Source organism: Bidens hawaiensis, unplaced genomic scaffold (assembly GCF_021521415.1).
Source record: "Bidens hawaiensis isolate Kalapana, Puna unplaced genomic scaffold, B.hawaiensis_p1.1 tig00000512_1, whole genome shotgun sequence".
Classification (NCBI taxonomy): Eukaryota; Viridiplantae; Streptophyta; class Magnoliopsida; order Asterales; family Asteraceae; genus Bidens; species Bidens hawaiensis.
This window is the reverse complement of record NW_027491033.1, coordinates 3,333,356-3,405,444: the sequence shown is the minus strand read 5'-3', so window position 1 is coordinate 3,405,444 and position 72,089 is coordinate 3,333,356. Positions and strand designations below refer to the sequence as shown.

General features: G+C 36.4%; 3 protein-coding genes and 1 pseudogene across 4 annotated transcripts; 1 reads left to right on the top strand and 3 right to left on the bottom strand.

The window, feature by feature from the left end:
• Positions 1-11,870: 11,870 nt before the first annotated feature.
• On the bottom strand, positions 11,871-20,071 carry LOC143634209 (actin-depolymerizing factor 5-like). Its single transcript, XM_077102364.1, has 3 exons — positions 19,957-20,071; positions 19,520-19,779; positions 11,871-12,449 (listed from the first exon to the last, which is right to left on the bottom strand). The coding sequence occupies exons 1-3, from the start codon at positions 19,975-19,977 to the stop codon at positions 12,299-12,301; spliced, it is 432 nt and encodes a 143-aa protein (XP_076958479.1). The 5' UTR covers positions 19,978-20,071; the 3' UTR covers positions 11,871-12,298.
• Positions 20,072-46,417: 26,346 nt separating this feature from the next.
• LOC143634201 (endo-1,4-beta-xylanase 5-like) lies at positions 46,418-50,086 on the top strand (annotated as a pseudogene). The gene is made up of 8 exons (XR_013153809.1): positions 46,418-46,810; positions 46,890-46,924; positions 47,503-47,659; positions 47,745-47,917; positions 47,994-48,095; positions 48,166-48,312; positions 48,810-49,447; positions 49,590-50,086. The product of XR_013153809.1 is annotated as an endo-1,4-beta-xylanase 5-like (transcript).
• A 2,796-nt stretch (positions 50,087-52,882) lies between these two features.
• Positions 52,883-55,667, bottom strand: LOC143631479 (endo-1,4-beta-xylanase 5-like). Its single transcript, XM_077100244.1, has 8 exons — positions 55,543-55,667; positions 55,405-55,439; positions 55,215-55,335; positions 54,960-55,132; positions 54,759-54,860; positions 54,530-54,676; positions 53,813-54,451; positions 52,883-53,275 (listed from the first exon to the last, which is right to left on the bottom strand). Exons 1-8 carry the CDS (start codon positions 55,616-55,618, stop codon positions 52,937-52,939), a joined length of 1,632 nt encoding a protein of 543 aa, XP_076956359.1. The 5' UTR covers positions 55,619-55,667; the 3' UTR covers positions 52,883-52,936.
• A 5,638-nt stretch (positions 55,668-61,305) lies between these two features.
• LOC143634193 (thaumatin-like protein 1) lies at positions 61,306-63,380 on the bottom strand. Its single transcript, XM_077102349.1, has 3 exons — positions 63,061-63,380; positions 62,298-62,967; positions 61,306-61,987 (listed from the first exon to the last, which is right to left on the bottom strand). The coding sequence occupies exons 1-3, from the start codon at positions 63,128-63,130 to the stop codon at positions 61,633-61,635; spliced, it is 1,095 nt and encodes a 364-aa protein (XP_076958464.1). The 5' UTR covers positions 63,131-63,380; the 3' UTR covers positions 61,306-61,632.
• Between the last annotated feature and the right edge of the window lie 8,709 nt (positions 63,381-72,089).

Here is a 72,089-nt window from a genome sequence, read left to right as displayed (position 1 = left end):
GAACGTGTTCCTGTTTGATCGAACGTGTTCCTATTCGATCGAACGTGTTGTATTCGATCGAACGTGTTCCTATTCGATCGAACGTGTTCCTATTCGATCGAATCAAGCCAGAACCAAGCTGTTTCCAAGTTCGCCTAAGGTTTAACTTCGCCTGAAGCGAAGTTCGTCTATAAAATAAATTAAAAACCTAATGGAAAATGTGTTAAGGCAGTTATCGAAAATAAAATTTTTCCAAGCTGACCTGGCAGCTTAACCCCAGCCAGGGGCTCTGCCCCTTGGACCCCGCTAGGGGCTGCCGCCCCTAGAACCCCGCTGCCAGGGGCGCTGCCCCCGGACCCCCGTTCGTTGTGGGTCATATATAGATAGAAATACAAACGAGTAGCAGTAGTTAATTGATATGTGTAAATATTATACAGTTAGCCGAGCCCAGTTAAAGAAAGGAATTACGATCAACGGCGAGCGTAACAGGATCCAGGTGAGTTTCTAGCCCCATTCCTTGTTATGTTTTCGGGGCTGTGTGCATACTTGATGTGTTGTTAATACATTTATCCAAAGTGATAAGTGTATGCCATAGGTGATATAGGTGATATGTATGAATGATTGCTTGATGGTTCGTGAACGATCTTCGGATATTGCACGTACTGTCAGGTTGTAACGTTATAAATATGGCAAGTATGATATGTATGTTTATGTGTATGAACGTAAGAAAGTTAATAAAAGAAGGAAATGACGGTTGTATGGTTGTATGGTTACGAAAGGGGTACCGAGCCCTAATAATACTCGAGGTATGATGTATGGTTGTATGGTAACGAAGAGGGAATCGAACCCTACTAATATTCGAAAACATGGGACCAGACCCTAATAATATCTGTGATGTTAGGGACCAGACCCTAATAATATCTGTGATGTTAGGGACCAGACCCTCATAATATCTGTGATGATAGGGACCAGACCCTTATAATATCTGTGATGTTAGGGACCAGACCCTTATAATATCTGTGATGTTAGGGACCAGACCCTTATAATATCTGTGAGGTTATAGGGCGAAAGGCTCTTTTAAACGTATGATTATGAATGTAAAGAAAGTATGTAAGTAAGAAAGAAAGTATGTAAGTAAGAATGAAGGTATGAGTACTTATGTGTGAATGAAAGAAAGTTATGAGGTTAAGTACGTATGTATGTAACAAGGTATTGTATGGTAGTGTATGATTAACTAGAACTCACTCAGCGTAGCTGACTTTTAGTATGCACGCAGGTGAGTAGGATGAGACAGCTGGCTTGAGTGGAGGACACATGGCAGAAGACTAAAGCCTGGCATCTGAAGATCTGATATGTTTTATAAGTTATGTTTTGATTTTGAAAGACAAGTGGAACGTTTTAAGACATGATTATGAATTGATATGTAATGTTTTATGAAAGTTTTATATTCCGCGTAAAGTTTTTTTATTAACTCTGATATTTAGAACTGTGTTTATGAGTAAATCCAACACGAAAGTAGGGTTACCGGTAACGGGGCCTTACAAGTTGGTATCAGAGCAAAGTTCGAGAGATTTAAGCATCCTACATGCTTAGACTCGAACAGAGAATGGGATTTAAGTAAGAAAAGAAAGAAGATGCCAGTTCAAGAATGCCATGTGTCGCTCAAGCAAGATCAGTAAAGGTGAAAGGTATGATTAAATGATATACGTTAATGAGAAAGAAAAGATATGAGAATGGTACGGATAGGAATAATTGATTGTTTTGAATTGACTAACTACTTAAGTAGAACCAGCACAAATAGACTCATAAAAGGAAGTGTATAGGACGCGGAAAGTAATGTGATCAGCTAATCACAACTGGCCACTGTTATTACCTGTTAGCCTTACTATCCTTGTACTAGATAGTTCCTTGAGTGATGATGTTTGTGTTTTCCCCTTTAGAATACTAATGGCTGGAGCTGGAGAATTTGTTGAAACTGGGGGTCGCACTGGGCGTCGTGGCAGGCCTCGTCTTGTCCGGCAACCCTCGGTGGAAGAAGCTTCCCACACCGAAGATGAAGGAAGCGCGGCTGGAGGAGACCAGAACAACAACGAAGAAGTTCAACTTAGCCCCGCAGTTCAAGCAGCCATCGTTCAGGCTGTAGTTGCTGCTGTGAAGAACCTGAATCCCGAAGGATCTGCTGGAAGCCGTGAGCGAACTGCTGAAGGGGCGGGTGGTGATGGTAGAAAGGATGGGGAAGGTGAAAGAGGGGCCTCGAGTGGGGATAAGTCAGTGAAAGTCGATGATAGGAGAGGAGGACAAGGTGGGTGCAGCTATAAGTCCTTCAAAGGTTGTGACCCGCCTAAGCTGACTGGTTTAGGAGACGCAATCGCTACTCTCCAGTGGATAACCGCTATGGACAAGGTTATCCGCATTAGCGAATGCCGTCCCGACCAAGCTGTGGGTTATGCTACTCAGTCATTCGTAGATGAGGCTATGTATTGGTGGGAGAGTGTGGAGCAGAGGAAGACCCGTGAAGAGATCAAAGAGATGAGGTGGGAAGATTTGAAAGAGTTGGTAATAAAGAAGTTCTGTGCAGATGCCGAGGTTGAAAGAACGGAGATGAAGTTCCAGAATTTAAAAGCCGGTATGATGACGCATCGTGAGTATACCACGGAGTTCAACCGACTATCTAGGTTGGTGCCTGACATGGTTGACACTGAGGTCAAGAGAATCAAATGTTATGTGAGGGGGTTGCCACAAAAGGTCCGCATGTTAGTCAGGGCGATTCAACCTGCTACTTTTGATTCGGCTGTTGGACTCGCGGAAATGGTCTATGCTGACGTGGCCGCGGATGATAGGGTGGAAAGGGACGAAGAGAAAGAGAAGAAAGGGGTCACTCCTGCTAAACGACCCGGTACTCAGTTATGGAACTCCAGGGATAAGAAACAGAAAGTGTGGGAGAAGAGATCGTGTAAGACCTGCGGAAAGAGGCATGGTGGTGAGTGCAAGTGGGGTAAAAGTTCTAATGTTTGTCTCAAATGTGGAAAGGCTCATGGTGGAGAATGCAGAATGGGGTCGAATGCCTGTTATAAGTGCGGGAAGGTAGGGCATTATGCCAATGAGTGCAGTGCGAAGCCAGCATGTTACAAATGTGGCAAGACAGGCCATATGTCAAGGGAGTGCACTGAAGGTGTAGCTGGAGGTAGTGGAAAGAAGGATGCCGATCAAGCTAGGCCCAGAACTAGAGCCTACATGCTGACCCAGGAACAAGCCAGGCAGATTCCGGATGTCGTCACAGGTACGTTTCTAGTGAACGATGTTTCCGCTTCTGTATTATTTGATTCTGGTGCGAATAGAAGTTTTGTAGCTACGACGTTTAGTAAACTAGCTAAAATGAAGGGCTGCCGAGTGTCTGAAACTTTTGTAGTAGAAACCGCAAGTGACACTTCGGTGAAAATAACAAAAATGGTGAAGAATTGTAAGATAGAGTTAGAGGGACATGAGTTCCCTGTTACTTTGTATGTTATGGCCTTAGGAGGGTTCGATGTAGTCTTGGGTATGGATTGGTTGTCGGAGTTTGAGGCTCAGATAGTATGTAAAAGTAAGATGATAAGGTTAAAGTCATTGGATGGTAGTGCGGTGACGGTTTATGGTGATAAGGAGAGTTATGGACTTAATGTCATTTCGATGATAAAAGCCGAGGGTTTGTTAAGGCGAGGGTGCGGTGCCTACCTGGCGTATGTTGTCAACGCTACGGCCGAGACGAAAGAAATGAAGGATGTTCCTATTGTGCGCGACTACCCAGAAGTATTCCCTGAGGATCTTCCAGGGCTGCCACCGGAGCGAGAAATAGAATTTCAGATAGATTTAATACCAGGAGCCCAGCCCGTCGCGAAAGCGCCTTACCGTCTAGCACCGTCCGAGATGAAGGAATTAATGTCCCAACTGCAAGAACTCCTCGACAAGGGTTTTATCAGACCGAGTGTTTCTCCATGGGGCGCACCGGTTTTGTTTGTGAAGAAAAAGGATGGAAGTATGAGAATGTGCATAGACTATCGTGAGTTGAATAAGCTTACGGTAAAGAATAGATACCCCTTGCCTAGGATTGACGATCTGTTTGACCAACTGCAAGGTTCGAGTTGGTTCTCACGAATAGATCTCAGATCAGGCTACCATCAGCTGAAGGTGAAAGAGGTAGACATCCCTAAAACAGCGTTCCGAACGCGGTATGGACACTACGAGTTCCTTGTAATGTCATTCGGTCTAACAAATGCTCCTGCAGCATTTATGGACATGATGAATAGGGTGTGTCGACCGATGTTGGATAAGTCGGTTATCGTCTTCATCGATGATATATTGATTTATTCAAAGAGTGAGTCTGACCATGCCGAGCATCTGAGAGAGGTATTGGAAGTTCTGAAGAAAGAAAGGTTGTACGCCAAGTTTTCGAAGTGCGCGTTCTGGTTAAGAGAAGTGCAATTTTTAGGTCATGTGGTTAATCCGGAGGGGATTACCGTGGACCCAGCTAAGATTGAAGCGATAACGAATTGGAAGACTCCGCAGAATCCGACTGATATACGAAGCTTCCTAGGGTTAGCTGGCTACTATAGGAGATTCATCGAAGGTTTCTCCAAGATAGCCGCACCGCTGACCGGTATGACCCGAAAGTCGATAGTATTCAGTTGGGGAAAATTTCAAGAAGAAGCCTTTGAAGAATTAAAGAGAAGACTCACGCAAGCTCCAATCCTTACTTTACCCGATGGTGATGAGGATTTTGTTGTTTGTGCTGATGCCTCGCATCAAGGGTTAGGTTGCGTGTTGATGCAACGAGGGAAGGTGATAGCCTACGCGTCTAGACAGTTGAAGGTCCATGAGAGTACTTACCCGACGCATGATTTGGAGCTAGCAGCTGTAGTGCATGCTCTTAAGATATGGAGGCATTATCTGTACGGCACTAAGTGTACTATCTATACCGATCATAAGAGTTTAAAGTACTTCTTCGAGCAGAAAGAACTGAACATGAGGCAGAGAAGATGGTTAGAATTGATAAAGGATTACGACTGTGAGATTAAGTATTACCCCGGTAAAGCTAACGTGGTCGCTGATGCGCTAAGTCGTAAGAATGAGGAAGTCCTTGCAACCGTGAAATCATACAAGTTGATCATGAACTCAAGTCTTTTTGAAGAAATCATCAAAGTGCAGTCAGAAGTGTTAGTAGACGAAGGGTTAGTAAAGAAAGAAAGGATTTATGGCCAGCAAGATGAGTTGATGGAAAACACTCATGGAGTTAAGACTAGGTTCGACCGTATGTGGATCCCACGCCATGGTGATCTTAGAAGTCGAATCTTAGATGAAGCTCATAAGTCAAGGTACTCAATCCATCCAGGAGCTACAAAGATGTACCAAGACTTGAAAAGAGATTACTGGTGGCCAGGAATGAAGAACGATGTAGTGGATTATGTTAGTAAGTGCTTAACTTGCTTACAAGTCAAAGCCGAGCACCAAAAGCCTTATGGGAAGATGCAACCGCTAGAGATACCTGAGTGGAAATGGGAACACATCACCATGGATTTCATAACTAAGCTACCTCGTACAGCTAAGCAACATGATACCATCTGGGTGATTGTGGACCGTTTGACCAAGAGTGCTCACTTTCTGCCCATACGAGAGGCCATCTCGTCAGAAACGTTAGCAAGCTTGTTCATCAAGGAAGTGATAACCAAGCATGGAGTACCGTTATCGATCGTGTCTGATAGGGATACACGGTTTACTTCGAGGTTCTGGAAGAAATTTCATGAAGCTATGGGGACGAGGTTGAACATCAGTACGGCGTATCATCCTCAAACCGATGGACAGTCTGAAAGGACGATCCAAACCCTTGAGGATATGCTACGTGCTTGCGTTTTAGATTTTGGTGGAAGTTGGGATGATCATCTGCATCTGGCAGAGTTCTCCTATAACAACAGTTACCATTCGAGTATTGGTATGCCACCGTTTGAGATGCTGTACGGTAGACGATGTAGAACCCCGGTGTGTTGGGGTGAGATTGGTCAGAAGGAAATGGGAAGTATAGAAGTGGTTCAAGAAACGTCTTCAAAGTTCGATCAGATCAAAGCAAGAATGAAAGCCGCTCAAGACAGACAAAAGTCTTATGCGGATAAGCGGCGACGACCAATTGAGTTTAACGTTGGCGACTATGTGATGCTTAAGGTCTCGCCTTGGAAGGGGATTATCCGTTTTAGGAAAAGAGGAAAGTTGAGTCCGAGGTACATTGGACCGTTCAAGATTGTAAAACGTGTGGGTGAAGTAGCTTACAAACTGGATTTACCCGATGAGTTAGAAGGAATTCATTCAACCTTCCATGTTTCTCATCTGAGGAAGTGTCTAGCTGATGACACGTCTCACGTGCCCTTAATGGACATCGAGGTTGATGAACAATTGAACTACATCGAGCAACCGATAAAGATCGTTGATCGCAAGGAGAAGCAGCTTCGTCACAAGATTATACCCTTGGTCAAAGTGATATGGAAGCACCGCAAGGGATCTGATGCTACTTGGGAAGTCGAGGATGAGATGCGCAAGTTTTACCCTAGTTTGTTTATGTAATAGTTAGGTTTCGGGGACGAAACCTCTTTAAGGGAGGAAGACTTGTAACATCCTAAAATTTTTATATTGATAAATAAAAGAAAGTTATGTTTAGTAATTTCACGTTTTAGTTATTTAATGTCGAGTAAGGAACGGGTCTTGGGCTTAGTTATTTTATGAACTCGGCCTGTCTCGACCCGTAGGAAGCCAACCCGAGCCTAACCAAACCCGTAGTATATAAACGAAAGTTCTTGACACTTCCACCATTTTTCACCATCTTCCTTCACTTACACCCACCCAAACACTCTCATTTCTAGAGAGAGAAGTTAGAGAGAGAAAGTTCTCAAATCACAAATCCGAGTCCACAATCTTGTTCCTAATCGTTTTTGGTAAGTCCCTCTCGAAAATCATCCGTTTTCATAACCATTTCGGCCTCAAATCGAGCAAAAACGTAACTTGAGTTTTCGGGTCAAAAACCGCCTTGTTTTGGTGTCAAAATGCAAGCTTTTGTGTTTAAAAGTACTAGGAATCGATAGCCCTTTCAATCCCGAGCATTTTTGAGTCAAAAACTCCGATTTTGGGTCAAAAATCTGGAAAATCTGGAAAACCCGTGGGTTTCTGCGTCGCCCAGCTTGAAGGAGTCGAATCAGACTCATTCGATCGAACCAGTCGATCGAATCAGTCCATTCGATCGAATGCGTAGATCGAACAAGTCCAGTCGACCGAATAGGGAAGCAACCGAATGGTCTCCAACTCATTCGATCGAATGAGTTTTGTATTCGATCGAATGAGTGTTGTATTCGATCGAACGTGTTCCTATTCGATCGAACGTGTTCCTGTTTGATCGAACGTGTTCCTATTCGATCGAACGTGTTGTATTCGATCGAACGTGTTCCTATTCGATCGAACGTGTTCCTATTCGATCGAATCAAGCCAGAACCAAGCTGTTTCCAAGTTCGCCTAAGGTTTAACTTCGCCTGAAGCGAAGTTCGTCTATAAAATAAATTAAAAACCTAATGGAAAATGTGTTAAGGCAGTTATCGAAAATAAAATTTTTCCAAGCTGACCTGGCAGCTTAACCCCAGCCAGGGGCTCTGCCCCTTGGACCCCGCTAGGGGCTGCCGCCCCTAGAACCCCGCTGCCAGGGGCGCTGCCCCCGGACCCCCGTTCGTTGTGGGTCATATATAGATAGAAATACAAACGAGTAGCAGTAGTTAATTGATATGTGTAAATATTATACAGTTAGCCGAGCCCAGTTAAAGAAAGGAATTACGATCAACGGCGAGCGTAACAGGATCCAGGTGAGTTTCTAGCCCCATTCCTTGTTATGTTTTCGGGGCTGTGTGCATACTTGATGTGTTGTTAATACATTTATCCAAAGTGATAAGTGTATGCCATAGGTGATATAGGTGATATGTATGAATGATTGCTTGATGGTTCGTGAACGATCTTCGGATATTGCACGTACTGTCAGGTTGTAACGTTATAAATATGGCAAGTATGATATGTATGTTTATGTGTATGAACGTAAGAAAGTTAATAAAAGAAGGAAATGACGGTTGTATGGTTGTATGGTTACGAAAGGGGTACCGAGCCCTAATAATACTCGAGGTATGATGTATGGTTGTATGGTAACGAAGAGGGAATCGAACCCTACTAATATTCGAAAACATGGGACCAGACCCTAATAATATCTGTGATGTTAGGGACCAGACCCTAATAATATCTGTGATGTTAGGGACCAGACCCTCATAATATCTGTGATGATAGGGACCAGACCCTTATAATATCTGTGATGTTAGGGACCAGACCCTTATAATATCTGTGATGTTAGGGACCAGACCCTTATAATATCTGTGAGGTTATAGGGCGAAAGGCTCTTTTAAACGTATGATTATGAATGTAAAGAAAGTATGTAAGTAAGAAAGAAAGTATGTAAGTAAGAATGAAGGTATGAGTACTTATGTGTGAATGAAAGAAAGTTATGAGGTTAAGTACGTATGTATGTAACAAGGTATTGTATGGTAGTGTATGATTAACTAGAACTCACTCAGCGTAGCTGACTTTTAGTATGCACGCAGGTGAGTAGGATGAGACAGCTGGCTTGAGTGGAGGACACATGGCAGAAGACTAAAGCCTGGCATCTGAAGATCTGATATGTTTTATAAGTTATGTTTTGATTTTGAAAGACAAGTGGAACGTTTTAAGACATGATTATGAATTGATATGTAATGTTTTATGAAAGTTTTATATTCCGCGTAAAGTTTTTTTATTAACTCTGATATTTAGAACTGTGTTTATGAGTAAATCCAACACGAAAGTAGGGTTACCGGTAACGGGGCCTTACAAAAACCTTACCGTAAAAAGATATTTTCTTGCCGGAAAATCATATAACGTTGTTGGCTATTAGAGTACAATATATAAACCTTACCGGAAAATGATAATTAATCCCGATCTACATTACCGGAATTTAGAAGATGGTGGATTGTGGAGTTAGTAAGCTGATAGAGAGAGAGAGAGAGAGAGATTAAAATGATTTGGGTGAAAAATCTTAAGGTTTAAATAAGTTTTTTTGGGTGTTTGGTCAACATGACATGTGGCAGCCTAATAGAGAATATGTGAACGGAAAGTTGCTGACTGGATTGCACATGTGGACAACCTAGAAGAAGGCCATGTGTACAATTGCATTGCTTTAATAGTATTTAAAGATATGGTCTTTATATTTTAAGCCCTAAGCAATTTCAATATATGAATTCAAGTTTGTTTTTATTAAATGTAAATCTTAATTGATTCATTCATTAACACTAATTGTGAAATAAGAAGATAAGGAAATATTAAAATTGAAGTTGTAGGTTTGTTAGAATAAAATTTTAAAGTCACATGCAATTGCAAATTAATGGAAAATAAATGTGCATCATTGTCGAAAAATTTGGATTTTTTTGATAAACTATAAATTATTTTTAAACTAGGATTTGAGCAACAGAACATAATTTTTATATAAGATTGGTTTCAAATTTGGATTTAAAATTTTCTCATATGCATTTGAACTCGGGAAAATGTGTATTTTCTTAATTTTTTTACGAACATCTTGTATAAATATTTCAAACATGGAGAATCTATACTATATAATAAACAAAAGTTTTTAAATGCCACTTGTCATCACATTAGAGTGTTTCTTACCAATGTTTCCCTCCTTTCTCTCATATTAATTACATCCTTTTCTTACTAATAGTTTTAGATTTCATTTTTTTCTTTTTAATCTATCATTTTCTTTTTCTTAATAATTATTTCCTGATTTAAAAAAGTTAATATCAACATAAATTTATTATTTTGTTTTACATAAATATATTGTATTAATTATTAATATTAAGATTTTATAAGTAATCAACTTTCACATTGATTAAATAATTATTTGAAAAATTAAGGTTTAAATATATTATATTAGTTATTAATATTAATGTTTAAGAAATAATATTATTGGATGAAGAGCAAGCTTAATTAAAAATTAAAAATTTCAATAAACATTAACTTATTAAATATATGATTGTTTACTAAATTACAAGTTTTTTCATTAAAACCTTTAAAAGATCATTTCACTGTTTATGTATTCTCAGTGTTTGTGTTAATTTAAACAAGCGGGTTTTTTTAACCGAATAAAGGATCAAACATGGTTCAGATCAAAACACACTATAATTATAATGAGTTTTGGTCCACGGGTTAGTTTAAAAAAGTATCCATTTACAGTTACTTTTATTTATTTATTTATTTAATCATGCCATCATTTATGTTTCCTCATCTTAAAAATCCACAAAAAATCTAAACATTAGACTACATGTTTTAGTTTTTCAGGTGATTAAGACAAATTCTTACCCTAGGAATATAAATGTTAGACTTAAGCACACTTTTAATCAGATGATAAATTGACTTTATATATCCTTTTATTCTTGAAGATTTAAAAAATATAGATTTCTTTAGTGAACGAGTAATACTTGCACCAAAAAATGAGTTTGTTCAAGAAACTAACAACCGTTTACTATCCATGTTTCTGAGAGATGAAAACCATTACCATTGTTCAGATGGTATATGTTAGAAATAAAACTATACGTTAAAACAAAGTATTACTTAAAACAAAATGAGTTTGTTCAAGAAACTAACAACCGTTTACTATCCATGTTTCTGAGAGATGAAAACTATTACCATTGTTCAGATGGTATATGTTAGAAATAAAACTATATGTTAAAACAAAGTATTACTTTTGTAATGTTTTAAATGGTTTCAAAATTTAAGGTTTGTCATAGGTTAGTCCCAAAAGCCGATGTTGAAGTGTTACTACTTAAAATATTAACTAGAAAAGTGACACATGTAATGAAAATAAACTACATGTGAAAATACAATATAGTAATCATGTTATACAATGTGAAAATAAACTACATGTGAAAATACAAATGAACTCACATTTTTATTTTAAAAAAAAATCATATACCTTTAGATATAATAATCAATTTTAAATTTCAAAGAATGAAATTTTCACCTTATGTTTGTTTCGCAATAAAGATAAATAAAAATTGACGCCAATCACTATTGGTTTGTTTTTTGGACAACCTGTTTTAACTTATAGTCAGTTATGTATTGCATTATCTAGAGTTAAAAGCAGACACAAAGTGAAACTATTAATTTAGGATATAGAGGGTAAAGTTATAATTAAAATTACAAATATTGTTTACAAAAAAAAACATTTAGAGATTTATGAATTTCAACAACTCTTTATTTTCATACTGTGTAATGTGTAATTAGTCTATCATAAACTATATCTTTATATCTGTTCAACATATTTTTTTTTTGTATTTCACATCATGTTATTTAAAAAAAAATTTATTTTAATCCGTGTTTCACACGGGTACATAACCTAGTTTTAGCTATATAAAGCATAGAGTATTGAAATAAACAACATCCATAATATGCTCGATCAGGTGACTTGATTAAGTGGATGACGGAAAGGAACCACGGATTTCCTTCTACAAGTAATCCACACTGAGCAAACATGAATCAATGAGTTTCAACGAGCCTCCCACAAATGATTATGATCTAGTTGGTCAGTAGGTTAAAAGAACGCACATGGCCTTTATTTCACTCAAAATTTGCAAGAAAAAGAATGTAAAACATATCTAAACCTGCATAAAAGTAGAATAAGTGTTCTTGTCTTGTGTAGCACCAAAACACTATTAATAACATATTTGAATATATGATATCACCATCTATATTCATGATATAAAAATATGCAAAATCACACATACTAACGATTTTAACATTGATTACAATATTTTAAGATCTTGGCGAATAATAGTAGGGGCATAGTTGAAAGGACCCTTTGCATTACATTAGAATTAACAAGGAGAGAAACTGTTACAAGATTAGTACATGAAGTCACATCATTAGTACAATAACAAAGAAAAAACTGAGTGGACATCTAGTGATAAGAACAAGACACAGTTCTATCATTGAGTTATTAAAGTTGCTAATAGGCCAAAAACACGATGTTGTGGGCCTAATTATATTATTTAGGATCCAATGTCATGTTCTATTTTAAATTACAGAAGACAAGATGACATACTCTAGGGTTATTTACCAAAAAGACCTTTATCATGTGACCATAAGGTGATCAATCATATATTTAACCAACTTGATTAAAGGGACATATTCTTGATCACATTAATTGGTCTTTATTAGTAAGTAACCATTCATATTTATTTATTTATTTGGCTCTATCCTGAATGACATCAAATCCCATCTCAGTTGGATCTGTTGCTTGAAGTTCATAATGGATGCCCTCCAACACTCTTCTTATTCCATCTTTTGATGTTGCATATAGCATCTTTGCTCTTATTCTTGATGCATTTGGAGCCCTGAAAAAAATACAAACAATTGGATACTCCCGTGTTTTATACGATCATCAGCAATTAAATTACATTAGATGTTTACAAGATCGACATACGAAAGATGACTATATATGCTCATGTTTTAAACGACTATATATCAACAATCGTATTAACATAGTCTCGTACTTTGTTATTTGTGTTCTTGTTGGTTAAGACATAACTGTTAAACAATGATAGTGATATTATACGAAAAAAAAAAAATTAGACCAAAAGTTTTTTATGAAAACAAAATTGATTTCCAGATCGACTGAATGATCAAATCTAACGTTATGAAGTAATAATTACTTTGTTTACATTAAAATAACACGTGACATGGCTTTTCCAGTGCTTATACCTATTAACACATAACCCGGTCTAAGGGTTATGTGGGTTTTCCCTCCATTTACTTGTATACACATTTATCACATGTTGTATTTATTTTTGTATTTCAAATAATTAGAATAGGTCTCTGTTAGTTGTTATATGATCCACTATTCCTGGATCTTCTCTTGTATAAGTACACGTTCAATTATTCAATGATTATTATCTTTGGTTGATAAAACTTATATAATTGTAACTCTTGTTGCATTAATAGAAGTCACAAGCTTCCCTTTCATGCTTCTTCTCTTAAATCTAGTTCACCTTTACAATTACTCTTTTATGATGTCTGGTCCTCTCCTATTACTTCTTTTGATGGTTTTAAATATTACATAATTTTTGTAGACCATTTCACTAAATACATATGGATTTATCCCTTAAAACATAAATCCGATTCTCTCACAATTTTCACTAGATTCCAACGTCTTGTTGAAAATTATTTCAAACTAAAATTAAACAATTATTCTCTGATAATGGTGGTGAATACATTAAACTTGCCTCTCATCTAGCCTCTTGTGGCATAACACATCTCACATCTCCACCTCACACACCCGAACACAATGGTTATGCCGAACTTCGTCATCGACATGTCGTTGAAACCGGCCTCAGTCTCCTCTCTCATGCACACATGCCTTTAAAATTTTGGCCTTTTGCCTTCACAACTGCCACCTACCTAATTAACCGCCTTCCTACTACCACCCTTCAGAATGACTCTCCATACTTTCTTCTTTTTAATACATCTCCTAATTATGAAAAGTTGAGGAGCTTTGGTTGCCTAGCATATCCTTGGCTCCGTCCTTACTCTAAACATAAACTTGACTCCCGGTCTAAGCCTTGCATCTTTATAAGTTATTCTTCCTCCCAAAGTGCTTACCATCTGTTAGATCCACTCACTAACAAAATATTCACCGCTCGGCACGTTCATTTTGTTGAAACAATATTTCCTTATACCTCCCTAACTAATACTGTTACACCACCACCTCCCCTAGCCGATACATGGCTTCAACTTAACTTAATTCCCTTGTCTCAATCTCCCACCCACACGCCACCTACCTCACCTCAACCCGTCACCCAAACACAGCCTACCACCTCCCACTTCAAACAATTCAGCCCCACCCCATTCTTCAAATCACATAACCCACACCAATTCTCCTGCCTCCATCAGCCCTACCTCACTTAATACCACTTCCACTTCTTCGTCTACTCCTACTTCTACAGAAAACAATCATTCCTCACCTAAACAATCTAGACAATCCAAACCAAACCCAAAGTACCATAATAATGATTTTGTTCTTTATCATGCAATCCCTCAACCTTTCCCTGAACCGACCACCATCACTCAAGCACTTAAACAACCTCAATGGCGCAAGGCCATGCAAGACGAATATGACGCCCTTCTTCGCAATCAAACTTGGTCACTTGTACCAGCAGACACAGCTCCTAACCTTGTTGGATGTCGCTGGGTCTACAGAACCAAATTCAACCCTGACGGGTCGGTTGCTCGCCTAAAAGCAAGACTTGTTGCCAAAGGTTTTCATCAACGTCCGGGTCTTGATTACGTTGAAACTTTCAGTCCCGTTGTGAAACCAGCTTCACTCCGCCTCATTCTCTCACTAGCCACTTCTCAAAATTGGTGTCTTCGCCAATTAGACATCAATAATGCCTTCCTACAAGGCACTTTGACGGAATCTGTATTCATGTCTCAACCCCCGGGATTTATCAACCCTTCTTTCCCACACCATGTTTGTAAATTAAATAAAGCCATTTATGGTCTTCGCCAAGCATCCCGTGCTTGGTATGAAGAACTAAAATCATACCTATTGTCCGCTAAATTCAAACCAACAATATCCGATCCTTCTCTCTTTGTTCTTCGATCTCCATCTTCTCCCATTTATGTCCTTGTTTATGTTGATGATATCATTATTACCGGACCAAACTCTTCTCTCATTTCATCCTTTATTACATCCTTTTCTAATCGATTCTCTTTAAAGGATCTCGGGAATCTTTCCTACTTTCTTGGCGTTGAGGTCCTACCTCATCGTAATGGATTATTCCTTTCCCAAAGTAAATACATCCTTGACCTACTCACCAAGGCAAACATGAGTGATTGCAAACTGACTTCCACTCCTATGACCACTTCGATTCATCTCACCCCAGACGATGGCTCCCCATTACATAATCCTACGGCCTATCGCTCATTTGTAGGAGCCTTGCAGTACTTATCGTTAACTCGTCCCGATGTAGCTTTTGCTGTGAATAAACTTTCACAATTCATGCACCGACCCACTGACATTCATTGGTCTACCCTCAAGAGATTACTAAGGTATTTACATGGTACACTTCATCACGGTATACTCATACGACGCAACTCACCATTACATCTACATGCGTTTACTGATGCTGATTGGGCTAGCGATAAACAAACATATCGAAGTACCACGGGTTATATTGTTGAAGAAACACGGATCCACTCCCCGGGTATGGGTCCTGGATCCAATGAGTCTACAGGGTAAGATACGATAATTACTACCAATGATATGAGTGTGACTTCCTAAAGTCTAATGACCGGAACCTGCAAAACAGACACCGTGAGTCTCGTTACAGGAAGGACAAGAGGGGGGGTCTTCCTGTAACCACCCTCCGGCGTGAGAATCAGTAACGTTCGTAAATGCAGAAAGTACTGAAGTAAACAGACTAAGTGTAGTCAGAATGCAAGTGAGTGAATGAATACCTCACACTGTTTGACAAGGTATTTATAGCCGAAGGGTGTAGGAAGATGATTGGGCCAGCTGTCTTCTTCTAGAAGATCTTTGATAACTGCCTGGACACGTGTCTTCTTGCGATAGGTTGAGCTATACGTCCCATGTGCATGGGTATAACAACCTGGACACGCGTCGTCTAATGATAGGATGGATTGCACCCTGGCCATGTGCACGGTTATAACAAACTGGCCAGGTGTCCTTTATTTATTGGCTGTTCAGTCACGTATTCCCCAAGTAAGAATCATGAACTTTCTTCTAGAGAGTATTTGAGTGATGACAGCTGTCCCTATGGCATTGTCTTCCGGATGTTTAGGCGGACAGACGTCCCGTCCTGCGGACGACTTTTGAGGATGCCAGGATGTTTCCGCGCATGTTGTGAGGACGTTCCTCCTCATTCGTGATATGCGGGTGGTCCATGTGCCCCGCGGGTGGTTTATAAGAGGATTCTCTGTGGCCCGCGGGTGGTACTTAAGGGTATTTGGGTCTTTTTGGTACCCTACCTCTACAATTGTCTACCTCGGTTCCAATCCGATAGCTTGGAGTTCAAAACGCCAACCAACCTTGGCTCGATCTTCTACCGAAGTTGAATTCCGAGCTGTGGCGTCCACCACAACCGAAGTTCAATGGATAATGTCCTTACTGTCTGAACTTGGTTACACATCAAAGGTAACACCCACTATATATTGTGATAATTTAAGTGCTACCCATTACTCGGCAAACCCGGTTTTTCACTCCAGAATGAAACATCTTGCTCTTGACTTCTATTTCGTCCGTGAAAAGGTTCAAGATAAATCCATCCGTGTCACTCACATTAAGGGTGACGACCAACTAGCAGATGCCTTAACCAAGCCGCTGCTCAAACAACGATATCACATGCTAATATCCAATATTGGTCTCATCCCAAGATCGTCCATCTTGCGGGGGCGTATTAACACATAACCCGGTCTAAGGGTTATGTGGGTTTTCTATCCATTTACTTGTATACAAATTTATCACATGTTGTATTTATTTTTGTATTTCAAATAATTAGAATAGGTCTCTGTTAGTTGTTATATGATCCACTATTACTGGATCTTCTCTTGTATAAGTACACGTTCAATTATTCAATGATAATTATCTTTGGTTGATAAAACTTATAATACCTTGCATGTATTTCAGTTATTTAATATAGAAAAATGATGTGTTGTAAAACACACTTATTTTTCTGTACCATTTTATCACCTTTTTATTACTAATTTATATAATAAATAATGTTTTTAACTCGTTTTAACTTGGTTTTACAAAGTTTATTATTTTGTGTAGGTTACGAGTTTTAAAGAAAAAAAGGTTTGGGTTTTTGAAGACATTGGTGGCCTTTTTGATCAAATCTTGAAGAACCAAGTTGAAGCCCGACCCAAACCCACAAGTGTAGACCATTACATGCATATTATATATTATGCATTAAAAAATAAAAACCCTAACACCATACGGGGGGCAGTCCGATCGGATCATTGGACATCAAAAGAAAGAAAACAATCTAAAAAACCATTTTCTTTGGTTCTGGTCAACAATCACGGTATTGTTGAGAAAAGAAGAATAAAATATTACAATTGTTTTGGGTTGGTCAAGTTCTTGTGATCAGGAGTGAAACAAAAAGAGGAAAAATATTAAAACCACAACCATTAATATTATTCCGATCGGCAGTTCTTCAAGGAGAAAGAAGAAAGTATTTTTCAAACTTTTTGAGATCAATAGGAGAAGAAGGCAGCAGCAAGGAAGCATTTACTCAAGAGGTTTGGAGCACTAATTGGTTCGTCTATTATTCGGTTTTACTTGTTAAAACATTATTTACTTCATTCAATAATTGTTAGACATGAGTTTGGCTACTATTTATCTTGAGTCTTTTATTATTATGAGTAGCTAAACTATTTGTACTACCTAGGTTGAGATGATTATTGACATTGTTTAGGGGTTTATTTGGTTTTGACTAGTTACACGACGTATTATTATTGAAAGCTTTATATAATATAATCTTTGATGTGTTAAATATTGTTTTTATATAATTATTGCTTATTGATTCCGCGTATTACTTTGATTGATTGGTTGTGTGTCATTTGGTTAGAGTTCTACGTTTAGGTCTTAGACTTGGTGTTTTTGATCTTATTGTGGTTAGCGCGACCATAGGAATCTTGAGTACGTTTAATTATTAAAATTCAATAGTTTCACCTTCCTTGCGACCGAGAGGTAATAGGGAGTCGGTTTGTCTCGCGTCTTTATTCGGTTAGGTTAGAATTGCGCGAGAGCGAGTTTTGGTCTTATCCGGTTTAGTTTTGCGTGCAAATATGTGTCTTAGATTAAGTTAAATATTGTTACCCCCTTTATCCCTATAATTTCTAGTACCAATTTTAAGCGGGTTTTGTGTCGTTGAGTCCGAGAGGAGATGCGTCATTTGGCTACTTTAATAATCTTTTTTCCCGGTGCATTTATTCAATCTTCTTAAATTTGTGAAGGTTAGTTGGTGAGACCGAGAGGTGATCTAGCGAATTTTAATAAGCCTTAGTTGATTATTTTAAGATCCCGGTGTCATGTGATTAGTTAATTCCGTTAACCGTTGAACTGTTAATAAGATTCTTGCCTAGGTAGTCGTTTCTCCATATTTGTTAAAAGCTCCGTAAGTGCCGTTAAGTTTTCTTGTTAGTTTCGTTAAGTTAAGTAAGTTAGTTTTAAACTAATTAAAATAAAATAAAAAAAACAATAAAATCAATTAAATATTATTAGGGTAGGACTTGGATTAGGGTCTATTATTTGAGCCGTTCTCACGTGTCTTCGAGTTCGATATCCGGACTTATCTTTGCTATACGCGACCGGTACACTTGCCGTTTGTGTGAACTAGGATAGATTGTTTGGTTTTTAAAGCTTAGTTGTGATTCGTGTTTTATTTATATATATATCTTCGCACATCAAAAAAAAATTATATTAATAAACAATATTGTACTATAATGTAAAAGATAAGTTTCATATCAATGTTGTATGAGAGTTTATAGGAATATGATTCCCACGCTTTTTTACCTTTTCTAGTGGATCCTTCTTTTCATATTTGGAAGAAATCTAAAGCTGTTTGCTTTACTTTTTTTTAACTGTATTATAATGTTTGGTCCAACAGTTCACTTATTTTGGTATTCATTTTTTTTAACCTTAAACAAAGACATATTTAGGAACTTTTTATAATGCCACTTTGTATAGATCTTGATCTTTAGCCACGTTTAGACCTAAAGAGACCGGTAGATTCTAACGCTTAAACTAGAGACCATGTATACCACAATCACCGGTTTGGTTAAAAGTAAAGCAATCGAACAAGGATAAAAATAACCGGTCTTTGTAGAACTGATAAAATTTATGTGCTAAAAGTAACTTAACAGGAGAACAAATAGGTTGAAAGGGAAGCTAATGTCTACATGAATGAATACTACAAATGTAAGGTTTTCATTTCTGTTTGTTCGTTAAAAATACCCAACACTGTTTCTTTTATTTTTATGCCTTGGGAAGTTTTCTAATCATATACCTAAACCATCAACATTCACATATGTAAACATTTAAAAATAATACAATGTCACTTTGTGTCATGTTCTGCCTTTATGAGAAACAAAATTCATAAGGTTATGTCTCTCCAGATTATAAGATATTCAAGACTTATATTAGAGAAGTTTCCAACATATCTATTATATATCTAGACAAGTCAACTTGATAATGCAAGTACTAGCATACAATCACAAGTCATGGTAATAATTATTGATAATATTCGTTTAATTTAAAGTATTATATTATCTTATATGTCTATTAAAACTTTTGTCTCAATTTTAACTGTTGATAAAAAAATAGCATATAATTCATACAAATAATACTATTCTACGGAAATAAGAGGAAAGGATCATGACGGACCATGCAATGAAGAAGATCTTGCTCTTATGGCAATTGTCAACGGTGACAAAATCAAAGTCAAAGACGGCATAACGACAGTCGTCTCCAGGGAGCGATGCTTCCAAATCGGAGTAGCCTTCGCTAGCACCACCAACCTTATCGACCGTCACCAGTTTCGACTTCTCATCGATCTTAAACACTATGTACCGATGAACTTTCTTCCATTTCATCTCCATGAACGAGTTCTTGCACTCATCCGACACCCACATTCCCGTTGTCGCCTGTAATCATACATATAATCATCAAATCATCATCAGCCAATCATTAATATCATATTCACTCAAAGTTATCTCAAGATGATCATAAGCTTCATTCAAATATGCAAACACGTACATGATTTACACAAGACTAGCTTATATATGCAAATTAAGATGAAGATATAATGGAAGTGATCATACCATCTTGAAAGCCATAGCCATGGTGGATGAATGATGAATCTGGTTGGTGAGTAGTGGGAGAAAAATGTGTGAAAAAGATTGTTGGGTGGGACAGTAGAGAAGAACGGAATATGGCGAGTGTTGGTGTGTCAAGATTATTATATACATGGGCTATCACTGAAATGCCCCTCAGGTTTAGATATATTTCAGTAATACCAAGAAATGGGAAAAGGATTAGTCGGCTAAATTATATTATTATTTTGTCTAGTTTTGTACAAGGTTAAAATGGTAAGGTCATGTGATTTTTGAGCTTGTGTGGAAGTATCAAATAAATTACTTAATTATAAGTCTTAATGTAGTATAAAAATGTTATTTGATTAGGTGTAAAAGTAATTCTTGTTAGAACATTCACATATCATTCTTATATCAACATCATGCCAGGATAATTTTAGGATTTAATTTGACTTAACACTTCATCTCATTCTCTTCTCATTTCATATTGTTAAGATCATTCATTACTCATTTCTCCTATGTTTGTAAGTATTTGGAAATAGATATAGGAGTTTTAACTAAATAGAAGTAAGAATGAAGAATACAATGTAATAGTTTCTTTAAAAGGTGAATTGAATTAGGAGATATATGTAACTTTTTGCTAAATTATTGGGGATGGAATGCAGAGCTCAATATGAGTGCTCTTAGATATACAAGATGAGGATCCCACAAATGATGTGCGTAATACCAACAAGCTAGTAAAACTTGCATATATCCAGACATGACGCATATCGTTAAGTTGTAAAAATATCGTAACATATTTGTTTGAGTTGGTTATAACATCCACCTCTGAGATGAAATGCTTCACCCACACACTTACCTTTGGCGCCCAATGTTGTTATACACTTTCGTTTTTCTGATGGAGTGCTTTTGTTGCCGCACTATGTTTGAACTCTTCTAAATAAAGGAGCTCCATTTAAACACAACAAACATCTTCATCGTGATCGCAAATCATCTATAACAAGTTTGCAATAGTCTAAGCCTTTACACATAGATCTTTTTCAGTCACCATGGAAATAGAAAGCATATATATCATTGGAAACTACTTAAGAGTGTTCTTTACAACCATCAAATGCTTATCATCAGGATCTAACTAATCATAAATTTATAATGGGCGCATTACATAACATGGCAAGCATGGTGAAGATTAATCATAATGTACATCCTCGTGAACTGGTAGGAAATTGATTGTTACTGAACGACAACCCATGGGACACTAGCATATATAATATTATGTTCTTCTATTTAGAACATGTCCAAAATTAGTTTGTCAATGTTTGTATCTTGACTATGTGTTTTATATGCAGTAATCTAGCACTCTAGTTTCTTATTCATAAGAGTATAAGTAGCCGTCTAGCTCTTTATCTTGACTTGGCCTAACTAATACAATATGTAAGCTAATTCGCAATTTAACAGAAAAACTTGTATATGCATCAATTAAATAATGTCCAAAACTTTCAATTTTGATTGAAGCACCGTTTCAATGTGAGTTTACATCAATCACTTATATCCTATGTCTGATCAAAATCCCTAAATTTTAGTTTGAAATTCGAATAAAAGTTAACGGAGTTAAAAAAAAAATTTTAGTAGTGATTCAATGAGATAAAATACTGTAAAAAGTGAGACAGGTGACAAGAATATTCTCAGGTGTGATTATTATCCGTTAACTGTAAAAAAAAAGGATTATTAAAATCCAAATTTTATTCTAGTTATATGTATATGTATATGTATATGTATATGTATATGTATATGTATATGTATATGTATATGTATATGTATATGTATATGTATATGTATATGTATATGTATATGTATATGTATATGTATATGTATATGTATATGTATATGTATATGTATATGTATATGTATATGTATATGTATATGTATGGTTGGAGGAAGGGATCACGTGTAGATATCATCATCATTTGAATTTGCCAAGTATCAATTGAAAATTCCTTAAACTTCTCTCAAATTTTGGTTACTTAAATATCATTTTCCAAGTTACACAAGACAAACTTATCGATTTTGTAAAGGAAGATTGCTAAAGGGTTCAATGGTCCCAACTTGGGATACACACCACATCTACTTGAGGTCCTCCATATAGTCTTTTGAGTACAAGCAAAGTAGACTACAATCTTCAAACCACTTTAAATAAACTATACTGCTTACTTTTTAAAGTTTTCGATTAAACCTCCAATGAAATAGTCATATATGTAACAATATGCTTACGTCTCCAGTTACGTACATGCTAATTTCAAAATTAATTTCAGGTTTCTATGACTAGGAGGGTCGATGTATTCCGCTTCAATAGACTTCCCACTAGGACCCCTTGTTGGTCGTAGAAATCGTTATGGTTCGAAGTGTTTTGTAATCTTGTCCGACGTAAATGTTATGTGCCTCTAGTAACATTATAGGTGCTCTCTTAAAAGAAGATTCAGGCCTAAAAACATGCCTTTTTATACCTTCTGTTGACACTTCTATTGCTTTATATATATATATATATATATATATATATATATATATATATATATATATATATCTTAATTCGAACTTATTTGATGACCATATGTGATTATATAAACAAAGTTATTATATATAGGTTGACGTGCTTTAAGTTGATTGCCTTCATCAAGCTTCATTTGTTAATAAAATTTTCGATTTTGTAATCTCTAGGTTGACGTATTAGATCAATATGTATCCCAACATGTACATCCAATCCCAAAGCCTTGAGTTTCTCAAAGAAAAAAAAAGAGGGAAACAAAACAGTCTAATAATATAGTTTAGTTGTATAAAAGATAATTTCTTAAGGTTTATTTGATTTAAATAATCTCAATCATTATATATTGGTCATCAATAGTCTCAACTAAAGAAATAGTTGAGGACAATATCAACTTTCGATATATTTTCCTCCAATGAGCTTTTATTAACTGAGAACTAACTTTGATGTTGTATAATGATTTGGATGTTGATTTGTTAAAAATTATGCTAAAATATATTAAAGCATAAAATATGTACTAAAATGTATTAAAATTGGTTTATTAGATAAAATAATCCCAACTGCTGTATATTGGCTAACAGCATGCCCATCTAACGAAATGTTTAGTGACGGACTCACTCTCACAATATTTTAACATATTTTTCTCCCAACGGTTTCATACTAACAGAATCCTAACATTGTTTGTATTTTGATGATGTGACATGCTTGCGTGTCAAAAATGTTCTTATGCGACAAATATGTGGAAAAATCATGCTTATGTAACAAATTGTACCACCACCACCATCTCTATTATCTTCCTTTCTACATCTCTTCCCATCTATAAATTATGTCTTCTTCATCTTAACTTTTTATATATTGTTTATAATGATGGATATATTGGATAAGAAAGAGGGAAATAAAGGATCAGAGGTTGTTAACACATAAGGAAGCCTATCCTGGCCAATGACAACACTACAAATGGGTAATGGGCCTCCCCAACTAAAAACAAACACCTTAATCAACTCCACAACTCATCTCCATAACTCTTTTGAGTGACTACTGATTCAACTGCCCCTACCAAAGGTCACAAAAACGAAAGTCCGCAATTTAAATAATCCTCGACTTCAACTCTTTTGTTAAAAAATTAAATGGTAATGGCTTTCTAAGAAAAGAAACAGTAAAATCCATTTTATTTTTTGCTTTGTTTTTTTTTATATAAGCAGAGAATAAAAACGACTCATTTATTTTTATGTAATATGATTGTCGTAATAGTGTTTATCAGTTCGTTTTTCAGTTTATTCAGTTTGAACAGTGATTCCGAAAAGTCTACTTGGGCTACTTTTCGGTTTAATTGGGATAAAACTTGAAACCAAATTATGAGTAATTTAAAGTATTGTACTCAATAATATACTAGTTAGTTTTGGTAACCAGTGCCTCATATGTGATATCGGACAATAATTAAAACAATATGTGTCACGAATACAAATAACATAAATGAGATATCAATCAACAATTAAAATACCATGTTTAAAATGTAATGAAATGGTCCTTATATGTTTGAGATCTCTTTATAGGCTTTGTGAGCACATTGCGTCCCAAGACGTTCTGATCAACCAATTTGTTTAGTCTAAACCTATGGTCCAAAAATGGTAAAGAGGTGGAAAAAAAGTGGTTACTCTTCAAGTTAAACATGTTTAATGTAAGGTTGTCATTAAATAATACACCAGAAAAGTGATTCTAGCCTAGTGGTATCAATATGTCTAAATTGCATTCTCATTTCTCTTCAAGTGAATGAGGGTTCGTGTCTTATTGTAGATTTAGGAATAGGATTAACAGATATGTGAATTAGCCATTCAAGTAAAAAATAGATTAAAAGAAACGTCAGGTTTACTTTATTATGACAATACTGTCTTAGTGTACTTAATTTCGTTTGTTACAAGATGAATTTTACTTTCTTTTTGTATGACTAGAAGATGATCTGGCTAGCTCATTTTTAGGTATGCGAAGAAATAGAAGAAAAATAGTTATCCCATATATAGAGTACTCTCAATTTTTGTCCCTTCACAAGACAAGGTACCAAGTTCCTTGTTTGGTTTTCAAATATCCACTACGATCTTGTATATTTAATGACGGTTGAAAAGAAAGAAAAAATAATGTTATCGTATGTTACTTTAGAGTATTGTGTTTATCCCCGATAGTATAACTATTGCAGTATAATTATTGATCTAACTATTGTACTATAGAATTAGAATATATGCGTGAATAGTTGCAATTTTTGTAAGGGAACTGTGTTAGAAACGTACCTTTAGGCAAATCTTATTCTTCTTGTTTTGTTATGTTCTTATGGCTGCAAACGCTATTTTGAATCCTCTTATGTTTTTCTTTACGTTTTTTTATTTCAGTAAAAGCTATGTTTCGTAGAGATTTTGTTTCTCTATTAAAAGAAAAACTTCAAAACAAGCATACATTAGTTTCAATTTAGTAAAAATGTTAATCAACATACTTTTGTTCTGTGGTCAAATTAGCTCAAGGTACTTTTGTTCTTTGGTCAAATTACTAACAAACAAAAGTGATAGGTCCTTAAAATTATTTGCCATGATCAAATGATGTGGATACTTTACTTTAGGTTCCTCGGATTCCCCAATTGCCACCACAACCTGATATTTTTGGCTTGTTTCAAATGGCTGCTAATTGTTAGTGATAGCATTTGATGGTAGTTGGTAAACATTGCCGGTCTAGTTGGCCATAAGTTATGGTCTAGTCAAAAAGGCTTTTCTTCATCAAGTATATCCAACTAGCACCAAACCGTGTGTGGGCTCACAGCCAGCCAAACAGGCACTATTAGTGGTCCGTAACCATTCAACGGTCACCACAAATGTAACAAATACATGAGTAGAACGAGTGAGAGTGAGCCAGACGTCCTACTACTTCATCATAGACTAGTTTTTAAAGATATCATATTAAGTCAATTAGTAATTTAAAATTTACATAAATAAATCATAAAGAGAACTTTTGTAACTTAAAAAAAAATAAATAATATATTTCATAAATTACAACCATTATATCTATAAAACACTAATAATATCTTATATAAAATGATTCATACAAGATTAGATATCCAACATAAAATGTAGAGAATAAAAGATCAGTCTTAGACGGTGAACCTAAGGTAAAACTTCTTATCACTCTATCAAAGTGGTGATGGCTAAGAGTGAAATAAACCGATTCAGTCATTGAGTCTGGGCTTCTGAGGGTGTTATATTGGGCTTCTTAACGAGCAACTTGAGTCTGCCACCATTAGCAATAGCCCAGCAAAAAGGATAGCTAATATGACTGAACCATCTCGGCCCAAAATATAGAATAACCAAAAAATATGTGTATTTTCATTTAATTGGTTCAAAACCACCAAGAAAACTTGTAAAGTTCCATCTTATAATGACAACTTTCGCAATTTGAGATTTGACACAATTGATTCCAAATGTTTGATGTGATAATTAGAAAATAACTGTACTATGAAGAAACGATTAAATTATTGAGAGTAATATCAATGGCTAAATACAAGTAGATAGATAAGATATAATCACAAAGATCAAATTAATAGTACAATGAATGTATTATAATAACAATATCTTCATTGTGTGTTTTTAAGTTAAGTTTGGTTATACCTCAAATGTTATTACTTTTAGTTTGGTATATTTAATAGCATTTATACGATAAAATAGTTTCAACAAATTAAAGAAAATGTAAATTAATTTAACTAGTTGTGTACCCGCCGCGTTGCGGCGATGCATTAAGTGGCATTCGGGCGGTAAAATCTGGGTGTTTCAGTAGCGATGCGGGTCAGTACTGGTTACTTTCGTTTCGGTTTTTGAACGAAAACAGGAGAAACCCATATAACTTATGATACACAAAAATAACATTTTAAAAATGTTTTCTCGCCGGTAAAACTTGGGCGTTGCGGTGGCGAGTCGATGCGACTTCAGTTGGTTTTGGTTACATTCATACGATACCATAACTAAAACAAAAAAGACAAATAAAAATGTACAGATTTTATGTTCGGGCTTGTGGCGGCTAGCCGAAACGAAGTCGTACCGTTTCGGTTACGTTTATTATGGTAACATAGCTATAACAAAACCTAATTCGTATAGGTTATGATATAAAAAGAATAAATTATTTAAAGTGACGCTTATTAGATCGGCAATACCTGTCATTAGGCGTAGCTAACGCAAATTTTATTGGTTTCGATTATGCTCGTTACGGTACCAGAAGTGAAAAATAAATAAAATAACGTATGTAAAACAAAACATTAAAATAATCCAAAAAAAGCTTTATCTATAATTATAGTTATTATAATACAATGTAACAATTATAAAATTCTTTGGCTTGCACGCTTCGTAAAGTAAAGAGAAGGAAAATTCCGGAATTAGTAGTAGCAAAATGGACTCGATATGACGCACAACATAATACATAAAAAGTCTTGAAAAAGAAAAACTCAACCATTAGACCACATCAATTGATTGTTTGCCAACTTATATAATTTAATTAAAATATCAAAAGGGGGGCAATGAAAAGCATTGTGGCACCGCCAGGCGATATTTATCTATGTAGTATAATTTAAAATGTATTATATAAATAAGTTTATTTTATTTTCATGGATATAGTAATTTAGTTAAAAGCATACCGGTCCCCTAACTTTGGTTGGTTAAATTTAAGGTTGGAAACATGTGAAAGGAGTAGTGGCGTGCAAAATGTGGCATGAATGGATGACACCACCGCCATGCCGCGCATGCTATCAAAACTACCAATATTTGTTTATTATTATTTACACATGCTCAATATCTATATATCATCAATATACATATAACTTGATTACGGTGTGATAATAAGGTGGTTAGAATGTAGAATAAAGTTCAATCCATGTAAAATGTAACATTTATTTGTTTGAAAAATTATATATGTATCTTGATTTATCAAGAACGTGATAATGATTGGCATTTAAGAAGATGACTTTCTGACTGATTCGCGAGAGGGAAGATCTACCTTGCGTCATGCGGATGTTCTTGTGTTTGGCTGGGCAGAGGGTAAGCATGCGTGTGTTGATCTCACTGGGGTGTCCCCGTTGGTGGGGCTGAGAGACAGTGGCTTCGTACCGGGACAGACGATTTTGATAGCGGAATCTAGGAAGGTTGCTAAGCATGAGGCAACGTGTTTGGAGAATCAGCACGTGTTCATTCCCTTTGCCTTCGACACATTTGGATTCCTAGCTTCCGAGACGGTTCGCTTCTTGGAGCGAGTGCAGAAGGTGGTCCACAGTGACTCGCAGAGCTCGAGGAACCAATGATTTATATTTAGTAGGATAGGCTTTGCGATTGAAAAGGGGATAGCGGCGCAGCTTGTTGCTCGCTTACCCATTATCCAGATGTAGCTCGCTTTGTGTTATATAAAAACCATTAAAAAAAAAGAAAAAAAAGGAAAAGATACTTGAATTACGTTTCAAAAGTCAGAGAGAGAGAACTTTTATTTTTAGAAATAAGTTAAATCTAATTAAGAAACAAATTTATTATTCTTTTATATTTATATTTTGAGTCTCACGTCTTCTCACATTTTCACGGGTTGTATATTCTCTGCGGAAGCGTTGTCAATAATAGAAAATTGGTGTAAATGGGCGCCTATATTCACGTCTGAGGTGAGAGATTTACTAACGGTGGCAGAGCATTCGGGAAAGACAAAATAGGAGATCCAGACAATCCACGGCATCGTTGTTACCACTATATGGTGTCTTAGGAATGAAAGGAATGCAATATTTTCAATTGGAAAGCATGGAGAGCAATTGAAGTGGTGGAAACGATTAAGTCGTGTTCTTTTTTTTGGTCCGGCATAGATCTAGATTAAAATATTTAGAGTGGAATGATTGGTGTAAATATCCGTTTGGCATGATGTAACTTTGGTTTTCCCTAGGGGGTCCTTTAGTTGAGGACTTGCTAGTGGCGTTTTTTTGTTGAATTAAGTTTTATGTTTCAAAAAAAAAAAAAACTTTTGGTGTACTAGAATTTTTAAATAAGTTCTTTAGAACAACAAAGGAGAGTGTCTAGATATTTCGATAACTATAGGAGTATCGCGTTCCTAGTTCCTAGTCATACTATGAAAGTGTACGAAAGGGTAATTGAGACAAATAAGGGAACTAAGGTTACAATGAGCCAATTTAAATTTATGGCATGTGCTCTAATAGTCAGACGATACACCAATATTAATTGAAAGTATACGAAGAGGGATATTCATATAGTAGCCATTGGCTTTGAAAAGGTTTACGACAATTTGTTCCACGAAATGATTTGGATGGTCTTATGTGGAGAGGGGTTCTCAAAAGGTTTACATAGGTAATTAGGGGTATTTATGATGAACCTAAAACAAGTATTAGAACACTAGAAGAGGACACTGACTTTTTCCCTATCTAGGTGGGCCTTCACAAAGGTTCCCCATAAAGTTGGTTTCTTTTTGTAGTAGTTTGGATGGTTGTCCAAACCGATCAAGGAGGTAGTCCCAAAGTGCACACTTTTTGTTGATGATGTTGTGTTAGTACGCGGAGTAAAACGAGGCTGCATGAGAGAGTAGAGAAGTGACGAATAATCTTAGACCGGATAAGTTAAAAGACAAATTGCTCTAAAAACTGAGTAGTTTTACTGTAATTTAGTGATGCGAACAATGAGGACAACTAAGTTTAGCGCAATATATAGATATGTTTATAGAAAGTGATGGGGGACAGAGACACTGAATCACTGATGTAGCCCATTGTTTCCAGACAGATTGATGTTAGCGGAGAGTAGCCAAAAGAGTATTGTGTTAAAAGATACTCTCAACAAGATAAAAAAGGAAAGTTCATAATATTACAGTTCGACCAACTATGTTATAAAGATGCATGCGAGTGTCGCCATCACAAAAATTGAGCATCAAAGATGGACATAATACATTGATGACGGGGGTAGCCCAAGGGAATAATAAAATGGCTGAAACACATTAACGCTAAAAAGGGTTAAAATGTTAAAAGCTTCATTTCCCGCCCAAACTTATGTAAACAAGTACCCACGTGCTACAGTACGATGTCACATCACTGTTCACATCCTTGTCCCCTCTGAGCAAAGGACATACTCAGATAAAGTATTATTATTTTATCTATGGACCAGCGCTCCAACGCTTCCCGCCCACAAAGGTCAACTCTCTAGGCAAACTGGAGGGGAACTAGTTTAGTTACATATGGACGAAAGGCTTAAGTCTCTTCCCCTATATAAGAAAGACTTAGCCATAAGCATAAACATAACAAGATCTGGGCAGATAACATACTCTCCCTTATCTTCCCTTCTTCCTTGAGAAATATGCTTCTTGCTTATTTCTTTCTTACTTCAATAACTTCATAGCTTCATCAAGAACATCATCCTAAAGCCGATTCCAAACATCACGGTTTCGGATCCTTGGTGAACTGTAACAATCAAACAACAAACTAGTGAACCTCCTTCTATGTTTTGCAAACGTAGAGGGACACCACGACCTGCGTTAGGCTAACCTGAACCCTTGAAGCCTTTTAGCCTAACCAGTCCATTCACTATCAATGGTCTTATCTTTGTTGTAACAACAAGTTGGCGCCCACCGTGGGGCTACGCCGCTTACTTTATCTTAAAGACCAGTAGTGTAGCTCCATTCCCATAAGAATCTTCATGACAGAAGGTGAATCTCCCGATGAAGTTGACCAAGTGTCAAGAACACCGACGCCAAGTGCCAGCCAAGAAACTCCTGCAACAACCTCTATTTTTTCCACCCCGGGAGGTACTTCGACGGAACCTTTGTTCCTCGAGTTTTCACTTTTTCGAACTCCAACCCCTTCACGATCCGGAGTTCCTTCTCCTCATGCAGAAGTCACAAACACCCCGGAGCGTGTTGACTTGACGATGGAAGGAGTGTCACGGCATTTCTTGCAACTAAGACATCTCCTTAACCAACACGTGAGCCAAGAAAGAGAAAAATGGGGTAAGAATAAGGTTGGAGTATGACGAATCAGAGCCCTCATTGTCGCTTGGACGACCACCTTCCCCTTTAACCAGCTCACGACCTGCTGCTTCTCATTTAGAAGCTGGTCCAAGTGTAACCTGCCAACCCTTTAACCCTTCTCCTTATACCTATGCAAGGCCAAGCCCAACGGATTTCCCTCTGTACACTTCACAACCCCTTGGACACGAGACCACTCTCGACCAAATATGGCAGTCACCAGCTTCAAGTGCTCCTCCTACAGCCACTACATGGGAACAGGCCATGTCGATCTTGCCCTTGGCACGAAGTGCAGCAATTAACACTCCCATGGGAGCAAACCAAACAACAGCAACTCCTGAAAGCCTTCAAGGCTTCAACCTCATACCTCAGATGATGGCACACTTCCCTTGGACCCAGCTCATCAACCAAGCGCTGGGTACTCACCAGGGAACAACGAGTCATAATACAAGGGTAGATGAACACCTTGCAAAACCTTACAAGCCCGGCAACCTTTCTTGTTTCTCTCAACAAATTGCCGATTATGACTCCCAAACAAAGATCAAGATGCCACCCCATAAAAAAACGTATGATGGGACCGAGGATCCTGAAGACCACCTCCAGGTATTTACCGGTGCTGCCAGAATTGAAAAGTGGTCCCATGCTGATTGTTGTTTAATGTTCATGCAAACACTTGTCGGATCAACCAGGATATGGTTCAACGACCTTCCTGCTCAAAGCGTTCGAAGCTTCGATGATTTGAGCAAAGGATTTTTGGCCCACTTTTTACAACAAAGGAGGTATGTCAAGGATGCCACAGTCATTTTCCAGATAAAGCAGAAGGATGATGAAAGCCTTCGAGACTTTATCGAAAGGTACAAAAAAGAAGGGTTACAATATGTGGGGGCTGACGAAAAAATGAGGGTGGCAGGCTTCATGAACGCCATCACCTCCAAATACCTCACAAGTGACTTTAACAAGTGCCTACCTAAAACCCTTGAAGAAGCTCTTGAGCGAGCTGAAGCTCATATCCGAGGCGAGGAGGCCGTTGATTTCAAAGAACAAAGGAAGAGAACTCCTAGTTGGCGAGGCAACAGCCCCAGCCGAAAGAAAGGGAACTACAACCCCTATGACAAATACCCCAGGAGCTCAGATCAACGAAGGCCGGACCCTCCAAGCAGGGAAAAGACTGTGAACTTCACAGCCTTAACCAAAACACCTCAGGAGATCCTTGCCACTGAAGAGGTGAAACACAACTTCCGACCTTCTCGTCCCTTGTCCAAGAGCAAGAAAAACGAAAGCTCCACCCAGTTCTGTGATTTTCATGAAGAAAAAGGTCACCACACCAACGATTGCTTTCAACTCAAGAGAAGAATTGAGGAAGCCGTTAAGTCCAGAGAATTGGCTCATTTGGTGAAAGGGGTCAAGGACAAGATGGCCGAAAGAAAAGGCAAAGAGGTGAATATGGTGAATATAGACGATGGTGTTTCCCACAAACGACAACGCTTGGAGGCTTGGGAGCTTCAATGTGTCTGCTTCCCACCACCTCAAGGTGACTTACTCTCAAACCCTTTGGTGGTAGAAGCGAACGTGGGAACACTCAAAACAAGCAAAGCCTACATCGACACAGGGGCGGCCACGGAGATCATGTATGAAAGGTTCTTTAATCAGCTAAGCAAAGAAGAACGTTCAAGGCTTCAACCCTCCGGGTCTTCTAAAAAAGGTATCGCCGATGTACCCTTGAAGCCTTTAGGCCAACTAACCCGTGATGTATGTTTTAGTGAAGGCAAGATGAAGAAAACTAAACCACTCACTTTTGTGGTTATCAACATAACTTCCAACTATGATGTGATCATAGAAAGGCCAAGGCAGTGCGCATTCAACATGGCTGTCTCAGTTGGTCAAGGTGCTGTGAAGTTCCCAACTGACAGGGGAATTGCAACCCTTCAACCTACCCAAGAGGTTTACACGGTTGAAGGGGAAAGTTCAAAAGGCAAAGATGAAGAGCAAGGCTTAATTATAAACCCCAAGTACCCTGAACAAAAGGTACGGGTAAACACAAGCATTTCCAAAGAAACACTTTCACACCTTGTAAAGCTATTGATGAGCTACAGCGATGTCTTTGCTTGGTGCCCGGAAGACATGACCGGAATCCCTCGAAGCATTGCAGAGCATGAGCTGAAAATACCTTCCGATGTCAAGCCTGTTGTCCAAAAGAAACGGAGCCTAGCTCCTCAGCGTGTCAAGAGGTCGAAAAGCTTGTACAAGCTGGGATCCTACGTGAGGTCAAGTATCAATCTTGGGTGGCCAATCAAGTCATGGTTCGAAAGCCTGACAAGTCTTGGAGAATGTACATCGACTTCAAAGACTTAAACAAAGCATGCCCTAAGGATTGCTATCCCTTACCAAAGATGGACCTCAAGGTTGACTCTTTAACCGGCCATCCCTTCAAATGTTTTCTTGATGCTTACAAGGGTTATATTACAAGGGTTATCATCAAATCCTCATGAAAGTGGAAGACGAAGAAAAAACCGCATTCCACACGGATAAGGGTATTTTCTGTTATCAAAAGATGCCTTTTGGCCTACGAAATGCCGGAGCAACTTACCAACGTTTGATCGACAAAGCATTCGCTAGTCAAATTAGCAGAAACCTGGAAGCTTATGTCGATGATCTCATAATCAAAAGCAAAACCGAGCATCAAATGCTTGAAGAAATAGAAGAAACCTTCCAAAACTTGAAAAAGATCAATATGAAGCTCAACCCTGGAAAATGCTCATTTGGGTTCGAAGAAGGCAAGTTTTTGGGACACATTGTGGGGAAACAAAGCATAAAAGCCAACCCCAACAAAGTCAGGGCTGTTCTTGAAACTAAATCTCCACAAAGCAAAAAAGAAGTGGAAAGCCTGAACGGAAGGCTTGCAGCCTTGAAGCGTTTTACCTCCAAGCTTGCTGATAAATCCCTACCCTTTTTCAAAACGTTAAAGGGTTGAACCAACAAGAAAGATTTCAGGTGGACGGAAGAAGCAGAAGAAGCCTTCAACCAAATGAAGCAACACTTGGCTTCACTTCCAGCTATTGCAGCCCCTGAAACAAGAGAACTGATCTCTGTCTACCTCTCAGTGGCTGAAGAAGCACTAAGCGCGGTGCTAAACATCGAACGAAACAAAGTTCAGGTACCCGTTTATTTCTTTAGTAAAACATTAAAAATGGCAGAGATCAAATATCCTCCTTTGAAAAAACTTGCTCTGGCCTTAATTCAAACAGCCAGAAGGCTTCGAAGGTACTTCCAAGCACACCCTATACAAGTGGTCACTGACCAACCCATCAAGAGTGTGCTTGAAAAACCAGAAAATTCAGGCCGATTGGCCAAATGGGCTGTAGAACTAGGTGAACATACATCACCTATGTACCAAGAAAAGCTATCAAAGCCCAAGTCTTGGCAGATTTCATTGTAGAAATCCCGAAGCAAGTCACTCCTGAAATACACATAACTGCCACTGAACCTTCTGACCCCGAAGCCTGGAAGCTTTTTACCGATGGAGCTTCCAGCATCGAAGGGTCAGGAGTTGGGCTCATTTTAATCAACCCTGAAGGGTTAGAATTTACATATGCTCTTCGACTTGAATTTCAGACCACCAACAACGAAGCTGAATACGAAGCATTGATCGCTAGTCTAAAGATTGCCAAAGAGATGAAGATCCAAAAGCTACAAGTCTTCACAGACTCGTTGCTTGTTTCAAGTCAAGTCAATTATAGCTATGTAGCAAAAGAGCCCAACATGAAGAAGTACCGTGAAAATGCAAAAGGGTTGATAACCACATTTCAAGAGTGCACTATCAAGAAAGTCCCAAGATCACAGAACAAAAGAGCCGATGCCCTGAGCAAACTAGCATCCCTCACATTTGCACACCTCACCAAGAAAGTTTTGGTGGAAGTGTTGAAAACTCCTTCAATCCAAGAATTGAAGGTCTAAGATGTAATCACTGAAGAGGGTCCAAATTGGATGACTCCCATAGAAAAGTTCCTCAAAAATGATGAGTTACCCTTGGACCAGACAGAGGCTGAAAGGGTTCGAATCAAGTCCCGACAGTATGTGTTGCAAGGAGAAACCCTTTATAAAAAGGCTTACCTTGCACCGCTACTAAGATGTGTGGGCCCTGAACAAAGCCAATATCTGATCAAAGAGGTTCATGAGGGAATATGTGGAGCTCATTTTGGGCCAAGAACGGTGGTTGCAAAATTGATGAACCTCGGATACTTCTGGCCCACCATGCACCGAGATACAACGGAACAACTCAAAAAGTGTGAAGCCTGCCAAATTCATGTACCGGTTCCCAAAAGCCCTAAACACGATCTAGTCCCCATATCTTCAGCTTGGCCATTCCACAAGTGGGGAATGGATATTGTTGGTCCATTCCCATAAGCCAAGGGTGGGGTAAAATTTTTGTTAGTAGCCGTGGACTATTTCACCAAGTGGCCTGAAGTCAAACCACTTGCAAAAATAACGGGCAAACAAGTCATCGACTTTGTTTGGGAAAACATCATCTGCCGTTATGGGCTGCCAGGAGTATTGGTCACGGATAATGGGAAGCAATTTGTTGAGAAGCCTTTTAGCACATGGTGCAAAGATATCAGAATCACCCAAGTGTTCAGCTCGGTTGCTTACCACAATCCAATGGCCAAGTTGAAAGAACAAACAGAACCATTGTAGAAGGAATAAAAACAAGGCTGGGAAGGCACAACAACAATTGGCTTGAAGATCTCCCAAATGTTCTATGGGCAATAAGAACAACCGAAAAACAAGCCACAAACGAACACCTTACAGCCTAGTGTTCGGATCAGAAGCTATAATCCCAGCCGAAGTTGGAGTTGTGACTCAAAGAACACTCAACATGGATCTCGAATCAAACAACAATGAGACCATGTTGAATTTGCAACTCCTTGAAGAAGTTCGTGATCAAGCCGCAATACAAGAGGCTAAGTACAAGCAGAAAATGGAAGCTTATTACAATGCAAGAGTGAAACATGAACGTTTCAAGCCTGGAGACCTTGTACTCCGAAACAATGAGGCCAGCAAGAAAGAAAACCAAGGAAAGCTTGGCCCAAAGTGGGAAGGGCCATACACAATCCTTGAAGCTCACAAGGGTGGATCCTACAAGCTGGCTGACACAGAAGGCAAAAAGCTTCCAAGACACTGGAACGGCAAAACCCTTAAAAGGTTCCATGCCTCGTCAAAGTCTTAAAATGTATCTCAAGAGATGTATAATTCTCCTTTTTGTGAACATCAACCTCTTGAATGAATGATAAAGTTTTTGTCATAACTTGTCTTTACTATCCTATAATCAGGTTGAGAACCTAGTAAGAAACTCCATGGCAAGGGCCATGTAAGGGGATGAGCTCCCAGGCCACATCGCTTAATAGGTACAAGGGTTAAATGGACCTATATAAGGGGTGAGTTCCTATGTCAATCCAACTCCATGAGACTTTGAAAAAATTTCAACTAAAACTTGTCTCATAGACGGGTCTGAACAACCTACATCAATTCGTTCCTTAAGCTTTGAAAAAGTTTACAAAACAAAAACATACACTAAGTAGTGATACAAAGGATAGTCAACATGTGCTTTTTACCTAATGAAGCCTTGAAGCTAAAGTGACTGCAGCACTAAAACTTCTTTAGGAAAGTTAGTTAAAATCACATCAAACTAACAAGACAAGCAACCAATACACAAATACACAGAACATCATAGTTCATAAACAAGGCCATTCCAAGGCCATAACTAACAGCATTCATACATAATAAGCCAATTAAGGCTAAACAAGGAAATCACAAGGATTCCCAAGAAAATGTTCAAAGGGCCGAAAAGGCCAAACACAACCACAAGCCAGAAACTTTAAGAGTTCCATGCCAAACCTACATTGTTTAAGATTACAAAACATTGTTTTAAGGTGCTAAGAAAGCTACGAATCAAGTATTTAAACATCAGAAACAGGCTTCGAAGTACTAGCCTTACCACCCTTAACACTTTTACCCTTCTTGGACTTCTTGACTTGTGGGACAACATCAGCAACAGCCGAGCCTTCAAGGCTTGCAACATGAGATCCGTCGCTACCCCCAGACAAAGTTTCTTAACTGTCACCAGAACGGGAGCGTTTTTTCGACAAGGACTCGAGCACCTCTTTAGCAACCTTCTCATCAAGGCCGGCTGGTTTCAAACCCTGCAACACAGAAAGAGGCTTACCATAGCATGATGAAACCTCACCCACATAAGGGTAACTGAGCCTCTCCATTGAACGAACTGAATCCATGAAAAGCTTGTAAGCATCGCGGCTGAACAAGGGTGACTTCTCTATAGGCTGGCCAGACTCGTGATGACTAAAGCCCGCAACGAAGCCCAAATGCTTACCATGGGCCAACAACTTCGTATACACACCGCCCAGCACCGAGTTGAACTCGCTAGAATGAAGCAAGTAATCCACAACCTGCTGAAACACGTGCTCAATCAACCGCTTGTTGTCGCTAGAGGTCTGGGTGATGTGCTAAAAACAGTCAATTAATTATCAACTAAATTAAACAAGTAATAAAAACTAGACCTAAGACTCAACTAAACAAAACACCGGCAAGTGAACCGATCAATTGTACTAAGCTAAGTAAGTCCGGAATATCGAACCCACAGGACTCTATAAATTACGTTAATTAACTAATTAGACTCGACTTACGACACGACTATTTATTATTAATGTTTTAAGGGAGATTTTTAAACTAATAATAAACTAAGATTAAACTAAGAAAGTAAATAAACAAGTTAACGAGAAACAAGCAACTAAACACAAGATCGAAACCAATCAGAGAAGGAATCTACCTAGGTAAGAATCCCATGTATCAACAATCATCAAGCAATGGACAAATAACATGATTATGGAAACTGATTTCTAAACATATTCATCTAACAAAACCCTAAGGACCCTTGACTGAATCAAGCGAAATCCCAAAGAACAATTATTAGATTATTAAGCAATCAGTAATATTGATTTCCGCAAAGTCATCAATTAGGGTTAATTAATAGTATATAAAGCAAGCAATCTTACGAAACACTAAACCCTAGATAACTTGATAAGCTAACATGACATCATGAACATGGATCAACACAATAAGCAAGAATATTGTCACTAACTATCCTAGCATGCAATTGACCAAGACACATGAATAACTCCTCACCTTACAGCTATTGGAATTTAGCAAAGCATTTAAAACCCTAACCAACAATTAACAAGCTTCAATGATCTAAGAGGCCTATTCAACCATAATAATCAAAACACCAAGTAATGATTAAACATAAACCCTAAATCTAAAGAACACAATCAAAAGATAAAAGATCTATGTGAAGCAATAGTTAATAATCAATCAAGATAATAAATACTTATACGCATCATGAAAACAAAACCAAGTCTTTACTATTAAGTAACGAAATCCATAATCAAACAATAGTCCAAAGCAAGAATCAAGTCTCAAACATGTTCATCAAACCTAGGTAGACATGAGGTCTAGCCTAGAATCATTATTAAAAACAATCCTAAACAAGTATTAAAAACAAAGAGGAAAAACATGACAAATAATGAACAAGGAACGAAAGTTAGAGCGATAAAACCCTTTGCGATTGATCCTTGAACACCCGGATGAAAGCTCTCTTGATCCTCCTTAGTTCCTAGCTTCAAATCACCTTCAAACCCTTGGTTATTGACTCAAAATCGGCTGCCCAAAGTTGTTCCACGGTTGGCCTCTTTTATAATGTATATGGCGGCTTGAAATTGGTAAGTGGGCTGGATTAAATATACGTGGGCTTGGAGAAGTTTTAATTGTTTGTTATGTTGATTTATAATTTGTGTGGTCATGAATCAAAGTCCACGACTGGTGGAATTGTTAAAAGATTATATAATGCATGATCAGACCCAAACTTCTAAACATTCTGGTCTTTTTTTTTCTCTTTTTTTTTTTCTTTTTGCTTGGAGCGTAGCATGGCCAGGAGGTGATTCAGGCCTACGTAGCACGGATTGAACTTGGATGGATCACACAAATAATTTGCTCGATCTTTATTATTTTATTGCCAAATTTAACTTAGATCTCTCCTTTGCACTCCAAGTAACGATTAGGAACTTCTAGACCTTCTTTCCCTTGACTCACAAGCCACCATCTATATGAAAACAAATCAAAACATTTAAGTGGAATAATCATGTAATCATTAACGAACAAAACGAACTTAAACTTCTTTATGAAATGATAGAAAGAATTAGATTTAACGTGCAAGACACCAAAAGATTAAAAACACTATAAATACAAAATACTTGACTCAAGACCTTAAATAATAAAAGATAAACGAAACACGAACTAAACCGAACTCAAAACATTAAATATACACAACTTTACAAGGGATTCGAGATGTATAAATAGTAGTATATCACTGGGCAACCGAAGCCTTCAAGCCCTCCTTCTCCATCTCGAAGGCTCTCCTCTGCACCTCAAAGGCTTCCCGGTCAGCATCCAACTTAGCCCTGTCAGCCTCCATGGCTTTCTTCAACCCTGCCAGCTCAATCTCATGACCTCGAGACAACTCATCAATCTTCTCAACATAACCCTCCTCTTTCTTCGAAAAACCCTCAATCTCCTTCTTCATCTCCATCATGGAAGCTTTCATTCCCTCCTTCTTCTTGGAAAAATCCCCATACTCCTGCATTCCCTTTCTACAACGAGTCAAACCCTCTGCCAAAAGGGCAGAAAGGTTGCAAGAACTCAGGATCAACCTTGACAACATGGAATCACCCTCCATTTCAGAAATAGTGTTACGCACTCCTGGAGGAGCAAAATTGGCTAACACATCAGCACAAACCGAGGGATCTTTGAAGCTATCCCCAACCTTCACGTTCCACTCTGGCACACAAACTGCATCACCATCCATCCCTTGAACCATCGGCATCGCAACCTTCTTGCCAGCCGATTTCTTTTTCTCGGAAACCACCAAACCCTGACCCTTCTCAACCTCCATAGTTGGACCTTGGTCTTCAGAAACTTGAATATCTTCACTAACCTCAACTGGTTCACGAGAAGATGAAGTGCCAACAGACATCAACAAACGTCGTGTGGAACGACGGGTAGAAGATTTAGGAACAACGGTCTTGGTGAACCCTTTAACGTTTGCAACCCCAGCATACTCAGCGTCCTCAAATCGACCCTCCTTCCCCCGAGTCACTGAGTCATCCCCAACAACAGCCGCAACATCAGTGAACCCAACATCCGAAGTGTCATCACTTTTCAAAAAATCTAAGGCAGACATAACTACAATATACAAAGGAAAATCATTAGCAAACATATCAACAAGATAAAACAAACACGGGATAAACAAATGCATACCCTTATTATCCCTCAAAAGCACGGGATCCCGATTAGGCTTATCCCAAAGTTTGCTAATTCCTAATAACACAAGAAGGTGTTCGGGAAAAGGACAAAGACGTGATGGACACTCCCTAATACGTTTCAAAAACAAATCGTTCAACTCCGATGCAGCCGGCTCAGGCTCGTTTAAGACGGCCTCGGGTTGTCTCCAAACGGGTTTAAATGGAAGGATAGAATCGGAAACAAAGAAAAAACGGTCCTTCCAAGAACCGAGGGGTGTAACCGCCGAGGAAACCAAACACGTATCGACCTTACTATGTTCAAAAGTGTACCAATCGTCGTTCTTTGCTAAGCGAAAGAAACGGCGAAAACTCAACAATGAAGGATCATAACCGAGGGCTTTACACAAAACCTCAAAATGCAATACCCTAGCAAGCCCTAAAGGATGGATTTGACCGAACGATATACGGTAATACTCCAAAACATTCAAAACAAAAACCGAAAAAGGGTGCCGGAGATTGGAAAATTCAAAATGACGGCATTATAGAGCAATGAAGCCCGCCGGACAACGATTGATCGAAGAATCGACCGGCGGAGCAACCGGTTTGTACTTTAACCCTATTCCCCATTCAATACAGAACGATTCAACCTCTTCTTGGTTTAATCGAGAAAAGCTGACCGACAGGTCCTTTTTAGCAACCATAATTTTGAAAGAAAGGGGAAAGATTTTAACTAACCTGTTGAAAGATTGAAGAAAACTCTATGGATGTTTCAGAGAAAATATGGAACTATTAAAGAAAAATAAAAGACAATGAACAGTTATATTCATTATTGAAGAGCAGTTATTGGGAACCGAAATCTGACAGTTACAATCATGTAAACTGTCACATCAGTAATTCAAAAAATAACCAAATCCGAACAAAGCCTCGAAGCTTACAAGCCTCGAAGCCTTTAAGCAATAAAAAAATGTGTGAAAAAGTCAGAAGCCCTTGTGCTTACCTCTCAAACACCTCTGACTTTGGGGGGCTGATGACGGGGGTAGCCCAAGGGAATAATAAAATGGCTGGAAACACATTAACGCTAAAAGGGTTAAAAGGTTAAAAGCTTCATTTCCCGCCCAAACTTATGTAAACAAGTACCCACGTGCTACAGTACGATGTCACATCACTGTTCACATCCTTGTCCCCTCTGAGCAAAGGACATACTCAGATAAAGTATTATTATTTTATCTATGGACCAGCGGTCCAACGCTTCCCACCCACAAAGGTCAACTCTCTAGGCTAACTGGAGGGGAACTAGTTTAGTTACATCTGGACGAAAGGCTTAAGTCTCTTCCCCTATATAAGAAAGACTTAGCCATAAGCATAAACACAACAAGATCTGTGCAGATAACATACTCTCCCTTATCTTCCCTTCTTCCTTGAGAAATATGCTTCTTGCTTATTTCTTTCTTACTTCAATAACTTCATAGCTTCATCAAGAACATAATCTTAAAGCCGATTCCAAACATCACGGTTTCGGATCCTTGGTGAACTGTAACAATCAAACAACAAACTAGTGAACCTCCTTCTACGTTTTGCAAACGTAGAGGGACACCACGACCTGCGTTAGGCTAACCTGAACCCTTGAAGCCTTTTAGCCTAACCAGTCCATTCACTATCAATGGTCTTATCTTTGTTGTAACAACATACATAATGAAGTTTTTCGGGAAAATTGTGGTGGGATTGAATATCAAGATTGTTTAAACATGTGTAAATAGCAAAGTGATGACGGTTTCACATAGAACCAAGAAGCCCCTCAATATATACATAGAGAAAATGAGTTGAAAGCAACCATACTTATATGAGGTAAGTATAATAAATAGGATTAATTAGACTTGGATCTTTATAAAGAAATGATAAGTATATGATTTGATTTTTGAAAAGGTAATATAATATAACTTTATGTTGTGTGATGGTTTCGTCACATTAAAGGTGTAAATTATGAAGATGCAAAATCAATTAGGGGCCTACTCGGTACGAATTGAGAATCACGGAAACGAAGCAGGTCACGGATGGTGTTAAAGTCACGTGAAGCTTCCGTCAACCAAGAATGGGTCTCACCTGGCTCTTGCCTTTTTCTACCCGTCAAGTATCGGGCAAACCCGTGAATTTTGGTATTCCCATTAGTTTATTAAATATATTCACCGGGTATACCTGACCAAAACCAGTTTGGTATCTATCGGGTTTTGACAAATTATAAGTGGTAAATTACATCGAATAAGTATTAATTAATTACAAAAAATTATTACGATAAAATGTTGCCAATCACTAATCAGTTACAACAAATAGTTGTTGGGGGGGGGGGGGGGGAGGGGTGGTTCATTTCTCATCACACACAACCACCAATGGTAGTGTGCCACATCACCAATCCCAAATCCATCACATGTGATGGATTTTACAAGGGGTGGTGGTGTGATGGCTATCACCCATCACTTGCTAGAAAGGACCGACGGCGGTGTTCAATTACCCATCACGCGTGATGGGAGGCTTATCACGCACCGCCCCGTCCCCCCTTGTAAACAAGTTTTGACGAATAATTAATGATCCAAGTTTAATATGATACATCCAATTCCCAAAAAAAGAAAAAAAGAAAAAAAACAATTCTACCAAAAAAATAAATTATAAAGTGTAAGGTATATTATATGTCGGGTTACTCGGGTATATAATTAGGAAAACCGGAATATGTTATCGGGTAATCGGGTGGAGTAATCGGGTATATGTATATTACAAATCTCATACTCGTCCCAAACTCGAAATATATTTCAAAAGTAATCTCAAACCCGTCCTATACCCTAATGGGACAAATATTACCCGTTTCAAATATCTTGGATGTTCCCATCGGGTTCATGTTTCATTGTCATCCCAACTTGATAACTACACTTCTTAATGGTTGTGATACAATGGGCTTGGTGAACATGTCCGTTCTTTGCAGTTCTGTGTCAATTTTAATTGGTAAGATATCTTTATAATCAACTCTTACCCAAACTAAATAACAATCCCTTTCCACGTGCTTGGTACTTCTTCAAACACCAGATTGTTGCCTTGTTGGTTATGTCTCTTACTGTCTAGTTGTCACAAAGGTCTTCAAGTAATCACCAAACCCTCAACGCTTTACTTATCGACACTACCATAGTGCGGTATTTTGCCTCGACCAAGGAACGAAAGACGAATTATTGCTTTTTAGATCTCTAAGTAAATAAATCGTTCGAGGTCATTTGGTGAACAGACACCCAAGTCAGTCCGAGTCACAATAAGTAACAATATCAGTACTCCCATCCTTCGATAAAAGAATTGTATCCTGGCGTAGTCTTGAGGTTAATGGAGAACCCTCAGGGCGGCATCCATGTGATTTTATCTTGGATCCACCAGGAATTGGCTAAGAACATTGATCGAGCAGGTTATGTTAGGGTGTGGCCTGAAGATATAGCAATTTAACTAATTAGTATCATTTTTTGTTTTCTTCACTTCCTTTGTTAAGCTTTAAATTTGGTTTCATTGGGAATAGACTTGGACCGACAACATTGACAATGTCAAGGATGTACTTTGTTTAGTTGAGTACTAAACCCTTAGTCGAATGAGTCACTTCGATCCCTAGAAAGTACTTTAAGTTCACAAGATCCTATATGCTAAACCTTCCATCAAGGTTGGCTTAGGTGTGCTGAGTTTTCTCCTTGTCAACGTTGACAATTATCACATCGTCGACATAAATCAAGGCTGAAACATAGGCATTATCAACCTTGTTTTTGAACAGAAAAATGGTTGGATTTGGACCGCCAACAACCAAATTCAAGAAGAGCCATTGTGAACTTGTGATACCATATGCGAGAAGCTTTTAAGTCGTACATCGCTTTTTTAAATGACAGTCTTGTTTCATCTTTATTGAAGAACCCTTAGGAATTTTTCATATAAACTTCCTCTTCCAAATCATCATGTAGGAAGACAATGTTTACATCGAGTTAATGATATCCATCCTCTTTTAACGGCTATAGCTAGAAGAGTTTAAACAATCATCAATTTGGCAATCACGGCAAATGTGTTGTTGTAATCAACACCCTCCATTAGTGTGAAGCTTTTGGTCATAACCTTGTATCTTCAACCTCCCGATGTGGATTATATTTCATTTTGTATACCCATTTTTTGTCAAGAGCCTTTTTCATTTTGTATACCCATTAGCATGCATTTTGCTTTTCATTGTTTCTTTCCAATTCGTGTCTTGTGTAGTTTGGTAAACTCACGGTAACATTTTTTCACTCAAAATTGTAATTAAACTTTTAGTACAAAATTATTTTAGTTTTAGTTTGTAGTATCTTTATTCTTTAAACTTCATATCCGTTTTTTTATGAATTTTTAATTAATTTCTAGTAACTTTTAATATTCCTTAAGATTTTTTTTGTTTAATTTTTTAATTATTTCATTAAATCAATGATCTACCGTCCAAGGGGTTGAAGTGATACAACCAAAGACCTAATTTTAAAAAGGGGAAAGTTTTGGGTTTAATTCCCACTCGTGTCAAACATAGGGGGGTTTCGGGTTAGGCAATGAGTTTTCTCACAAATTGTGGGTTTCAATATTATGAAAGTGAAATAGTAATGATTGTGTGTTTTAGTGACTCGTCTATAATACAAATGTATGTTAAAAAGAATTTAAAAGTAAATAATTTAAATTATCAAAATAATATTTTTGTAAATTTGTTTTTTAACTAGATTTTCCTTATATAAATTCCTTCAAATAAAAATTTTCCATTATAAACATTCCCACCTCTTTTTAATTTGTTGCTTAAAATATCGAAAACGTTAAAGAGCTATGAGAATTTTCTCTTGAAGAGAAAGAAATTAATGACTTGACTTTTGAAACAAAGATGGGAAAAAAATGAAGTCTCTCTCATATATATTCGTTACGTCTCAGAAAACTAAAGATTTTATATATATATTTGAAAAAGAAAACCAACGGTAACAATATTTAACCAAATTGAATGAGGTCACTGTTGGCAGATAAATTATATGGAATTATGATAAATTATTATTATGATTTTACTAGTATTCACATTTAATATGTTCTAACTTTTTCTAGAATAGCGACACACATTGTTAAAGTACACCATCTAAAATTCATTCAAATATCAACAAGAAGGTTTGAACCTCGCCACTTAACTAACAATGTTTTACCAATAGCGGTGATCAAAGACACTTTTTGGCCTTTGTTACTCGTAACTACGATGGGTCATTCGGGCAAATTTAATTTGGATATTGGTTAACTTTATTGTTTCAATTAATAAATAAAAACTATCTATTTTCTTGATTACTTGATGTTTTGAAACATGTAGCTATTCTTTACAAGAAAGATGTAATATATTGAAACAATGAGTGCAATATGATTTTACCTTATGATTAACTAATAATTATTAACCTAAAAGCTAAATGTGTACGGTTATTTTACAAGAGTCTAATAATAATATAATACTAGATCATGCACTCTAATAGATGCACAAAAGTATATTATATAATACTTTTTAGTTTTTACATCTACTATAGAGTTTTGTGCAGCTATTTATAACTACACGTGGTTTAATTTAAAAATTACAAATTCTAAAACTAATGATATAATTGGTTTGAAATTTGAATAGTAAACTTTTTTTTCATTGAGGTCATTGAGACAAACATGGCTCATATTGTTTCATAAAATCATATGGCATCGATCATCCGGGTAATTTGGTATCATAGCGTCTCAAATAATGAAATTGTATATTGCAAAAATTAAATTACAAAGGAGAGTTAATTATACAAAAATAAATTACTGTAAGAAAAAATAATAACAAACCTAAATCACTTAACTTTTTATATCAACAATCTGTACTTTGTAGTTATAAAAAGTCATTTTTACTTTGGTGAGACGGTTAAAGTGTAGAATAAGATGTTAACGAGTTCAATCATTGTAAAGTGTAACATTTAACTGGTACAAAAAGTTATAAAAAATTGTACTTCTTATATATAAATGTTTTTGTTATGTACATAAAAACAATTAATCTAATTTGTTTAAATTCTTTTATTTTAAATGCTTGCATATACAAGTATAGGTTTTGTGTAGAAAATAGATCTACACATGATTTACACATGTGTATATGTGATTATGTGTTGTTGTGTATGTTCTATAAATAATAACAAAATAGATGAGCAAACAAAGCATTTCAACTATTTTATTGTACGTTATTAAATTATTAAATAAAAAATGTATGCTTGTTTTTGTAAATAGTTTTCACAAAAAGACCCTTATATATATTGAGTACCTAAAACGGCTACCAGGGCCTCGTAGCATGCGCTACCGTAGTTTTCTAATCCCTCGTTGTTATGGCACTGTACAAGGAGTTGGAACTTGATGTGGTATCGTGAGTATAACAAATTGATTTTACAATGTTTTCCTCTCCATTTCATATATGCAAAGTATTTAATCACACATATATTTATTTAAAAGTCATATTAAAAATGAAAAACCATTAAATGATTGTAATGATAGGAAAGCCATATGGGGGACATTTTAAGCCTAAAACAATCAAAACCCCGTATTTCTCACGTTATCCCCAGAGGAAATACATTTATATATAGTTATTAAATCATGGCATACCCATTCACATTATTTTATCATATACCCTTTGCTCACTCTCTCCCTATAAATATGCATACATATAGTATATTGTTGTCTTCTTTGGCATGTGTATAGCATTATATTACACGTGAACAAGCATTTGGCCATGGTCTGAAAGTCTCTTTAAGTTCTGCAGGGTTGCAAATCAATAAATTCTTAATTACTTTCAAGAAAATTTGAAGCAAATTAATGGCATTATTTTCTTCACTTTTAGTTGTTTTAATCATTCTTTGCTCATCACCTTCAGTCTTACCTTCTCCAACCGGTTTCTCTCTCTCTCTCTCTCTCTATATATATATATATATCCCTTTGATCTGTAACTGATGTTACATGTGTTATTGCAGATGGTCCGCTATACGATTATACGGCTTACACTCAGGTAACTAATTGATTCTCTGATGAAACTACTGCATTATATCATGTTATTTGGATATTACTATATTATCTTGTGTAGTACAATTTACCATATCACGGGCTAGATCTTCATTCAAATTATATGTTAAAAGAAAACAAAACTCAAAATTAATAATATTGTGCCTCGTGACCTATTCTTTTTCCTGGTGCATGAACAGAAGTGTGATGCCTTACTTTTGGAAATAGCAAAAATGACAAAAATATAGAATTATTTTGGAATAGTTTATGTGTTTTTAGGATTCGAGTAACTATGATCGGCGTTTTTTAGAAGTTATTGTATTTTTAGACAGTTCGCTTGTCACCTAAGCAAATTTGCACGCTCGCTTAGATGTCAAGTGAACCCTACATAGTTTGGGATGGGTTATTTGATGAAAAACTTTATGGGGTTCGTTTGTCTGACATCAATGAACTCCATATATAAAAATTTGTACGAACTGGCGTGAGTTTAAAAAGTTCTTAAAAATTTGTTAGAACTTAATTATATAAACTCTTTACGCATTTTAATTTTGTTTTTGTTGTCTTTCAACTTGTTAATTAAAACAGTGTAAAGCTGAACCCGAAGATCCACTTTACAATGGAGGGATCCTCAAAAATGAAGTCGCAACGATGAAATTAATCGTTGAAGTTGATGGAACAACAAGCTCATGGCCTGCTTTTGTGTTATCACATCTCACTCCCTCCACATTCTACTGTTTTTCTGGTTAAGTTTTCCAGCATAATCTTTTATTTGTATCATATTATTTTCTTGATTTTTAATTTTGTTCATCTCGGAATACTAATTGTAGCTTGGATCAAAATCAGCGGCTCAAATTCTTCGTTGATTACCGCAAGGCTAATGTCGGAAAATTCACCACGCTACTGTGTGGGAACAGTTGTCGCGCGTCACGATTGTTGGTCATTCATCAAGGGTGGATTTTACATGGATTCAGAATCAAATCCATCCTTACTCTATTTTCAGGTTTGATATACAAAAAAATTATATATTGAAATATTTAGTTTTTTATTTTATTGACATGCATTAATGTATGGTATAGAACTCCGACGACAGGGAAATTAGCATAACAATTTCTAGTGCATCATTACAAGCTTTTACTAAAGAGCAATGGTCGTTTCAACAACAATATAAGATAAGCACAGTAAGTACATTTAAGGCATTTAATTACAAATGATGTTTTTTGTTGAATATATCATTGGCTGATTATATAGGAACGAAAACGTGCCGTAACGATTCATGTGTCGGATAAACAAGGTGAAAGCTTACAAGGGGCCGCGGTTCGTGTGGAGCAAGTTGCAAAAGATTTCCCATTCGGGTCGGCTATAAACAACAATATCATTGGGAATGTACCATATCAGGTATGTTTTACAACACAATATGAGGTTGATGCATACCAAAAGAAATATAAATTAGGAAAAATTTTAAAGTTTATGATATTTTATTTAATGCTTTAAACGTTACTTGTAATCTCTTAATTTGTAAGAATTCTAAATTTTACAGTTGTCAAATTTTAAATAACATAAACCTTGAAATAAACATGGAAGTGAAATAAATGGATAATTAATAAATTAATAAATAATTGTTACACATTTTACACTAAAAATGGAAACAATTGTAACAACCAAAAATTGTGAAAATTTTCGTGTCCGATTGCTGGGTTATGAAATTTGCTAAATGTTCTCGCTCATTAAGACCTTTTTTCGTTGGCTATGCCTTGTAGCTCCACTCCTAGCCCAAGTTATGTGTTTTAGCCCTTTTTATCATTTTCATCTGCCTAGCCGGTTCAACATTATCGTGTTCATTCTTAGATCAGCTTCGTAGCAGTATGGTTAAATGTTTTATTTTTCTGTTGTAGAAATGGTTCGTGGAGCATTTTAACGCAGCAGTGTTTGAAAACGAGCTTAAATGGGCTGCAACCGAGCCAAAACAAGGGGAGTTCAACTACACATTAGCCAATCAAATGCTGGATTTTGTTCGAGCAAACCAGATTGTGGCTAGAGGTCATAACATATTCTGGGAGGACCCGAAATACATCCCATCATGGGTGCTAAACCTCACTAGTGCCGAGCTAGAGTTAGCTGTAAAACAAAGGATCACGAGCCTGATGACCGAGTACAAAAACGAATTCGTCCATTGGGACGTTAGCAACGAGTATCTTCACTTCAGCTTCTACGAGGACAAACTGGGGAAAATGCCACTTACGAATTCTTCAAGGCTGCACATGAGGCCGACCCTTTATCGACTCTTTTCATGAACGATTTTAATGTCGTTGAGAGCTGTAGGGATGTTAAGTCTACCGTGGACAGTTACATTTCAAAAATTAAGGATTTGAGGAGATATGGAGTGTATATGGACGGTATTGGATTGGAGTCTCATTTTAGTGTGCCAAACCTTCCTCTAATGCGAGCAATTATCGACAAATTTGCAACTTTACAGCTTCCAATTTGGCTTACGGAGGTTGATATCTCGAGTAACTTCGATCAAGATCAACAGGTTAGTATCCTAATCCATTTAATTTAGACATATAGAATACATTAGACGCGCACCAAACAGGTAAGTTTGACACCATGATCAAGTCCTTTAAAAATACATGTTTATTAATATTGTTCTAAAATTTTTCGAGTCTCTTGTGTAGGCAATTTATTTGGAAGAGGTTCTCAGAGAAGGCTTCTCTCATCCTTCAGTGAATGGAATAATGTTATGGTCTGCCTTGAACAAGAAAGGAAAGTGTTATCAAATGTGTCTAACTGACACCAATTTTAAAAATCTTCCAGCCGGTGATATTGTCGACAAACTTATAAACGAATGGCAAACCGGGGTTATCAAGAGCCAAACCGACGAACATGGAGCTTTTAGCTTTTACGGGTACTTAGGTGAATACACTGTCACGGCTAGTATTGGGGGGAAAACAAGAAGCTCGACGTTTTCGGTTAGTAGAAGTGATGAAACAAGACATTTTAGTATTCAAATCTGAATTGCTTGGAGGTAAACAAGTAATCTGCAATTCTTTAATTAATGTTGTATTGTTTAATTGGACAATAAGAAGCATATATTTATAGATTCACAATGGACAAAATTGTCTATCAAAGTATTGTTATGAAGGGACCATGATACAATTATCATTTATAAAGGCGCATTTGTTAATTAGAGACTTAGAGTAACTAACTAGGTAATTACAAACTCGTCGCGTTGCGTTGGCTCAGCCACATGAATTTAGTCGGTATCAGTTAAGTTCGTTACCACACCGGCACTAAAACAAAAAAATATATATGTAAACTCCCAAAACATTATTCACACTCGTACATCTTACGATCAAAGCTACACGAATTCGGAAGGTATCGATTAGATATTTACGGTACCGACACTAAACCCAAAAGATAGATTAGTAAACGCCCAGCACAGTAATTACACTCATATAACTTACGATACAAAAAAAATAACATATTTATAATGACGTTTATTTGGTCGGAAAATCGACGCAAATTCTGCATTATATATGTTTAGGTAAACCCCAAACCATGTGAGTAGCCCCGCCCCTGACCAGGGCATGTTAAGTTTTCGATTTACAAATTAAATTCTTTTGTAAATTCATATGTACTTCTTCAATTCATTGGGTCGACTTTCAATTAATATTTTTGGATGTGGGCCGTGGCATGGAAGGTTTTGTGGCAATGATCATGCCTTTAGTCTAATGTATAATTAGATAATCAAGTTAAATAAAAAACATGAAACCATATAATGAAATAAATCTCAACATTCTTTCAGTTGAGGAGTTGATATTAGAAGCCAAACATTACAAGAATAACAAGGTGAAAAAGTACATTCAACATTTCAACTATGGCTTAAGCTATGGAGTTATAATTAGAGTTACTCTATTTTTGTATCATTTAGAAATTCAAATAGAAAAAGAGTTTATGCATGAAATAAAACAAGCATTACTCATCTTAAAAATGAAAATTATTATACATAAAAAATAATATTAAATCCGGTAATATATAATGTACACGAATAAGTAAGTAATCACCCGAAATTTCTCCCTAATCTACACAACAAACTACACTGGGACCTAAGAACACGTTCAAAACCACAGCCGACCTTCATTCATATTTCATTGTCTCCCAAACCCTCTTGTCAAGTAGTTTCACAGTTTATAGGATCGGTCGACTGCTCATTAATCAGGTAATATATATTCAACTCCATTAACTAGTTTGTTTCTTATAAGCATCATGTCGAGATATTGTATTCGTTTGATCTTTCATTGAAATTTATTCATTCAAATTTATAATTGTTTTCCTTAAGGATTCAATATGAATAATAGGTATAATTTATGAATAAAGTATTACTCAGGAGCTTAAATTTATAAATTTTGAAAAGATCAGAGGTCTTAATCTATTTGCCTGACTTGTTGCCTTCCAAAACTTGCTTTGTGACTGTAAAGATCATATGTCGTGTTCTCCAGTTTCATTTAACGAGGGAAAATAAAGGAGGAAAAACTGTATTCTTACAATTTTTTTATGAAATGAAAATGGAGAGAAATATATTAAAAATTTATGTTTATTTCTTTCCAAATTGAAGAGATTTGGAAGGACGGGATTTCTAACGCGTAAAATCTTTACTTTTCTTTTTATTTCCTTCAAACTCAGGAACACGATAATTAAATCTTTCCCTTCCAATTTCTTGCAGTCATATTGAAAACTAGTTTATGTACGTTTGTTGTTAGCTGGATTTTGCAATGACTTTGGATAAGAGTTGGACTAAAATCATGAATAAGGTCAATCCCACGTTCATGAAAGGAGCTCTCGCTTTTGCAGAAAGAGGTAAAGCATACACCGATAGTGATGGTCGAATGCATTGTCCATGTAGAAAATGTGTGAATGCAAGAAAACATGCTCCCTTAGTTGTTGCTACTCATATCATACATAATGGTTTTGAAAAAACATACAATGTATGGATATATCACGGTGAACATTTGCCGGGTTATGAAACAGACGAAACAAACGGTGAATGTGAAGAAAGTGAAAATGCAATAAATGACACCATTGATGAAAGTTTTACTGTGGGAGACAAAATCAAAGGTGAAAAATGATTATTTAGCGAATCAACGTTATTTTTAGGTTTTGATTGTTTCAGTAGTTATTTTTTTCAATATTATGAGTTATAATTACAAAACTTTAATTCTTGATTTGTTTGTGGTTTTTTAACACTTTTTTTATTTGTCATCCATAGGATTTGAACCATCATTACTTGAAAAATAAAGTCGTATCCAACACCTTGATACCATTAGTTCAGAGACCCTTTATAAGACCTATGTTATCTCAGAAATTCATTAGTTTTGAAATCAATAAAGGAAAAAACACACACACATGACACCTTGTGTTAAGTGTTTGTGTTTTGCTTATCAATTGAATGTTGCATTTTTATTATATGACTCGAATCAACCCGACTTGACCCCTAAAGTAGAAGGATACAAACGGGGTATTGTCAGGAATCGGGCATGAACCGGTTCCGAGTATAATCGGATATTAGACTGAGTTTTTTTCGGGTTGGATCAAGTCGTGTTTTGACCGGGAAAAGGTGGAACGGGGTCCGTGTCGAGTCCGGTGAGAAACCCAAAATCAGGCCGGGTACGAGTTGGAACCGGTCCGGGTCGGGTCCAGAACTGAGTATTCTGTGCACCTCTACCCTAAAGTTTGACGTAGGATTTTTAATAATTTCAAGCATCAAAAATAATATGAACGTCATATAAAAAATTAAAAATTTTCTAACTTTGCAAATTAAGTGGCAACGACTATTGATGATTTTTTTCATTTTGTTATTTGAGTAATTTGTTCATATACATTTGGGATTATTGGACAGCAGGTGGGTAGGTGCTACAATATGAACTTAATTTGAACAAAAAAAAAACATTAATTCAAATCATAAATACAATAAATAGAGTAATAAAGGTTCCATATGGTGGAGTTCTCTTGTCAAGTAAAGAAACTACAATTGAATACTAAAATGGGTGGTTTCATCTCCTTTGGAGATGAAAAATGTCGAATTATAAGTCCTATTTCCAAAGTCAACATTGACCATATACTCACCCAAGAACCCATCAAAACTAAAAGTCCCATCTTCATCACTTTGACCAATGACCACCCCCGTTGACCATTCTTTCAACAATAATTTGTGCACAACATCTCCAGCAGGTAGGTTTTTAAAATTGGGATCTGTTAGACACATTTGGTAGCAACCTTCTGGATCCATTGCTGTCCATAGCATTATCCCATTTACTGATGGGTGTGAGTACACTTCTCTCAACACTACCTCCAAATACTTACCCTATCCACAACACACAGAAAAAGTCAACATGTTTTATGTCTAAATATTAATCAATGAAAGTCAAAATAATTTTCATTTTCTTTTTTTCACTAGTAAAAACAAATTTCCTAAAAAAAGGGTTCTTTTGAACAAGCAACAAATAAGTGGGTTTTCTGGTTTGACATAAAAAATCCGAGTTAGACGTCACCTAAGATAGCGACTTCACTTTGCAGAATCTAGTAACGTTAAAATTCTAGAATTTTGTCTTTTGTTGTTAGAAGTCATTATCAAAAATGAAAAATTCTCACCTTGCAAGCTAGCGTCTTCAACAACAAAACGACAAAAAGGTTAAAGAATTATCTGATAAAGTCAGATTTGCGTACTCCAAGAATCTAAAGTCGCTATCTTAGATAAAGAATAATCCAAATTTAAAGCCAACCAAAATAACCGCCCACTTGTTATCATGCCTTTTGATAATAATTCATACAAAGCAACACTAATGTGATATGGTTCTTTGTTTAATAGTTGTATAAAATGTAAGATAACTTTGTCCCTTACTTGAGTATCTTTATCAAGGGTGTTGCTAATATCAACCTCTGTAAGCCAAATAGGAAGTTGCAATGTAGCAAGTTGGTCCAATACACCTCTAATTAATGGCGGATTCGGGGTTGTAAAATGGCCTTCTAACCCAATACCATCCATGGTAACCCCACCCGCCTCAATCTCCTTCATCCTAGCAACGTATGCACCGACACTCGAGTTCAAATCACCACATGTCTCCACCACATTAAAATCATTCATAAACAACAACGCTAACGGATCAGTTTCATGGGCTAGTTGAAACATTTCCAACGAAGCGTTTTGACCAAGTCGTTGCTCATAAAACTCAAAGTGTAACATCTCATTTGAAACGTCCCAGTGGACGAATTGGTTCTTGTAGTGAGTCATTAGGCTTTGTATTCGTGACTTGACAGCTGAGTACAGCGTGCCACCGGTCAGGTTTTGGACCCACGAAGGGATATATGTAGGGTCCTCCCAGAATATGTTATGCCCTCTAACCGTAATCTGGTTAGCTCTCACAAAATCTAGCATCAAATCAGGTATGGTGTAGTTGACACTCCCTTGTTCGGGCTCAGTATCACACCATTTTAGTTCGTTTTCGAAAACCGCTGCATTGAATCTTTCTAGGAACCATTTCTACAATAGGCAACAACATTGTTGACATTAACTATTTAACTGAGGTTCTATCGCATGTGTAACGGTTATACTTTTTACCTGATATGGTAAGTTTCCCAGAATGGTCTTTGATATAGCTGAACCAAAAAGGAAATCTCTATTAGTTTGCTCGACGACGACTCTAGCTCCTTCAATCATATTTCCATCCACATCGGATACATGAACTGTTACAGCGCGCTTCCTTTCCTATAATTGGAAGCGTAGGTTATTATAACACGTTAAAAATAAATTTCAAATAACTTTATACGTTTTGTAGCTTTGTTGTTACTTTATTAATGGTGTTTTCTTGATCCGCTTGCCATTGTTGATGTGTAAACGGTTGCAAAGAAGCGCTTGCAAGTGTTACATTGATGTTATTCCCATTGGAATCCTGCAAGAATCACGAAAACAAACATGCACATTGTTGATAAATACATAAAATGATTATTATTCCTTTCAGTTTACCGCATTAGATCAAACACAAGTTTACCATAAAATACACAATGCCATGGTCCAAGGGTGAATCGAGTACAAATCCGCCTTTCAGAAACGACCAGCATTCACTTTTTGCTACCACATTTCCTATGCACATTTTTGTGTCATTGTCTAGTGTTAGGCTCGCCTTGATCGTGGTTGCATTAGAGCCGTTTATCTTCACCCAACCTATATTGGATAAAACTAGTGTAAGCTACAAGTTTGTTGGATCAAAGCAATGCTTAAAGTTAAGCATCAAAGCCAACTCAACTGGAGAATGAATAGATTGTGTCGCCCGAAAGATTTGGCAACATGAATGAAGAAGAAACGGATTGATTTTGATTAGTAATAATCCCACCATTGTAAAGTGGGTCTTCGGGCTCATTTTTGCACTAACAAAAACGATATGAGATCAATCAAGAACTCAAAACGGATGCCAAAACATTTGGTTCGAAACTTACCTCTATGTAGCCAGAATAATCGTAAGACGGCCCGTCTACAAAATTAAGAACAAAACAATCGACAATGTGTTAGTTTGCGCTACGAATAAGTAAAAAGGATTGAAAATAGAGTTGTTGATCATATTGTCCTATGAGTACCTTCGGTTGCTGAAGCAGATGCTATGACGAGAAACAAAACAAACATTGTCAAGAAAACGAGTTGTTGACGTTCCATTATGTCTTCTTGAACTCAAATCGATACGGTTTCGAAATGAGAGATGATGAAGGTACGTATAAGTATGGCCTGTGAACGACCACAAAACCTGAAACAAACAGTTTAAAAATCTTGTAATTTATTAGGAAAACGTCAAAGGTTGTGCTGGTGTTTTGTACTATATTAGTGTTCATAATTGAAAAACATGTTGGAATATAGTTCAGGAGCCGTGTTTATTGGTTTTGGGCGGCTTATTTGCACGCTAATTTAGCTCTTTCTGTCGGTTAAATTTACTACTAACGTTAGATTTCTGAACATTTTCATCAGTCTTTTTTGTTATCTTATGTAAATAGTTTTATGTCACTCAATCTGAAGAAGTCGCAGGAAATAAGAAAACGACAACAGAAAATACAAATTCATTAGTTATCTGTACGTTTATAAGTTCATAACATGTGTAATATAATTGTGATATTAAGGGTGTGTTTGGGATTCCTTATTTAAGTTGAAAAGGCCTTTTGTGATAAGTTAAAAAGGACTTATGACTTTCTAAGAATGAGTTTTCAAAAAAGTATTTGGATTAACTTAAAAGTCAATAAGTTAATAAGTTGTTTTTTAAAAAGTTTTTGGTTTAACTTATTGATGTAAGGGTGTAATGGTTAAAGAGAGATGTGTGGAATGAAAGGGTGGAATGGAAATTTCAAACCTATAAGTTGATAAGTTACCAAATCTCAACTTATTGAAAACCCTTTTTTTAGCCTTGTTGATAAGAAGAAAAATAAAAGTCCTTATGTATTCCCAAACACTTTATAAACATAAAAAGGACTTATTAAACTTTCATAAGTTGTAAGGAGGGGAAAATAAGGAATCCCAAACACACCCTAAAGCATCTACATTTTAACCTCTTTACCCTAGAATTCAAATCCTTCCACTTTGAACTGATTTGTGTATCATGCAATTAGCAGTGATAGATCCAAGATTTTTTTCAGGTGGGACACTAATTTTAGATGTTTCAATTTCATAGAGTCAGATATAAAAAATTCTGGGTCGGTTTGAGGTTCGGGAAAAGTTCATTACGTAATAAAAATACGATAAAATAACAAAAGATACACCGTCATTAGAAATTAAAAAACACATAATATCAATACAATAGTCTTTACGAATTAAAAAAAATACTTATAGTTGTACCCTACGAGTCTTCATCTTTTGAAATCGTTGCACTACTTCTTCAACCGAAACTTGTTGGAGGAATTCCCTTTTAATGTAACAAATGCAAGAATCGTTCATGTATTCATCACCCATCCTATTACGCAAATCCGTCCAAAATTTGCCATTTACGACCTGCATGTACGTACATTCATCACAATGCCAAGGCCACTTCATCATTGCTCTAAGTTCGTATACTTCTATTACCGTGTAGCATTCAGGCGTTGGCCGTGTGTATATCAATGTACAATGTGACATTCGTCAATTTTGGGTCCATTTCGTTTTCGTTATTTTATTCGTTTATAAACCGACCCGTTTTTGTAAACCGAAACCCTCGACATAATCAAAATGATTGTTTTTATGTTACGATATTGTTTTACACTTGTTAGGTCTTGAAAACATCCTTTTCGGGCCTTAAAACGCGTTAAAAACACTTAAAACCAACTCCATGGGCCAAACTGTCATTTTTGAAAGTTTAAAAAATATCCCAGCCTCCACCCTGTCGCGCCGCGCGACGGGGGAGCCTCCTACGGTCGCGTAGCGCGAGCAGCATCAGCTGTAGCTACGGGTTTTGTTGTCTTATGCTTTGTTTTGATCCCTTTTTGCATGAAACTTCTTGTGTTTAACACCCATATTTGACCATCAAAATTACCCTATATATACACCCCTTTCCCCTTCATTTTCCCCAGCTACAACTCCAAAAAACTCTCTCAAACATCAAAGATCTAATGTTATTTTCTTAGTGTTCTTGTAGGTTTGACTTCCAAAGTCAAACTGAGTTTAATCTTTCATTCTAATTAGCTATATAGTCTTACTAACAGTTGTTTATGGTTATACAACATATATATAATATACACCCCTTGTTACCTTTGGTAGTTACTTCTCCGGTTCCGATCGGTGAGGTTCCGGACCTTGTAAGGCAAATCTTCATGTAGGACTTACGTGGTCCTTGTTATATATTTTCCGCATCTTACAATCTAACCTTATTATTGCTTACTAATCATGCTTAACTTCTGCTCATTTTAGTTTGTTTGTCACATTTACAAGTTTTGGGTATGTGGAGACCATCTATGAACTCGTTGTGAGATGGAAATCGAACCAAACCGAACTTTTGTATAAAAGACTTGTTGTTGACTTTTTAGTTGTAAATCTTAAGTATTTTCTTTTGTACATTATTATACAATCTATGATATTTGGGCATGTGGAAACCATCAAGGAACGTATTATGAGATGGAAACCGAACCAAAACCGAACTTTTGTTTAAAGACTTTATTGTTAACTTTTGGTTGTAAAACTTAAGTTTTCTTCATTTATATATTATTATACAAGTTCTTGGATATTTGGGCATGTGGAGACCATCGATGAACTATTTGAGAGATGGAAACCGGACCAAACCGAACTATACCGATTCTCACTCGCTTAAGACACACAAGTGTGTTTTTAGCTATCAAGACTCGTATATTTCTTTAAAAATAGTTTACAAACTGATTTTAACTATTCTCTTAAGTACTTAGAAATGTTGGATCCAACCAGGCCCGGCTCCGAGAAGCCAAAAATATTTTTGGGCCGAAGACGAAAATATTTTTGGGCCGAAGACGTAAATGAGTATTTTATTAGCTTTAAACAAATAAATTTTTAAATGGTCATACTTGGTTATAATTTGAGTTGTGTAAAAATGTTTTATATAAAAATAAGCTTAAACATGTTCCAAATGAGACTAGAACCCACAACCTTTTGGTTGGGAGTAACACCTCTTTGCCACTAAGTCAAACTAGTTGTTATGTAATTAGATTTAAACATTAAATATACATCTTGTTACTCATAAAACTACATATAACTTTTTTTTAAATCGGGCCTAACGGGGTGTCGAGCCGGGGCCGTCGACCACCCCGCCCTCCCTAAAGGCCGGTCCTGGATCCAACTTGATCTCATAACAAAGTTCGGACCGATAAAACCGAACACTCGCTTAACGTACGTTGTTGTTCTAAAACAATAGAACTACATACTTGGTTGAGTCTTATTAAGTTTTATTGAGTTATCTCATAACATTTATTATTTTGGAAAGTTGATTTTGGGTTTGACCAATTATCAAGACCCGAACCAAAAACCCGAAACACTCGTTGAAACCCGTTTTAGTATCTTTGTCCCAAAGTAACTTGCATTCTTGAATTTTACCCACCTTATTACTTAACATAGGTTAAGTGAATAATAAGGTTAGATACTTTAACCCGGTTTCGAGCAAACTTACATTTTAAAAGTTATTACGATAAGTTCTTAAATATTTACATTTTAAACATTCAACTTTAAATTGTTTTGTAATTATTTTCATTTAATTTATTTTAAGATTTCTTAGACAACCTTTCATATTCAAGTTTTCCTTTCACCTAGACCTTGCTCGTTCAACCTCATCATTCCGGTTACCCGTCATTTTATTGATCAAGTTTATTACTTGAACATGAGTACTTTCATACACCGTTTTCTATCTTTTATTTTGGGGGTGACATTTCATACTTATTCAACTAAATGTTTTATACTTGAATCTTAAACCACAAACGTTATTGAATACTTTACTTAAATACTTGCTCGGTTTGGTGTTCTATGATTATATGCTTATGTGTTTATCGCTTTTGATTGGTGGAAGTCTATAAATCCTAGACTACTTGGCATCCACTTGTAGCAAGGTGTCGTTAACGTAATGCAATTAACGATAACTATTAAATCCTAGACTATTTGGCATCCCCTTATAGCTATGTGTCGCTAACGTAATTCTATTAGCGATTTTATCCAAATTATTGCTTTTATTTATTGTTCCGTATACTAGTTTTGTGGATCTTTTTATTACTATATACTTATATGCTCAAACTTATGAATTGTTCACCAACCTTTGTGTTGACAAACTTTATTTTATTAAATGTTACAGGTTTGACTTTGGTTGACTCGAGAACTTGACGAAAAACATTATCAAGACTATTAGGATATTAGTAAAACTAACAATATATTTGTTTACTTGTATTCAATTTGTTTGTGTGAACAAAATTTGTTGTTTAATGATTTATGAAATAAATGAGTTGATTAAATATTGTCACTTTAATAGTGTCTTTTGTTTGGGCAATCGGTTGCACCCCGGCATGTTCCTCCGCCTTTGGTTAGGGTGTGACATACAACACCGTCATTAGTAGCCTTCTCTGTCTCGTACCGCCGCACAAGGCGGCTTTGATGGTGGGAGGGTGATCATCTCTAGCCAGATCACCCTATAGGCCCAAATTCTTTTTAATCTTATATATATATTATTACTTTTAAATATATATTCTTAATGTTTAAACTCAATTACACATTTCACTTAACCCTATTTTTATTAAAATAAATATATCACAATCCAAATCATAACCGCTAAGCTTATTTAAAATTTTAATTGTTTAAGCCCAATAAAAAAATCATTTACTAAAAGCCCAATTTTTTTCTTGTCTTCAGCCTAAAAATTTTTTTAACGATTCTCGGGTACTGCCTGCCACCGCACCAGCTTTTCTGCCTCCGGTTGTGCCACCTTTGTCTTCGGTATCACAGTCGAGGGTGCAAAAAGGGTTCTTATACTTCAATTGCCATGTGGCATTCATGTTTTGATCCTTTTTTTCATTTTTTTTTATTTTCAATTATATAAACAATGTACAACACCGGTGGTAGCCACCTTCTCCGTCTCTGGTACAGTCGCACCAACGTTGCAGCCACCATCTCCAGTATCCTAGCAGAGGATGAAAAGGGGTTCACGGAAAAAACAACGCCATCATGGACAATGGGTGAGCGAACACCACCGCCTCTCTATCGCTGGTTAGAGGATTCTACATCGTTGGAAACCTGCAACTAGATGACCAGTTTCGATTTGAGTCGTGGTTTCGGTTTTTACATTTAATTTTTGTTTAGTTTAAGAGTTTAATCCCAATGCGCTTGACTTTCTGGTATAAGCTTTCAGATATTATGAACGTCCTTTCTATAACGCGTGAATTTGCATAAAAGATTTTGCTTTTAAAACGCATAGGTTTACATTGAAGAATTTGTTTTTGAAAAATGTGTGGGGGTGTAAAAAGAAATTTTGTTGTAAAAGACTTTCTAAGTCCTAAAACTTTTCAATAATTTAACGCGTGAAATTTGTTTTTGCTTTTGAACGGTTTAGTACCCGATTAGGGTTGTTACAAATTGTATAAAAAGAAACTAACTATATAATACGCACGAGGAATCCATGATAGGCCTAAAAGATGCTAGACAAATTCAAGAAACGATATTTTATGAATTATCACTTTATTATTAGGACGATATGATTCGTTATATCTTAAAATTCTTTTCACATGCGATAATTGGTGTCCAATATTCTTGTTCCCTTTAGATAATTGGTTAGGGAAAAAAATCCAATATATTGATGTAAATTTTCTGTTAAGCAAATAAAATCCAATTTAACTTAAAAATTGTTTAAACTGAGTAAATAAATATTAAAAAAAAATTGAAAAGAACGCATGCTAAGATTATTAAATAATATTTTACAAACACGAATCTAGAAAAGTGTTACTACAAATTACAACTTTTCCATAAAATAACTAAAGCTAGAAAGACAATATTACCCCACACATACACCTTTCTCACCTTTTAACAAAAGGGTAATATTGTAATTTCACTTCTGGTCACTTCGAAGTGTGTGAGGTATTTTCTCTGCCAAAAAGAAAATTCCCCCATATCTCGCTGTCTTTTGTCAAAAGCAAAAATAATTAAATCCAGAAAAGTACACTTACATCAACTTGTACATAATGCGTAAATAGTTGTACAACACTCTGGATTAATAAATTTTAGCTTTGAACACAAAGCAAGCTCAGCCAAGACAAGATAATTAAAGAAATAGTGACACCAAAAGGCTGAGTCCTTGTTGAACCACCCATGGCTAAACCAGCTAACCATGAACCATTAGCCTCAAGGGCTTCTGTTCCTGACCCTGACCCGGACCCGGTTACCGAACCCGACCCAGTTTCTGAATCTGACCCCAAACCAGTCTCTGATCCGGACCCTGACCCAGAATATGATCCGAATCCGTATCCAGATTCTGTACCTGACCCGGAAACTGACTCATCACTGCCACTAGGGTTAGTGTTAGTGTTACCACCGGTGGTGGTTGCTGGAGGAGACGTGTCCTTTGATGATTTTTGACTGCCAAAACATTAATACACCAATTAAATGTCGCAACAAATAGTTGCTTGTAAAATAAATAATAATAAATTCTCGAATTTCTTTTAGAATTTTAATTTCAGGGTTTTTAAAATTATATAAAATCAAAATAACCTATACGATGTGAGAATAAGATATGCCAAATAAATACATAAATAATACATAAATAATATTAAGTGATGCATTATTATGTTTGAATAAGTGTATGAATAACATGTCACTATTATCTTTGATAATGGATGTCAAGTAAACGTACAAATTATGATGCATAAAGTACTACAAGTGAACCAACCTTGGCATAGAAGGACAAAACGTGACCGTATAGTCTGCACCAGCGCATGTGAACGTGCTGGTTGGATCATCATAAGCGTAGCTATACGATCTAGGACAAAACGACTTAAACATCTCCGAATACACCGACGGTTTACAAGTCGCGGGTGTATTATACGCGCCACTACAACAATACTCCGGACTCCCAAACGCCTCACACGCGCTCTTACAACCCATACCCGACTCCGCCCGCAGCTCACTCGGACACTGCAGGTTCAAGTCATTCACGCACCCGGTAGTCGCACACAAACCCGACCCACCAGAAACCTCCACAATTATAGCAATATTGTACCCGTCAACCAAGCTGACGTCGTAAAAGTCCGACCCGCCGGTGCCAAATGTGAACTCGGCGAGTGTAGCCGGCGGTGCGGCTCCGGCCCCGTTACATTCGACTTGGCCGGAGCCACAGTCAGCGGTTTGGCATGAGCCAGAACCGGATGCGTCGAACTTGCATCCGGTTCTGCCCCAGAACCGGCCGGACCAGCCGGCCGGTGCCTGGAATAGACGGGAGCTCTGCTCTGGAAGCTCGAAACCTGTAGCGTCCAGAGCAGGGCTCCCAGCATTGGCCAGGATACCTGGCCAGACGGTGTAGTCACATTTGTTGACAAATGTGAATGTTGCTCCCAAAACACCTGTAGTGTGTAAATAAACAGCAAATCTTAGACAATGTTATCAATAAAATAATAATAGTAACAATATAGTTGGAAAATGTGAGATGAGTTTACCATTGGAGAGTAATGAGATAGCTACAAAGATGTTGAGAATATGATAGGGGGAGAAAAGAACTAGATCCATGTTTTTTGGATTTGTGTTTTTGTGTTATTATGAGCTTTTATAAAGTCAGTGGTTGTACTGTTGCGGTGATGGTGGGTGGTGGTGGTGGTGGTGGTGGTGGTGGTGGTGGTGGAAGAGAAAAATGGTGAAGTAATGAGAGGTAGCCACCAACCCACAAACGGTCGGAAGGCAAATTGTTTTTGTGGACTAGTGAGGAACATAGAGGATAAAGGGACCCTTTTAACACTACATTGTGTTGGTTAATACCCGTTATTAGTGTTACACATATTTACTTTTTGCTAATTACAAATATATTTTTAGAGCGACACATTTGAGTCTTTTTACCAATAGTGTTCGATCAATTTTTAATCTTTTAAATGAAATAAAAATAAATATAAAAATGAATTAAAACTCCTGAAACCATTTACGATCCTATAGTTTTTTATTTCTCATCATCGTCCCACTCTATCAAGCTATGTTGTTATTTTGATGATTTAGATAAGTTAATCTTGATAAAGTTTTGAACTATTAGAGTTTGAGCTTGAGTCGGTTATTTAAATTCTATTTGTTTAAAGTTATTATGGTTATTGAGTTTATTAGGATAAGTTTAAAAGTGTTGAGTCATAGTTGTATTGGGTTTTTTGAATTTTACTCTCGATATTCATTCCTGAACCACTAGTCGTGCTTCCAAGCCTAAATTCCCGTCCCAATTTTACGATATCCTGACGTTTATTTAAGTGAATGTTCTCCCGATTGCCCACAACTGACCAACAACATAGCTAGCTGTTAAACTTATTAAGGTAATGATTATTGCTTTAGTGAATTATTATCTAAGCTAAGATCTTAGACAAGACTATAGTCAGGCCTTTAAAAGTTTAAACTTTCGTTGTTATTTTTATTCAAAAAGGTTTTGATAAATGAACGTTTCTTCATGGTAAATAAACGTTAATGTCTATTTTTAACAAAAGAAATATGGCAAATCAAACAAAGGACTCGAGGTCCGCCTATGGTGATTGCCTATTAAGTAATGTTTTGAAAATTTGTTATAAATTATAAACGAAGTTAACATTTTTCAACGAGGTTTGAAACCTATGAAAATCAGACCATATAAAGGTCTAAGATTAGATTGTGTAAATACTCATAATACGGAAATAAACCTGTTATGATAGGTTAAAGATAATCAAAGAATCAGAAGGACCGAGATTATCCAAAAGTTTGATAAGGCAAATATGTTCACCCGTTTACAAATCCGATATTAAAAATGTGGGAAATTACGTGGCGTGGAAAGGTGGCAATAGAACGACCAATATACGACCATAGCAGTGACAACAATAGACACGACAACTAAGCTATAGTGACAAGAACCAACGGTTGTGGTGGCAAGAGTTATGATTGTGGGGGCACGTGTACCGAAAGATTATATTAGATAAAACATAATCTATATTTATAGGTGCAATGCGTCCCTGAGCAAGACAAGAGGAAAAATAAGAGAAAGAAGGTCGTTACTTAAGGGGATGAAAGGGAATAGAGTCGACGACCAACCTATATATGGGTGCGCGGAGAGCTAAGAGGAATGGAAAGAAAAGAATAAAATAAATACTCAAAGGTTTTAATATCATATATAATAATAAAATCTTGTAAGATATTTGCTAACTCTGTTTAAAGATATAATGGGAATAATTACAAAACATAATCAAATTATATACTTTATAGCTATGGTAAAAATATAATAAAAACCCTAACCAATACATATTCTTTTTAACAGAAGCACTTCACTCTTTAGATTTACATTTCTTTAACAAAGATGGCCCCCTTACTTGAAATGGAGAAGCTAAAGGTGATCAATTTTATCTTCTTACAATGAAGACAATATTGTGGTATCCAATCAATTGTATAGTCTAACGATGAAGACAATGTGGTGATATATACTCTCTAGTCATTTAAAGACGTGCTTGTAACTTGTACCACCTGACCAGACGTTTAATGTAGGGATTTGTTTTTTCTCTTTATTTTCTTAGTTTGTACAACTAAGGTTAATAATAAATTAAATAATACACACCCGGCCTCTAGATTCACAGAAGCCTTTATTAAAAATGTTTCATCTCCAAGAAAGGTTATAAAGATTAATTTTTATTTAGGAAAAGATAAATTACTTTTTTGTAAAGTTACAAAATCCTTTTAGGCTAAGTTGGTTTTCGAATAATTTGGAAAATGTTTTGTGAAAATAATAATTACAAGTTTTTCTTATGAACATTAATTACTAAATGTTTATGTGTTCGATATGGTCTTGTTATATTCATGAAGGCTATGTATTTCAGTACGTCATGAAAAGTGAAAACCAAATAGAAGGGGTTGTGCACTTTGGATTCCTTTTCATACTCGTTTTATCTTTTTTTCTATCTCGTCTTTTAATGCACGGTTGCATTTGCAGTAGCATCTTTGACTTCCACCAACATATCTCCTCACTTGCTAACTGACACTGTACTAGTTAAGTATAGATCACACAAAATAAGTAACCTGTATGGACGTATATTGCTTGAAAATATCCATCAAACAATATTTGACAATACGAATATACGATATTTGCTCCTACAATTAATATTGGGTTTTAATTCTTACAACTTTAACACTTTATTTAAGAGATTGGAAAAGAAAAAAAAAAGAAAACTTTTTTTTTATTCTTGAGTTTTTTCATTAAAATAAGATAATGGAAGGAAAAATTAAGTTTTGAAAAATTAAGTTTTTGTCCCTTCAAAACTTAACTTTTCTGTCAAATATGGCCGGATTGTGAAGAAAAATTTATATCTCATTACCATATACTAATTTACCCTATCTTATTAATTCTCTTTTTCATGTTGCTATGAGGAAATAATTGTAAAGTTATAAATATTTTTCCTATCTTTTCATTCAAATCTAACTCAATAATGTAATAAATACTTTCTTTTCTTTTCTTTTCTTTTCTTTTCTTTGTAAAAAGTTGTTAAAAAACCAAAGTTAACAAATGTAGTATACATACATATTTTTTAAATGACAAATCTAATCCCCATGTGATATATATAGATGGTATGTTAGTCTTGACAACATTCAAATCTCAAGCAATCATCACTAAAAATGGGTATACGTGAGTGCAACATAACAAAAAGCGCCATTAATAAAGTTATTGATGGTAAGACCATGCGTAATGGATGTAACTCTCAATAATGACGTTTTCTACCATGTGATCACACGTTATCGTATGAGCTTTTTACAAAAAAAAAGGGTGTAATGGGAACTGGGAAGCGCCCACCCTCTTCATCATTTGGCACCAAAACGGTCTCTTCACCCGACGCTTTGTAAGAAGGGCCTCCGACCTCAAAACAGCCCATAACATCATGAGGTGGTGCTTTTGATGCTATAGGGGCTTTTGGGTGGACAAAGCGACCCATTAACAATTTCCTCATTTAATATAAGGATATTGAAGTGTCTATTTTTGTTTAGAAATTTAATTAACTCGAAAAATATGATGGAACTTCTATTGAGAAAATAAATCAAAAGTATAATGAGTTTTATTTTCTTTTTAAAAATTAACAAATTTTATACTTAAAAACATAAATTTGTGCCAACAAAGTAGTACGGGAGGGAAACAGTTATAATTTTACATTCGATGAACATCTTCGCTTAATCGATTTTGAGCTTTCATTTTTGTTCTGAAAATTGAAATCAAAATTAATGTATAACGTGATATGAACTTGGATTTGGATGTTTATTTTTTTGTTCAACTTTTGTGTTCGGTATAAGATGCATTTTTTCCTTTATCTAAATGATTAACCGGTCATGTGTAATGAGATATTATAGAGACATTATATGGGTGGATAAAACTCATACACCATCCCCCGGGGCATTATAAGGAAATTACGTTTTTTACAATGAAGTTCATTAGTTTTGTTGAAGTGTATTGACTAAGAGGACATTAAGGAACATTATTTATTACACATGTTTTTTTAAAAAAAAAGAGGATGATGTGACATAAAATGTAACACCCCAACCCGGAACGGGCTGACGTGCCACTATTACAGATATCAAATCAACCTAAGTCACATTATTAAACCAAAATGAATTAACTTTTAAAAGCTTGAACTTCATTATTCTCTCTCATCACTAATATCCCCGAGTCCCGGATTACCTGAAAACAAAATAAGAAAAACAAAACAAGAAAATACGGTTGAGCCAAAAATTGCCCAGTAATGGAAAGAACAATAGTACATGTAAAGATGGACAAGCGTAAAGAAAATATACATACTGAACTGAAACTGAACTAAGTTGACACCAAAAACCGATTCGAATATAAACTCGGAACCAACACCAAATCAGAAACAGAAGCTTACCAAAAATCCGATCCACGATCGGAACATAATCAGATGTAAATATATATAAACATATTAAAACATATCATAACTATAACAGAAACACCCAGAGCCAGAAACAGAAACAGAGGGGTACACAGTTAGCTATTCTATGCACTAATGAGATGGTACGTGTGGCGTACACGCATTATTCCATCCCCCAGAAATTAGAAGTCAGAAACAGAACAGAACTAGGATCGATCCATACGCCTCTAAGTGGCCCTAATACTTCACAAGTACTAGTTAGAGACGCCGTGAACTTTAATTACGCACCGTCACGACAAGTGCCATGCCGTTGACGCCCCAACGACAAGTCAGAAATTGCTCGGGTAACAGAGTACTAAAACTAAAAACATATAACTAAAATATATTATATTAAACTAACTGAACTCAAAATATAACTCACCGTAACAAAAATCCGTACTACAAAGTAACAGAATAGAGTCAATACTATAAGTAAACGAAAACAGAAACTGTAACGAAGTAACGGAATATAATTTATACTATGAGTGACGGAAACCAGAAACCGTACCTTAGCAGCAAAAAAAACAAAAGCGGGGCAAAACTGAACAAGTCGTCCTTAATTAGATCAAGAACTTGAAGTATTAATCTTGATAAAGGTTTAAAGTTTAAAGAGTTTGAGTCGGTTTAGTTTATTAAATTAGGAATAAGTTTTGGTTATTATTATTAATTTATTTAGTTTCCTAGTTTGAGTCTAATTAGGTTTCTTGGTAAGCAAGTTAAGGTTTTAATATAAATAGATGGTTTAGGGTTATTGTATTTTGTGTGGTTTTCGTTCTTAATAATATTGAAAGAATCGTGAGGAGTTCTCACAAAATATCGGTGTTGTTCGTATTGCTCGATCCAATTAAGTCCAACAATTGGTATCAAAGCGTAGGCTCATATCAATGCAATTTGAAGGTCGATCGAATTAATATTTGGGAGGTGTAGTTCGTCGAAAGAAAAGAAGACTAAATATAAAGAGAGAAAGAAAGTCAAGGCTGATTTGATCGAAAAATATAGGAGGCAGATTTGCACGTCTAGTTATTTACAAAGACAGTTGAATTAATTCAAAGCACACAAGTAAAGTGGTAAAAAAAATATGTGGCTACAACTATTGTTGATAGATAGAAAAAGAAAAGAAAAATAAGCAGTTTGTTTGCTTGCTTGAGTCAAAAGCAACGGTGGGAATTAATTAGAAAAAAGAACCTACTAGGCACGTAGGTGAAGCAAACACACACCTCTAATTAACGCACAAAGCCACAAAGATTAAATTAAAAGGTGTATTGGCGAAGAAGAAAGATCGAGCAGGCAGAAGAGTTACGCAACCGAACAGAAGACGAGAACAACAAGGAATAAGATCAAAAGCACCTGAGAAGACGGTTGCAATAGTGTAGCAATCAAACAGTGAAGAAGACGATCGTATCTGTGTGAACGATCAAGAAGAAGACGTAGACGGTCGTATCTGTGTGAACGATCGAGAAGAAAAATCAACGTCAATCTGTGTGATTCGTTGAAAGAAGAAGACGCAACGTTAATCTGTGTGATTCGTTGAAAGAAGCAGTAGCGTAAATCTGTGTGATTCGCTGTGATCGTATCTGTATGAGCGATCAAAGAGGACGATCTGTGTGACGTTAAGAAGATTAGAAGAAAAGAATGGCTGATAATGCAAACAATGCAGGGAATGTCCCGGTTCGAGAAAACAACAACACCTCGTTTCAAGTACAAAAGTTGACAACAACGAACTACAACACTTAGACAATTCTAATGGAGTCAGTTTTGGATGCACAAGGGTTGTGGGAGACAATTAAGCCGGTAACCGGTGGGGCCGTTGATGAAAAGAATAACAAGATTGCAAGAGCAATTCTCTATCAAGCTTTACCAGAGGATATACTCCTTCAAGTTGCTAGGAACCGAAGTGCGAAAGACATATGGGAAGCTTTACGTGTAAGGTTTCTTGGTGCTGACAGGGTCCAAAGGGCACGTTTAGCAAGTTTAATAAGAGAATTTGAGCAACTTCGAATGAAGGAGACGGATACGATTGAAGAGTTTGCTGGAAAGTTAGGCCGATTTGTTTCAAGATATACTAGTCTTGGTTCAAATCTCGAAGATGAAGTGTTAGTGCGAAAGTTGTTAGATTCGGTGCCAAAGAAGTATCTTCAGATTGTTGCTTCTATTGAACAGTATTCAGATCTTGACACCATGCCATTCGAAGAAGCACTAGGCAGGTTGAAGGCCTATGAGGAACGAATCAGAGAGCAAGATGAGACGGGTGATAGCGGACAAAGTAAGTTGTTGCTAACTAAAATTGATGGACAGGAAAGTTCGAAGATAGAAGAGGATGTTTGTGAATGTTGTGGACGAGGGAAAAGTGACCATGGACGTGGCCGAGGTAGAGGACGTGGCGTTGGACGAGGTAGAGGTGGTTGGTTCCAACCCAGTGAAAATCAAAAGGAGAAAGGTATGGGTCGAGGTAAAGCTCATATCAGATGCTATAATTGTCTCGAGTATGGTCATTTTGCATATGAGTGCCCCGGGCCAAAACCAAAAGAGGAAGTTACTAATTTGGTTCGTGAAGATTTGGATCCAACACTATTTTGAAGATTGACGAGTCCATATCAAGATTAAGGGGGTGAATGAAGTATTAATCTTGATAAAGGTTTAAAGTTTAAAGAGTTTGAGTTTGAGTCGGTTTAGTTTATTAAATTAAGAATAAGTTTTGGTTATTATTAATTTATTTAGTTTCCTAGCTTGAGTCTAATTAGGTTTCTTGGTAAGCAAGTTAAGGTTTTAGTATAAATAGATGGTTTAGGGTTATTGTATTTTGTGTGGTTTTCGTTCTTAATAATATTGAAAGAATCGTGAGGAGTTCTCACAAAATATCGGTGTTGTTCGTATTGCTCGATCCAATTAAGTCCAACATAACTTACACTTTAATTATCTCTACTAAATCAGATTCATGGAACTGCAAATTACTTTGTCCCTCATATTTTTTTTTTGTTGGTTAACCGATGTTCCGGAGAAAATTTGTAGATCTTTACTATTTCGTTCGCTTGCATTGCTTTTTAAAACAAACTGGAATTTCAAATTAACAAAGGTAGAAATCATATTAACTTCTTAACTCATTTATTAAGATACATAATTCGCTAATTTACTCATAACTTACATTCTGAGTTTATATACCGGTTATAAACCAACTTATAACTATTCATATTAATTAAATTATATTAAATAAATTACTATTATAAAGTTAGTTTCAGGCAACCAAATATGTATACCCGAACAGTAGCTCATCGCTTTAAATGAGGTTAAGAACCTGATGTCTAACTTTTTTATTCATTCTAAATGGCCAAGTTTACCAACCATTATATCCATAATATCATCTTGTTTGTTTAACCTTATAACAATTTAAACAAGTCAAGCGAACGACACTCTTAAATATTTGTGTGATCATCTAGTAAAAATATCTCACGTATGCGGTACATGCCGGAACAACGAAGTGGTGTAATACTAACACTTACACCAAACAAATGATTAAAGTTCTTACCTAATGGTTTAGCGGAACGAATTGTAGGAATGAGACGGCAGCGGCTCACTTAGGAATACATAGGCTGGATAGAGGTTTGAGATGGGTGGCCAGAAAACACATAACCGAGATGAAGCTTTGGCGGCAACGCAACGGAACCGGAGAAGGATGGCGATCAGTGACGCATGGAAGCCCTAGAATGGTTATGTTTTAAGAGTTGAGGATTTGAGAGAATTTAAATTGCCAAAAAGAAACTTGATCAACAAGAGATTCATTCCAAAGAATTCATGAGTTTGTTAGTTGTAGCTTATGTAATTAAGTTGGAAGTGATAGGGTCATTCAAAATATATACATCTAGCAAAAAAATAGGATTAGGCTTGGTTCCAAGGATTTAGATAATTATTCATATATTTATTTATTTATTCAAATATCACATTACGTTCAAATACTAGCTATTAGCAATATGAACAAATTAAAATTTATTATTATTACTATTATATGAAAAATATATGTTTAGATTAACAAATGTTCGGTTACTCGTCATTTATTATGTTTTTTTTTCTATTTGATCACTCCAAATTTCCGTATATTACATAAAATGTCTATTACAGAAAATTAACTATTATTCATGGCCTAAATATAAATAAAGTCTCGTGAATTTACTAGTAACCGATTTCCACCTTAAGATGCTAGAATTTAGATGAAAAAATAAAGTGAGTTTGAAACAAAAGAATCATGTAATATAATTAAAAATAAGGAAAAACCTATACACTTAAGAGGCCAAAGCCCAAAGGGAGGCATCCATTGAGGGATGTTTAAAGAAAAAATAAACTATGAACAAAATATTAATATATTAATCCACTTTATGCCAAATGTTATATACTGTCATAATGAAGAATAATTAGATTTGACCAATAATCCCACTTTATTTTCATAAATTAACGGCCACTGTTTCCCACTTTGACTGAGATTGGTTCACATACACTATTAAAAATGCTCACATATTCAACAATTATTGTACTGGTATGGGACAAGCTACTAGGAGCATAAATCAAAACTTAAGGATATCTAG

Coding starts and splice junctions, on each gene's coding strand:
- LOC143634209 (XM_077102364.1), bottom strand. CDS start 19,977: ATGGCTATGGCTTTCAAGATG. Junction 19,780..19,956: donor TGGCTATGGCTTTCAAGATG/GTATGATCACTT, acceptor GTATGATTACAG/GCGACAACGGGAATGTGGGT. Junction 12,450..19,519: donor AAGATCTTCTTCATTGCATG/GTCCGTCATGAT, acceptor TATTTTTTTCAG/GGCTCCAAATGCATCAAGAA.
- LOC143631479 (XM_077100244.1), bottom strand. CDS start 55,618: ATGGAACGTCAACAACTCGTTTTCTTGACAATGTTTGTTTTGTTTCTC. Junction 55,440..55,542: donor ATCTGCTTCAGCAACCGAAG/GTACTCATAGGA, acceptor TTAATTTTGTAG/ACGGGCCGTCTTACGATTAT. Junction 54,677..54,758: donor AAGAAAACACCATTAATAAA/GTAACAACAAAG, acceptor TTCCAATTATAG/GAAAGGAAGCGCGCTGTAAC.
- LOC143634193 (XM_077102349.1), bottom strand. CDS start 63,130: ATGGATCTAGTTCTTTTCTCCCCCTATCATATTCTCAACATCTTTGTA. Junction 62,968..63,060: donor TATCTCATTACTCTCCAATG/GTAAACTCATCT, acceptor TACACACTACAG/GTGTTTTGGGAGCAACATTC. Junction 61,988..62,297: donor TTTTGTCCTTCTATGCCAAG/GTTGGTTCACTT, acceptor ATGTTTTGGCAG/TCAAAAATCATCAAAGGACA.